Source organism: Protopterus annectens, chromosome 17.part0, assembly GCF_019279795.1.
Source record: "Protopterus annectens isolate FY-2018-M chromosome 17.part0, PAN1.0, whole genome shotgun sequence".
Lineage (NCBI taxonomy): Eukaryota > Metazoa > Chordata > Ceratodontiformes > Protopteridae > Protopterus > Protopterus annectens.
In genome coordinates, this window is record NC_056751.1 from 339,781,544 (window position 1) to 339,853,632 (window position 72,089).

The following is a 72,089-nucleotide window of genomic DNA, read 5'->3' on the forward strand; positions in this document are numbered from 1 at the left end:
CACGTCATCCTGTCAGCTACCTCAGGATACTACCTAACATTTTCTGAGAATAGCACCCATTTATCACAATTGTCAAACACTTTATATCTCGCCAAACCTGGTTTACATCTATCAAAAACTTTCCCCTGGCAACTTCTTATCCTACTTCCTCAGTTATTAAACACACACACCTAACATCCTTTCATCAACAACCCCAACAATCTCACTTTCAAGTATCAGATTCTCAAACTCAGTCTCATTTCCATCTCATGCCTAGTCTTTTCAGCTTATCCACTAATCACCTTTTCAAACCAAACTACTTTATACAACCACATTCTCTATAGACTTGCTATAAATCAAAAAAAGTTAAACTTAAACAGCTCTTCTCCTATTTCATCCTTCCTCACTAACTTCACCTCTGTGAAGCTATTCATCCAAATCCAGGTTTCCTCCATCCATCATAAAAGGATTGCCAAATTAACACTGGCCCTCTCCATCCTTCACAAAATGCTTGCCAAATTACAACCAAAAACACATCCTGCTTAGTGGGCCAAAGTTCTAAATCCAAAAAAAACTTTATCTTTATAGCATTAACGTCAGAAACATTAAAAACAAACTCACAGAGGTCCACATGTGGATTGCGCTCCACTTCCCTGACGTAGTTGTTCTAACAGAAATCTGGCTAAAACAAGATATAAAAGATGAGGAGATCCTACCCTCAGGTGATAATATGCTTAGATTAGATAGACTAAACAAAAAATAGCATGGCAGTAATCTGGAATTACACCCATCAACTATACCAATCTACTTACAGCTATTAAAACTGCCAAGATTCTTGTATGCTCACTAAAACTTAATAACTATAAAATCTTATGCATCTTTGGTATCTACATGCCTGCAGGTAACAACTTAATACCATAGAGGAAATCCTGCTATAGGCTTCAGCAAATACCAAACAAGAAACTACAATATTAGGGGACACCAGTCTAGATTGACAAACTATTATTGACGACTCCAAAATAATATAATCACTTTATATGGCTTCAGTCAACTCATCTCCACTCCTTTCTGATACAACAAATCCAGTAATAAAAGCTCCACCAATGACTGGGTTCTCACAAATTTCCCCAAAAATATTCTCCTTTCTGGCTCTCTTCCTGATGGTCTAAGTGATTATCTCTGTACATTTACCATTAGACAGCTAAACTCCTTGATAAAATACCACTCCTGCAATCTAGTTTGTAAACTCAAAGTCTTCCATAAAGATGCTTTTCTGGCCAGAATAACACAAATTTACTGGAACCACCTACATACTTGCCCTTTAGATGATACTGTCACATACCTTAATGATACATTTATCTTCAACGTTAAAAGATTATGGCCCACAAAGAAACAAAAGAGTTAAAGTAAACCTAACACCATAGTTAACTAGGAAAAACAAAATGATAATGAAAAAAGGACTAGAACATTTAAACTAAAACTCAATCCAGCCTCCAAAACTATATAAACTACTCTGAAACACAGTAAAACACATGGCCAGACTTGAGAAAAAATATATACTGTACAAACTTCCAATACACTATGCAAAACACCCCAAACATTTCTGGTCCTCCATCATCAAACTTACACATCCTGGCCACACTACCCAACCAACTTCTTCTACTAACTATATTAATAACAACACTGTCAGCCAGTTCAGTTCAATTCAGTTACTATCAACATAGTAACTTCCCTGCTAAACAACTCTACCACATGTAGTCAATAAATAATCCCAAAATATTTGATTTTAAACTCACCCACCTTTATGAATTACCATCGCAAACTGAAGACAACTACACTTGCCTCATACAGCCTTCCAGCAGAGAATATCCAACTTGCAACCGACACCCTAGCTTACCCAGTCTCCATCCTTACAAACCACTACATCCATATAAAGCTACTTCCCTAAAATTTGGAACAATTCTTATATTCTACACTTACAGCAAGGTGGCTCATTTTCTGATATCCCCAATTACTATCCAAAAGCCATTCTGTCCACACAATCCACAGTCTAAGAAAACGGTGTCCAGTCCCAGTTACTTAAAGTTATTACCACAAACAACTTACTAAAACCCACACAACACAGTTTCCAGCCATACCATAGCAGTACAGCAGCTCTACTCAGCTTTGCTACCACTATCAATAGTAACAGTAATGCAGACAACTTCATAGCAGCACTTTTCCTTAATTTGTCAGAAGCTTTTGACACTGTGTATCACCAAAGACTACTATTCAAACTCTCCTTCCTAGGTCTTCAACAATCATCTCGCACTTTGTTCAATAGCTACCTCAGTGATAGACTTCAAGCTGTAAAATGGGAAAATGACATCTCTCCATTTTTTCAGTGCTCATGGGATTCATCAAGTATCTGTCCTTGGTCCCTTGTTATTCAATGTTTTCATAAATCATCTTCATACCACAAGTAAACATGCCATCATTATTCAGTATGCTGATGATTCCACAATCATCTGCACTGCCCAAAACTTACAACTTCAAACCCAAACACAGGAATCCTTCAACTCCATTGAAACATGGCTCTGTAACTCTCAATTACTATTAAACCCTAAGAATTCCAAACATATTCTGTTCACGCCTAGACAATACTCATAACAACAAACTTCACTTCACCATTATCTCTTCTGACCAAACCAAAATTGAACTTGTAACTTACACCAAGGCTAGGCAAACCATTGCTTCTTCTCTACTGCTACCCACCCTGCAATGTACTACTAATACAACTGCCAACCTGCAAACTACCCAACCAATCATGCTAGAAAAATGCTACGACAAAATAGCTAAATTCACAGCTGTTATACCTTATAGATTCCATCACATCATGGTACTAAAACGTAAATTGGTTATAATTCCCTCACTAACTGATATTCATACAACTAAAAACTGTTCACTGTCTAATTTTCCAACCTGAAAAATGACAAACAGTAAAATTATTATCCAAATTTACTCCCCATCTAGGACCCTTCCCTCTACTGACAAAGGTTTTACTATACCCAATTAAATCAAAAAGTACTGCAGGTGAATCACTGTGTTCCGCTCACACCTCTAAACTTTAGAATTCCATTCTCCTGTAACTCAGACTAACTAAAAACCTGAAATCCTTCAAGCTACTATAGACACAACACCTACAATTCTCATGGCTTTGCTCATGAACCACATTAATTGACCAGCAATCTTCCATCTTACGCAGTACTATTATATCTACGTGGATAAATATACTGTACCATGCTCTCCTCAGCTACTGTTATAAAATATGATGGGTCTACACTTTGTTAGTCTAAACACTTATTGTGATCTACTTTTGAATGATTTCCCCTATCCTTGTATTGCCTGTATCATGGTTATAATATGTTTATATGCTGACTATTCGTATGTATCTTGTCAGTGTTATTTTCTGATTATTGTATGCTCAAATGATTCATTATACTATGTGTATGCATATGTTACTTTCTGTCTATATATCACGTGAAGTTTTTCTCCCTGGGTTTCAGCTGGAAAAGTGTTTTCCACCCATTCACACTTTGCTGGTCAATGAAAACAATCAATAATATATAACTCAGAGTACACAAGTACATGATAGTCAAACCCATCTGTGGCTCGGAGTTTATGATGCTGACAAGTATCTACAATCTTCAGTTCCATACTCTTTGTATGTATAACCATTGGCAAATGTGATCTGAAGCTCAAATGTGAAGGGATACAGTTGGGGCTGTTGTGATGTAAACTGTTCCTTTAAGCAGAGAGTCTACTGATTTATCGGATCTGGAAAGACATCTTTCAAAGTTATTTAATAGTCTTGGCACCTATTGCAGTTTTTGCAAGTTACACAATTAATATTAGTAAGACTCGAGATACAAGTTCCATCTCTTAACCTTTCCAAAGTTTACAAGACAGGTACTCCCTTTTTGTAGAAGCATCAACATATCAAGTACTTGGGGGGGGGATGGTTGACCAAACTCTACAGAAAATTACCAAACTATCTTATAAGAGGGTGATGGAGAAGATCAAAGGTAATATAGTAAGGTGGAAGAAAGTACAGTTGTGTACACTTACCATAAATGTAGATGTTTGAGTGTATTCACTGTTGCAGTCATCACATTTGGGTTATCTGCTTGCACTAGCCCTCAGTCGGCCTGATTAACAAAGTCTTGGGTCCTGCGTCAGTTGCTGTCTCTTCTTCCATGACATTAGGTCGTCAGGGGTATAAAACATGCAGCCAATGCCATTACATCATTTTTTCTTGCCCCAGATGTCAGGTGCCACCCTAATGGGGAGCAATTAAATATATATATAAAAATAAAAGGTTATACCTTCATCAAAAAATCAAATACACCAAAAAGCTTTTAAGCATAGTAAAGGAGAGTAGAAGTATAGCCAAAAGAAGTCAGGGGGCTGGAGGGAGGGTAACCAGGACTGCAATAGTGAATACACTCGAACATCTACATTTATGGTAAGTGTACATAACTGTACTATGTTATTCATGTTTCACTGTTGCAGTCATCATATTTGGGTAGATTCCCAAAGCTAAGTTTGGGAGGAGGAATTTAGATAACATTAGGACCAGCTATAAGGCCCTGCAAGACTGCAGTGGCAAAGCCAGCTCTGGACTTAGAGAAAATTGGCAAACGGTAATGCTTGGTGAAAGTATGTACAGAACTCCAGGTAGCAGCTTCTAGGATGTCCCTGGTAGGGACGCCTCTGAGAAAGGCTGTAGAGGTAGATCCAGCCCTGGTTGAGTGGGGTCTGATCCCCTGTGGGATAGGTTTTCCATGGTGCTTATAACAGAAATTAATGCAATGGTCTATCCATTTAGAAATGGTTTGCTTTGAAATAGCCTTCCCCTCTGTCCCTGCAGCAAATGCCACCAGCAGTTGTTCAGATTTCCTTTGAGGTTTAGTCCTGTCCAAGTAGAATCTAAGTTGTCTGTGCACATCTAAGGAGTGCAGTATCCATTCCCCTTTGTTCTGTGGATTAGGAAAGAAGGTTGGCAAATGGATGGACTGATTAAGTGCCACACTGGATACCACCCTGGGCATGAAGGAGGGACAGGTTCTGAGGGACACCCTGTCCGCATGAAAGATGATGAAAGGTTCCACTGCCATAAGGGCCTGTAATTCCAATACCCTTCTAGCTGAGGTGATTGCTAAAAGGAAAGCTGTTTTCCAAGAAAGAAATTTTAAATCTGCAGTAGCAGCTGGCTCAAAAGGAGGGAGAGTGAGGTTTTTCCAATACAAAGTTAAGGTCCCAGGCTGGGGTTGGAGCTCTCCTGGGTGGTCTTAAATTTTTGGCCCCTCTGAGGAACTGATTGAGCAGTGTATGAGAGAAGAGGGGAGGTTCTGTTGTTATAATGAGCTGAAATGGCCGAGGCATGAATTTTGATGGAGGAAAAAGACAGGCCCTTGTGAAGCATCTCAGTTAAGTATTGTAAAATCTAAGGTAAATTGGGCGCTGCTATGCTCGTCCCTTCAGATTGGTTCCAGGCACAGAATCTTTTCCATTTTTCAGCATAAGATTTTCTAGTACTAGGCCTCCTTGCCTCTAAAATGATATCCATCACTGGTTTACTGAGGGATGGTAAAGGAGAGATTAGGAAATTAGCCAGGTTGCTAGGTTCAGAGTTTGAAGCTGAGGGTGTAGATCGTCCTTGGTTCATCTTGTTTGATCTTTAGTAGTACTTTGGAGAGCAGAGGCATAGGAGGAAAGGCATAAACTGATAGGTTTTTCCAGCTGAAGGACAGAGCATTCACTTTCCATGCCTCTTTGTGGGGAGTCCTTGTGCAAAATTTGTCCAATTGATAGTTCTGTGGGGAGGCAAACAGGTCTATATCTGGGCTCCCCCATTTGCTTGTCAACATGTTGGAAATCCTTGGTTCCAGTTTCCACTCGTGTGTGTCCATGAGGTTTCTGCTTAGTCCATCTGCCAGTGTATTTAGTTTTCCTGGCAGGAATTGAGCTTGTAGATGCACTTGGTAGCTCAAGGCTGTGTTCCACAATGCCATGGCTAGTCTGCAGAGGGGGTAAGAATGGGTACCCCCCTGCTTGTTTATGTACCACATAACAGTGGTGTTGTCTGTCTTTACCATTAATTGTCCTGGAAGAATGTGGTCCTTGAAGGCTGTCAGAGCATTCTGTACAGCTAACAGTTCTTTTTGATTGATATGCAGGTGCATTTGATTTGGGTTCCATTTGCCCTGAATGCACCTCCCTGCCAGGTGAGCCCCCCATGCATAGTCTGATGCAATTGTTAGGGTTTGGGTGGCAGGGGGTAGTGTGAATGGTAGTCCCTTGTTTTGGTGGCAGGCCTCTGCCCACCAAAGGAATTCTAGGCATAGGCAAGGTATGATAGGATGAATCCCACCAGGCAAAAAAGGCACTGAACTCTCCGTTTACTGACACAGAACACTACTATAGATAAATGATCACTTCAGCACTTTGAGATAGCTCCAAAATTTCAAGCACAAGTTAGACGAGCAGGAAAAGTTGAAAAGTCCTTTTATTGCACACAACGAGATAAAACATTCAAGTAACCACTTGTGGTTACTTGAATGTTTTATCTCGTTGTGTGCAATAAAAGGACTTTTCAACTTTTCCTGCTCGTCTAACTTGTGCTTGAAATTTTGGAGCTATCTCAAAGTGCTGAAGTGATCATTTATCTATAGTAGTGTTCTGTGTCAGTAAACGGAGAGTTCAGTGCCTTTTTTGCCTGGTGGGATTCGTGGTACTGGTTTGTTCGAGTTGTTTTGCTTCAAGGTATGATAGGAATCATTGCTTCTAGATCCTGAGAATGTTGTCACCATAGGATTTTTATATACCGTTGTAGTTTCCTCATATGCAGTCTTGCATATGGAATTAGAAGGATGCAGGAGGCCATGAACTCCAAGACTTGTAGTATTTGCCTTGCAGATAGCAGGGTTTTTGTGGCCACTTGTTTGAAGTAGGTTGTCAAATGAATTTGTTTCTCCGGTGTAAGGAAAGCCATCTGGGAAGTTGTATTCAAGCTTGCTCCCAAGAATATAATTTGTTGACAGGGTACAGGTGTGATTTCTTTTCATTTATGGTGTACCCCAGACAAGTTAGTACCTTTTGTAAAAAGACCAGATGATTCAAAAGTATGTCCTGGCTTTCTACCTGAATTAGACAATCGTACAGGTATGGGTATATTTGAATATTTCTTTGCCTGCAAAATGCAATGACTGGAGCTAGGCACTTTGTGAATACCTTGGGCACAGTAGATAAGCCAAAGGGTAGTGCAGAGAAATGATAGTGCATGTAGCCTGCTTTGAAGCGTAGGTATCTTCTGCAAGATTCCCTGAGTGGGATGTGCAGGTATACTTCCTTTAAATCTAGTGTTGCCAACCAGGCATCTTTGCCTAGCATAGGGAGCAACTGGTGAAGAGTTAGCATCTTGAATTTTGGAATCACCAAAAGGGTGTTTAGAGTAGACAGGCCCAGGATAGGATGCCATGAATTGTCTTTTCTAGGTACCAGGAAAAGTCTTGAGTAAAAACCTTGTCCCTTTTCCTCTTCTGGTACCAATTGAATAGCCCCCATGCTTAAGAGGAAAAAGTACTTGCTTTTGGGCCTCTGCCTACTGATTTGGGGGTAGATCTGGCTACCTGCTTGGTGTTGGTAATGTGTGGAAGTGAAATCTGTATCCCTGGGACACAATATTTAAAACCCATTTGTCCTCGGTAATGAGTTCCCAGTTCTTTTTTTTTTCAAGTTAAAATTTTTATTTCTTTTTCATACGTACAGCTTAAATTTCTACTTATTATAAACAAACAGATAAAATAGTACCTGCGGAATACAGGGTAACAACTAATTTGACTAAGGTCTAATTTACACAAAACTATTGTCATAACACAACATTGCTACTAAGTGATATCAATTCAGAACCAAATTCTTGTAAACATCATGTGTTAATAACAATGGAGTAAAAATAGTCTTAATGCAAGACAGAAAAGTGAGAAAGAAATCTTAGTACTGTACTATGTCTATCAGAGAAACTATTTACAATATTTACACATATTTACACTGGGTTGCCACTCATTAAACTATACTGCATTTGTTTATTTAGCTAAAACTAACGCCATGTTTATGATCCTTTACTTATCTCATAGATCAAATCTTATCTTTAATAATTATGTTGTATACTGTCACTGGGTATATTCTTGAGGGAGAGTTATCTATGAGTTAATTTAAAGGTAAAGTAGAGTGTAGCAATATGTATTAGATTATCTTTAGGGTTAGGATAAAATTTCAATAAGGATTCCCCAATACTTCCTAAAGTAGGACAGTTTTTTTTTACTTACAGTTTTTAGTTTGTTGGCCAATACATATTTGACAGCAATATTTCTAAATTCTGTCCATGAAATCTTTCCTCTGTTAAGCCAGTTAAGAGCAATATAGAATTTAATCAGTGCACTTATCGTTACTATGATATGTTTAGATTCTAATGTTTAAGTATCAGGGAATATTTTTAGAATTGCCATTTCCCATGAGAGGGTGGATTTCATATAGCCTGATTTCTCCAATTTTACTCTCAGAGAACTCCAGAGTTTATGGACAGTTTTGCAAGACCAGAAAATATGAAGTGTGTCCGCAATTATGTTGGGACAGAAAGAACAGAAAGGAGAGGAATTGGAATTAATTTTATTTAGAAAAGAAGGTGTATGGTAGGCATTATTATTAATCATAATTTATGTATAAATTAGTTTTTTATAGGGTGTGAGTTTTGTGGTTATATCTATTGCTGCTATTTTTTGCTCATCTGTTATATTTACATTGTTGGACATCCAATAATTGGAGTATACTATTTCATTCTGATACTTGTAACGTCTGATTAGGTTATAAGTGTTTGAAAGCATTTTAGTTTTTTGTAGTAAACAGGAGACGGTTTGTTGATAAAGCTGAAATTCTTGTTGATTTATGTTGATTTCTGAGGTTTTTAAGTTAACTAGATACCTTATTTGTTTGATTATCAGGCAATATTTTTTGTTTGCCTCGAGATGCTCAATGACATAGTCTAAGGGTTTATCTTTTATTTGATAAAAGTCCCATATTGTACATTTTTAATAATTGGATAATTTTCTAGATTTATCATATTATTATTTAATTTGAATTCAGGATTCATATGAATTGGTTGCGCCACAGTTATGGAGTTTCTTACGTTTAGTGTAGAAAAAAGAGATTGAAAACTTATAACTTTGTTGATTATTATCGGATGAATATTGAGGTTTCTTAAACTTTTACTACTAAGAAAAGCAATAGCTTTTGGGTTGACATTGAAAGCTGTCAAGTATTGGTAATAATTTTTATCCAAAGAGAGAACCATGATGTATCCTGTGGTTCAAAGTGTATTAGGCGAATGATATGATTAGCATTAATAATATGATAATATGTCTGAAAATCAGGGAGATTTAAGCCACCATTTCCTTTAGGCAGTTCAAGTTTTTTGTAACTAATTCTCACATTCTTCGGATGCCACATGAATTTACTTAATGTCGTTTCCATTTTGGTAAAGAATTTATTAGTCACGGATTGACTAATGGCTTGAAATTGAAACAGGATTTTTGGGAGTATATTCATTTTTATGATTGTTGCCTTAGAGAGAAGAGAGAGGTTTAGTTTTTCCCATCTGGTCAGGTCTTTTGTGATTTTTGTCCAGACCACATACAGATTTTCTTTTTGGACTTCCTTTTGTGGGTGCGTAAATGTGATACCTAGATATTTAAGTAAGTATTCTATTTTAACTTTAGATTCTGGAAAGAAAATCTCCTTGTGGCTTAGGGGATTTAACGGAAAAATTTTTGATTTATTTTTGTTCATAGCACAGTTGGATATTTCTGAGAACTTGTCGATAGAGTTTAAAATTTTTATCAAATCAGTTGAAGGATATTGAAAATAGATGTTGAGGTCATCAGCGTAAGCTGTAAATTTGGTTAATACCTTTGAAATATAAACAGAGTGATTAAAGGTTTTTTGACTTAATTTTAGAAGGAGAGCTTCTAGGTAGAGATTGAAGAGATATGGAGAAAGTGGGCAACCTTGTCTGGTTCCATTTAATATACATATAGGGCGTGAATTATTTTTGTTTATATGTAGTGTGGTTGTGGCCTTATTATATAATACTTTGATCATAGCAATAAATTCCTCAGGTAGTAAAAAGCATTCTAATACTTTGAACAAGAAATTGAGGTTAACTCTGTCAAAAGCTTTTTGGGCGTCCACAGAGAGAGCATACTTCGGTGAGGAGTCTTTAATTGTCATATTTATTATAGCTTCTACTGATAATGTGTTATCCCACACTTGTCTACCTTTCATAAATCCTAATTGTTCTGCAGAGATGATGGCAGGAATTACTTTATGCAGTCTATTAGCCAATATTGTTGCTAGTATTTTTATGTCTAGATTAATTAGTGTGATTGGACGGAAGTCGTTGGGGTTAATACCCCTACCAGAGGTATTTGTTTTAGGTATAAATATCGTTTTAGAATTATTAATATAAAGGTCTGTGATTCCAGATTTTATTATATGATTGTAAACTTTGAGTAAGATTGGGACTAGCTTTTTCCCGAATAATTTATAAAATTCTGCTATATAGCCATCCGGGCCTGGGGATTTCCCTGATTTCAATTTGTTGATGGCTAAGAAAACTTCTTCAGCAGTTATTGATGATTTAAGAAGCTCTATCTGCGTGTCTGTTATATGTGGTAAATGCAGATCATCTAAGTAGTTTTTAATTCCTGCTTCATCATCCATGAGGTGAGGGCCATAAATCTCCTTATAGATTTCTTCAAAATCTTTTATGATTTCCTCATCTGAGTTGTAAGTTTTTCCATCATGAATAATCTGTTTTATTGTTGAAGAAGGTGGTATTATGTTGATTATTCTGGGTAGGATTTTAGCTGGGGTTTGTGCCCACTCTGAGTATTTGTGTAAGAGTTTATTTTCAATGAGAGAGAGCTGGTTCATTTGTATTTCTTGTATTTGTTTTTGAATAGAAGTGATCTGCTTCTCTATTGCCGGATCCTGAGTAAGTTGCAGTTGTAATTCGAGTTTTTTTAGATTATGTTCTACACTTTCAACCTGGGATTTATCTTGTTTTTTGAGTATTGAGGCTTTTTGTATTAGAATACCTCTAAGTGTTGCCTTAGTTGCCGCCCATTGTAAATCCAATGGCATATTTGTTGTTTCTAGATTATTGTTAGTTTGTATAAGTGTTTCTCTTATTGCTTGACATATCTCTTGATTTTTCAATATGTTGTGGTTTAAGGACCAGGTTATGCTGTGTTGCTTGTCAGTATTTAGTTTGATCTCCTTTATTATTAATTTAATTTTTACGTGATCAGATATAGTTCTGGGATCTGCTTGAAATTTTATTTCATACTTTCTAAAGTATGTTGAGATTAAAAAGAAATCTATTCTGGACCATGAATTGTGTGGGGATGAAAAGAAGGTATATTTGTTGGTTCTAGAATCATGTCTGAAGAGTTCAAAGGGGTCTAATAAACTAAAGTCTTCCATTAGGTCATTTATAAGGTTTGTTAGGGCGACAGATTGCTTGTTATCCTTATTCATTCTATCTATGTCAGGTCTGATAGTCATATTCCAATCCCCTCCAATTAAGTATAGGTTATTTGGAAATTTTATGAGTTCCCAGTTCTTGGCATGAAGAGCAATCTTTTCCCCCAAAGGGGCAGTCAGTTGAGAAGTGCTTGGAAGTTTTTTAAAAAGAAGTCATTGAGACAGTTTACTATGGGGGGGGGTTATTACTCCCAGATTTGGAAGTGGAGGCCCCCCCACTGCTGAGTCCAGCACATACCCTGTGACTGAAGCCTGGGAGCTCTGCTGGGTCTGGGTTTGGACAGAGAAGGTCTGGAAGAGGCAGGAAAGGACCAGTTCTTGGAAGGCCAATGCCTACTAAACATTGGAGGTTGTACTTGTAAAAAACCTTTAACAGTTTGCATGGATTTAGCTTTTCCCTCCATCTTTTTAAGAACTTCTTCTGCCTTGTTGCCAAACAGGCGGTCCTGGTTTAAGGGAGCATCCAGTAATTTCGCTTTAACATGATCTAGCAAGGATTGCTCCTTAAGCCAAGCATGCCTTCTAAGTACAGACCCAGCTACAGCAGCCCAGCAAGATGCCTCTAGTGAAGCAAAACCACATTACATTGCAAAGTATGTTTTCCAACCTGTTCAGCTGAATGCAGTAACTCCTGTAAATCCTTATTTTCAGCACAACCAGGAATCAACATAATTTTCTGTTTAAGCAATCCAGTAATATGCTGCTGATACTTTAACATATGAAACTGGCAGTTTAAGGCCCTAATGGTCAAAGTTGCAGAAGTGTATACCTTCTTACCCCATCTATCCAGTGCCCTGGAGTCTCTATCAGAGGGGGTAGGATTTTTGGCAGTAGTAGCTTTAATGCCCTTGGGTCCCCATGAAATGGTCTCAGGATCCACAGTAGGATTTTTAAAAAGGAACTTGTGAGAGTCAGGGACCCTGTAATATCTATCAGGTTTTCTGGGAGCAGGAGGTAAAGTGTCAGAGGCCAAGCTAGATTCCGAAAAGGTATCATCAACAATGTCTAGTACAGGAGGTATGGCTAAAGGCCTGTGCTGGGGCAGGAGTAAGAAATTCCTAAGCCTCTTTTTAGAATCAGAGAAATCCTGACTTTCCCAATGAAAATGCTCCCTGAGAGTATGCAAGGTTTCACCAAAAGAGAAATCCTCTAGGGGAGAATAGAGTCCTCAGCATCAGAATCCTCATAGGTAGATAAGGGTAAATCCTGGTCATCAGAGGAAACAGACAATTTAGAATCCTGGTCAGAATTAACATAAGCAAACCCAGTCCTAGGTCTCTTAGAGGGGGAAGGTTGGCTTCCCCTAATTAAAGTAATAAGGTATTCAGCCATTCTTATCATTTGTTTTTTAGGCATAGAGGCCTGACCATGCGGTCTGGGCATCAGTTTTCTAGGCATGGTTTGAGATTTAGGCCTTGAAGAAGAAGATGGTGTCGGTTTAATATACAAGTCAGTAGGCCTGAATACACCCTCAGAAGCCAGTGCCTGCACAGCAGCTCTGGACCCATCCAAGGTAGAGACATCCGCAGGTTCCACAGTTGAAGCATCTCGCAGCATACCGGACTCCAAATGGGTCTCAGTAGAGGCCTACAAATCTGAAGTAGCTGGTATCAGGGGCTGCAAAAGCTCACTGAGTACCAGTGAACTGGTGACTGGCTTAGGAGAAGCGTCGTTGGCAGCTTTGGACCTATGCGGCCTGTCTCTGTCTTTATCTTTGCATTTTTTTGGAATGTCAGTAGTCGGATGGCTTACCGAAGACATATCAGGACAGTTGAACTGAGCACCAAAATATTTAGAAGCGAAAATATACCGACGACTGATAGTTTGTGGTTTAAATAAGGCACAAAACCAACAGCGAGGTACGTCATGGTCAGGGCCTAGGCAAGGAATACAGTGCGAAAGAAAATCTTTATGAGGTATTTGCTTTCCACAAGTAATACAATTATTTACTTTTACTGACATCGGTTAAGAGCAAGGAAAAGTTTCTCCAACGGGGTACTTAGCTTTTAGTTGAAGACTTCGGTTCTGAAACTCGAAAACGAAAATTTCAGGAGTCGGCCGACCGGCACTTGTGAACTGCTTCTGCTTCGGGCACCGCACGGCAAGAAAGACTGGTGTAATGGCGTCAGCTGCATGTTTTATACCCCTGATGACCTGACGTCACAGAAGAAGAGACAGCAACCGACGCAGGACCCAAGACATTGTTAATCAGGCCGACTGAGGGCTACTGCAAGCAGATAACCCAAATGTGATGACTGCAACAGTGAAACATGAAGTACATCTTGATATTGCCACTAAAGATTGAAACTGTTAAGATATTCCTTTCCCCTGCTTGCTCATACATTTTTCAATCTATCCCAGTTTTTTCTCCTAAATGGTTCTTGACAGCATGAAACTGCATTTTATTGTTGTTGCAGGAAAGAAGCTCCAGAGTGACCTTTGAAAAACTAACTTTGCCTCAGCACTTGGAGGTTTGGAATTTCCAGGTTATTCTTGGCACTGTAGATTGGCTTAGCTACATACAAGGCAATTTAGAAGAATATGTGGGAGTTCTTAGGTGACTGAAGCATGGTCCAGCTACAAATGAGGCAATCTGAAAGAACTTGTTAGAGCGCTTAGGTGACTAAAGGACCACAGGAAGCACCCTACCCATCTGTTTTGGGAGAATATACATTTTGGACATACTAAACTGGGTGCTGTCAAAATAAAAAGGGCAAATTTACTGTGGATGAAAAAAAGTTGAGAAAGTGAAATTAGTTTAACCTATTCAGGTTCACCTTGGTGATGCAAACCCAAATGTGGTCATTACAGGTTGGAAGTACAGAAAAGAGGGGTTAAGCTACTAGAGGCAGGTAGTAAAATTATTTTTCCCTGTCCAGACTTTCAGAGAAATTTGATGTGGGAACTGAGTGTATTGGAGTTCAACCAAGGTAGAAAGAGTGACTGGTCTACATTTTTAATAGACAAAAGACAAGGTGATAGATCCCTGAGGAACTTATTAAGTAAAGTATTTGCACTGCAATTATGACTAAAAAGATTTAGCCTTATAATAGTGTAGCATGAAGAACTAGTTTCAAATTCAGTTTGCAAAAGATGTTTGGAGGGGAGTTTGCCAGACACCAGCATACATAACTAGACCTCACAGATTCAGGATTGTTGCCTAGAGGTACTTCCACAGGTAATTTTACACTCCTCAGTGTTTTAACCACATCTTTCCAGGGGTGCAATGGTCAAGTTGGAAATGTGAAATAGGACAATGTACACCTACAACCACATCTTCTGGGAATGTCTAAAGCTAGATAAATTTAAAGTAGACTTCCAGGGCCTCTTGGCTACTATCAGGAAGGATGAGTTAAAGCTGACACCACTACGTTTTTTTCCCAAGGCACTTCTTTATGGGTAAGCAGGTGCAAAAGCTTATTGACTTACTGATGATAATAACTAAGATGTCAATAACAAAAAACAGGAGAGAGGTAAATGCTTCAACAATAAATGAAGCTGCTACCTTGGCATCATGTTCATAGGTTCATAGGTTCAAAGGTAGATACTAGGCTATCTGCCCTACGGCATTTATAAGCCTAGCCAGAGTGTATTTGGCCTCCGCCTCCCTACTAGATTAGCCTACTGTGCCTCTGTAAAGTAGGTCACAGAAGGTACTCTTTTAAGATTAGTTTGCTGTGCCTCTGTCTAGCAGGGACACAGGAGAGATCCCAGGGGTGAATTTGCGATTTCCCATCCACGCGTCCAAATTTCGCTTGAAGAGGGTCAGCGAGGGGCTATGTCTAACATGAATTGGGATTCTATTCCAGAGTGAGGGGAGCCTCTGGGAAATGAATCTGTCCCTTCAGCATGTCCTATTTATTTTTGTGCTGAGGTTTAGGTCCCTGGAGCATGTAGCTCTAAGGGACTTGGATTTTTTGAGGTGGAGCATGTCCATTAATTCTGGGTTTGACATGGCTTTGTACGTCAGGCATAGATCACCTCTGAGTAGGCGGTAAGCAACTGAGTAGAGCTGGAGTTTCTTTACTTGAGCTGCATAGGACATCTGTTTGTAGCCTATGATCCTCTTGGTGAGGTACTTTTGGGGTCTCTCCAGTTGCTGCAGGTGTCGGGTAAGGTACAACCCAAAAGGGGCATTGTATTCAATTATGGGCCTGATGAGTGACGAGTAGAGGGGCACAATGACCTCTCTTGATCTAGATGCGAACCCTTTCGTGATAAGGTGGGCTATATAGAAGGTCTTTATAACCACTTTGGCAACGTGATTATCAAAGGAGAGATTACTATTTACATTGGTCCCCAAATATCTAATTATTTCTTCCGTACTTAATGGATTACCACCTATGTGGTAATTTGTGGGCACCTTGTTTTTCCCAAAGGGGATGACTATGCACTTTTTAGCATTTAGCTTGAGGCCATGGCTCTGGCACCAAGCATCCGTCTCTGTGAGACCCTTTTGGAGGATGCTTGTGTCAGCTGGAGATTCGATTATGGCCCCAAGTTTGCAGTCATCTGCGAACTTTGTCAGCCATAATCCCCCCATGTTAGCCTGAACCTCAGGGAAGTATATACTGAACAAGAGAGGTCCCAAAACTGAGCCCTGTGGGATGCCACTTGTAACTGGTTTAGATTCGGACATGGCACCTGCAATTCTGACCATGTGGGTTCTATCTCTGAGCCAGTTTGCAACCCATCTTGTGATATAGGGGTTGATATTTAAGCTGGTAAGCTTATTTATGATGCCCAAGTGGGGTATTGTGTCAAAGGCTTTTGCGAGGTCCAGGTAGGCTGTGTGGACTACCTTGCCCTCATCTATGGCTTTTAAACGAAAACACTGCACCAGCCAAGGAGTCCTCAGTAAATAATAAAAAGGAATGATGAAAGAAAAACCTCGGACTCACCACGAAATGAACTAAACTTTAGTTCATTTCGTGGTGAGTCCGAGGTTTTTCTTTCATCATCTATGGCTTTGGTAACTGTTTCAAAGAAATCAACTAGGTTTAAGAGGCAAGATCTGCCCTTAACAAAGCCGAATTGGGTAGGCTCCCAATGTCTTTGTTTATGAGTTTCATGATAATACGCTCCATAGCTTTACAGACCAGACTAGTCAGGCTTATGGAGCGATAGTTTCCGGGGTCCACTGTGGCACCACCTTTGTGGAGTGGGACCACTGTAGCTGTATGCCATTCTTTGGGTACATATCCTGTAGTAAGGCTAAGTTTGAACAGTGACAATGTGAGGGTTCAGTTCTTCTTGGAGCTCATGTAAGACACAGCCTGGGACACTGTCCGGTCCCATAGATGCTGTGTTTTTTGCTTTGGAGAGGGCAGCTTTCACCTGTGCATCTGTGATGTCAGGGAGGTTGCATTCAGTTGGGATAGGCATTTGCTCCTTTGGGGAAGAAGGGGGGAGAAGTTTGTGCTGAATCTGTCTGCCAGGATGTTGGCTATGTCTGTAGGTTCGGTATATTTTGTACCGTTATGCAACAATTCAGAGCATATCTGGGAGTTTCCGCCCATGTTCCTGACATAACTAGAGAAGGCCCTGTGATTATCTTTAGTGTCTAGGGCAATTTTTCTTTCGAAACTGGCCTTTGATTATTTTATGAGGGATCGAAGTTTCTTGTTAATACTGATCAGAGATGCCTTCCCTTTTTGGGATTTTGCTCTGTCATGTAGTAGCTTCCTCCTTCTGTTGTATAGCTTATTTATGCCCGGGGTCCACCAGACCGGTCTCCTGTTTTTGGAGGAGTGAGTCTTGGTTTTATTTGGGATAGCACGAACAATGCATTCCTGCAGGTGCTCATATAATGCATTTGTAAAGGATTCTGTGGATTGGGCTGTATTATCCTCTGGCCCAGGGACTTTGAAGGATTCCACCTCAGTCTTGAGAAGTGCAAAGTTGGCTTTTGAGTAATTCTTTACAGTGATTTCCTTGTCTGGGGGTGGGGACGGGATATGGATGTCCAGAGAAATTTGTTTATGGTCTGATCTTACCAATGAGGGGTTTACCTCTGGTGTGGAACATAGAGTCCCCATATTGGTGATGACCAGGTCCAATATGTTGTTCCCTCTTGTGGGAGTGGTGACCAGTTGTTCCACTGCATTAGAGTTTATAAATTCAAGGAACCGTTGGGTGAGGGTGTTTGGGCTTGAGTAGTTTTTCCAGTCAATGTTTGGGTAGTTGAAGTCACCCAATAACATGGTGTTTGGAGAGACCTTCATATTCTCCAGTGTTCTCAGGAATGCCAAGTGGGGTTCCTGTAATAGGGAGGGTGTTCTGTAGCAGGCTACAAACTGAAAGGCAGTTTTGCCCGCTGTTAGTTGCACATGGATGGTTTCCAATGCTTCGTGCAGTGCCACTAACCTGGAGGTGTAGGTATCTTTGATGAATATAGATACTCCCCCTCCTTTTGTGCTTCGGTCCGAGTTTTGGGGCCGAAACGCATGGTATGAGTTATAACCTGGTAGTACTAGGGTGCTCTCAGGAGCTTTGAACCAGGTTTCTGTTACTGCACAGACATTAGTTTTCTCCATACTGAGGAGAGCCTCGAGTGCGTGCATCTTGAGGTTTAGACTTCTGGCATTGAGTAGCATTACCTTTAGTTTTTTTATCCTTGGGTTGACTATGGAGGTGGGTTTGTCCTTTGAGCCTTGCCTAAAAAAGGCACTATGGGGTAGCAAGAGCCTTGGCCAGTATACGAAAGCCTAAGGGTGACAGGTGCAAGCCGTCCCTAGCGAAGCAACATGGCTTGTTGAGCATGTCATCCCAGGCTGACAGACACTGGATCCCCTTTGAATGACACCAATACTTTAGCCAATTGTTGAAACTGATCATTTTGTCTTTATACTGTGGCATCATTCTTGGTGAGGGCAAGATGTTACTCAAGGTCAGGGTCATACCAGCCTGGGCTACATGGTCAGAGAGCTCCTCTATGTCTCTTTTCATGTAGTCCAGGGAGGTACGTCTCAGGTCATTCACACCAGCATGGACAATGACGAAGTCATACTTGTACTTGCTTTGGAGTGACCTGAGTGCTTGCGTTATGTGGCGGATCCTGACACCCGACAGGTAGCTTACAGTGACCATCTCCTTGTTCAGTCTGGTGAGTGGGATGTCAGTGTGCTGGACAATAGAGTCCCCTATCACAAGTGTATTTGGTGTGTTGTTTGGCCTTAAGGGCTGTGACTGTGAGGCACACTGATTTTGTGAGATATGTGTTTCATGGGTATTGTTGAGGGGTGGCTGTTGCTTGGATATCTGCTTAGGAGGTCTTTGCTGTTTAGGCAGATTTTTATTTAGAGCCTCCGAGTATGTTTTTGTGTGTTTATGTGTTGGGTTTGCAGATGCAATAGGTCTGTGTGAGACTGGATTTGTGGTGTGGGTGGTTACCTTTTCCTCCTGACTGACTGTGCCAGTCTTGGGTTGAGAGAGCTCTGCCTCCAGTTTGGCTGTGTAACTGCATCTCTCACATGTATTAGAGTTTGTTGGAAGGAGGAGAGGGTTGTCTGTGTACATAAGGCAAATGTAACATTGCCTCAAAATTCCCAGATTCACCAGCTGGACTGGAGAGTAACCTTTAAACTGACCCTTGGACATACCAGATTAGTATAGGGAACTGTTTTTTTACTGATCAGATTAGGGAAGGGAACTGATTTTTCACTTGATCAGGAAGGACCAATCGGGAGTCTAATACTTATGAGAAGTCAAGGAGGGTGTAGTGCTTTAGTTAGTTAGTGTTTCCTTATAAGAGCTGAGCAAGTGCAGGGCTTTAGAAAGAGAACAGAGTGATTACTTTGAGAGTTTGAACAGTTCTAAGGGAAAAAGTGAAGAGCAGACTTTGTGGAGCCTGGAATAGTTTAAACCTGTTTAGGTGGCGCTGCCCGACGCTGCTCAGTGCGCAAAACCACGCAAAAAGAGAGTTGTAGGGTTTTAAGAGAGAGAGAGATCAAGGAGTTTAGAATTGACCCAAAATGGCCAATAAAACTACAGCTTCTAGGTTTCTTTTTCTTTTAGAATTGACCCAAAATGGCCAATAAAACTACAGCTTCTAGGTAGTAACCACTCCTCCAGGGACAGGCAGGCTGTTCAGTGTTAACCACTCCCACTGATGAACACAGAGACTTCCCTTTAGCCCAAGCAAGCACTGGCCTTCTAGAAACTTCCAAACAGTTCAGAACAGCAAATCTGTAACTGAACTTTCTTAACTTTCAGAAAGTGGGGAAAAAAGCAAGATTTTTTTTTCTTTTTGTTGTCGTTTAAAGGTAGCAGAGATACACAAGCAGCAAAATAATCACAACAGTGCAATAAATGACCCCACACTTGAGTGCTAGGCCAACATCAGGTAAAATGCAGTTTTTAGAGAAAAAACGATTTTAAATTAAGTGCAACACAGGAAATGCAGTAAACAGGCTCTAGATGTGTTCCAAGTACTGCTGCTGTTACAGATATAAACTTTAGCAAGCCGGAAAATGCCAAAAAGTAGGCGGCAAAGCACTGGTGAACTCACACACTAGAAGGAAGGACAGCATGTATATGACTAGGAATCAATGGGAATTATACGAAGTAACAGAGCTAAGTGCTCAAATAACAGATTTTCGCGGCTAAAACATTTGGTTAGACTGAATGAAGTGAGAAACAAATAAAAACTTGTTTTACTAAAAGCTTCCTTTAAGATTTTACAAGGAGTAATAATGTTGTGGTTCCTATCTGAAGTAAGATGAAAGCAGATTACAAACTGCAGAGAAATACTTGCATTTGTATTGTGCATTTATGCCACTCTGTGTTGTTTGTTCTGTCTTATGTATCTCAGTTTTGTGTTAAATAGATTAGTATGTTGGATGTCCAATGCTATTTGATAAAACAATGTTGGTTTATAATAAACAAAAAAAAAAGACTGTGAAAATAAATTGCACTGTGACATAGTAATGAAGGGCAGACTTGGCCATCAGAAGTAGTGTATCCAAGACCATGACTGCAAATCAAATCTGTTACACAATATACTGAAAGATAATAATGAACTGACCGAGAAATGTGAGGTCCTAAAGAATCAAACCGCAGCTGTTCATTTTATATATTTGGGGTTCTGGATGGGTTTGAGGACAATAAGTGCTTGTCATAAATATGTTGAACACTTTTCTGTAGGCCTTCTTCTCCTTCTCAGTGCTGTGGCCATTGATCTTCCTAGCTCTAATACCCTGCATGCTGTCCTTCCTTCTAGTGTGTGAGTTCACCAGAAGAGTAATAACCAGAGGCTGAATCCATCATCATGTGTAGACCAGGAGCTTTTTAAATATCTCCTAATAAACCTTTCCCCCATTGTGGCCAAAATATGCACTTCCAGTGGTGCAGTGTGCATCTTTGTGCATATATGTTTCTGCTTTCAAGCACACAGTGACATCCAGTTACAATGCTGTATGCTTCAAAATATACCAGACTTTCCATTATAGTCTTCCATATAGCCTCCACTAGGTAGCATACATATATATATATATATATATATATATATATATATATATATATATATGTGTGTGTATTCAATTCATAACACTGAAAGCTCAAAACACTGAAAATGAGAAAACTTCATAATATAGAAGACCAAAACACTGAAACTTCAAAACACTGAAAACTCAAAACACTGAAACTAAAAACATTGAAAACACATATCATACACATACTGAATTTAAACAATATAAATCATAGCACTTTCCACCAAGTGTAAGCAGGGGGGCAAGCCCAGCTGCGCCCCCCACACCCAGTGCTACTTAAATATATCAACTCCAAGACTGCACATAGTGTAGTGAAGTGCAATCTTGGAGTTGATGTATATAAGTAGCAGGGGGTGTGGTGGGCGCAGCACCCCACATGGGGGGTGCATGGGGGGGCTTGCCCTCCTGCTTACACTTGGTGGAAAGTGCTATGATTTATGTTGTTTAAACTCAGTATATGTATGATATGTGTTTTCAGTGTTTTGGTTTCAGTGTTTTGAGTTTTAGTGTTTTGATATTTCAGTGTTATGAAGTGAATCCATATATATATATATATATATATATATATATATATATACACAGATGGCCAAACTGCCTCTCTTCCTCTGGGAAAGGCATACCAGTTCTCAGCATCTTTTATCCCCTAGCTGGGTCTTCTAGTAACTGGGCTCTCTAATCAAGCCTGAGTTACCAGTACTGCAGTCTGGGCTTTATCCTTCTGCAAGACACAGCCAGTGAAATATGCAGAACATTTCTTTGAAAACGATTATAAACTGAAATGTTGCAACTCACTGATGTTATGCAGAATCACAGCTGCACCCCACATGGACCATATATCCTAGACCCTTGACTCGTGTCCTTTGCCAACAAGCTTTATGCCTTTTGAGCAAGACATGATCAATGAATGAAGTGTTTTTAAAAGTCCATCAGGCTTTAACTACGTCTCGTGAGTTTTTAAAAGCAGTGGTAGCTGCCCACATGAACCACCTCCCTTATTATAATCTGTGTAAGGGTAAAAAGAGCAAGGTTACTTAGAGCTATCCAGCTCGGCTCAAGAATTTCCAGTTAAAAGCTGTGAAAATACACTGCACTTTGTGGTAGCACTTACTACAGTCCACAAAGATTCAGACGCACACAAGAAGAAGCGTACATCCTTCACAACAGAACTGGAATATATACATATAAAACTGATGTAGTAAAGAGGCTGCATCTCTATCTCAGGTCTCCTGAGATTCTGCTAAAGAAATTGTACAAGTTATTAGAAGCTTTGTTATTCAAATCAGGGATCTTAAAATGAATGACCATGTAGCCTGCTCTGGATTTGGCCAATCCACATTTAAGTAGATATTAACTGCTCATATCCTTTGTCTTAAGAAGTGCAAGCAGACTTATTTCACTGACCTGTATATGGCAGAGTTCCCAGATTTTTATGTGTTCACTGAGTGTTCAATAGGCAGGTGCAATCATTTTATGCTGGATTATATTTTTTCATACAGCATTATGGCTAAGCATCTCTTCTGTGAATATAAATGTAACAGCCAGCACTTATCACAGTTATTTGTCGGTAATGCTTATTTGGGTTATAAGGCATAAATATTCCTACTGTTGTTTGACCAAGGGGCAGATTTCAAAGGAGTTGCTCACACTGTAAGTCTGCCCTGATTTCCAAAGACGTGTTCTCAAATATAAGTGACTTACTTCATGTAAGGCCTACCTATACAAATGAGGGCAGATTCCAAAACATCTGCACTTAGCCTGCTCTTAATGTAAGTGGTCACTTACACTGAGAACAAGTCTTTTAAAATCAGGCCCCTAGTATCTGTAGATGGCAGAATCATGCAGATTCTACAGCAAAAGAGCACTACTGAAGTTCAACTACGTATTGAGTTGGATGCATTTAAAGAAACGTATTCATAGATTGTTTCTAGGCTAATGACTGGGGGGGGGGGGGGGGGGGCTTTCTAAGCCTAGTCAAGTTTTTCCAAAAGAATAATGATGTCCTGTATTAATACATTAGTGACATTAATTCATCAGTATTAAATAATGCATGCAAGGAAAGTTATTAAATGATGCTCAGATGTGAATAAGTCATATTTCGTAAGGGAAGCCATGTTTTATGATGAGCACATGCACTTAAAAATATTACTAAATGATGTTAGGTAATTAATCGGGTAATCAAGTTAGCCCATGGGATACAAATGCCTCTTTTCAGTGGTGACCATGAGCACTACCTGGTGAAATGATCTTCTCTTAGGGAACGCATACACTTCATAAGATATAGTCATAGGCAAATTTATGATGAACCTGCATTCATGACCTCTTTAAGTTTAAGACTTTTGTTTGGCTTACAGCTAGTGAGCCACCCAGCAAGGACAGTTAAACTTGCTTATATTGTCCACACATTTGTTCAACTGAATGATGCCAAGACAGATGATTTTTGTTTGCATCTGTTGAGATTCAGTGTGCTTTTAGAATTATCAGTAATGTTACTCTTCTCCAGTAAATCCCGCATGACAACGCTCTAGAAATTCATGGAACCCGTGACAATCCCTACATTCATTGAACAAAGGCATACTGCCCTAGTATCCCCTAGTGGGGATGGATACATTTTAAACATCAATAAGGACCTCAAATCAGAGAATCTCTTTAGTAATGATGGCACTTCCCAGATGTTTGTAGTATTTTCTTTCAGCAGGTGGTTCCACTTTTATTGCTGATTATGAAACAGATGCCGCCTGATATTCCAGACATTATGTAAATACTTATCAGTCTTTATCCAAAAGTCTGGGTAGAATCCTATAGATATATATTCATAAAGACCTACCACACTCACACAAGTGGATAATACCATTTTCAAGGCCATTATGGCCTGTCTAGTGGCATTTACAAGGATCAGTATGACTTTACATACATGCAAGAGATTTCCACGGCTGTTCTTCAGTTCCTTGTCTTGAAACAATAACATGTGCATAAAACAACATAGGTAGAATTCCTTTGTAAAAACCAAAAGTGCACGATCACAAAAAACAAATAAAATAAAAAACTTCAACCACGACTGAAATAAAGACAGGAATTTAGCATAAATCTTCTTTAATCACCGCTTTAATCACCGCTTTCGTCAGCAAGACATATAAAAAACTACACATATAACACTGTTTAAATACTCTCAACATAATTGAATAACACTCCATTCAATTAATACAAAAAACAATTAGCTAATCAACTTTTAAAGACAACTACACATTCAGTTCTTCACATATACTCTTCTGTCTTTTAAAAAGCATTTAATATTTATTATATCATTTAATCCTGGTATGCTATCTGCTTTCAAATTTCTCTGCCATTTTGTCTCCCTTTGTCCTAAATAGTTTTTGAAACTGCCCCTTCTCAAACTTAATATTCCTTGTTCTAAAACAGAAAATAAAATGTTTTTAAAACCTTTACATTCAATACTATGTCTGTACAGTGCATTTTTACTATCTGTCTTTTTCATGTCGTACATATGCTCTCTTATCCTGATATATAGATATCTAGTGGTCATGCCTACATAAATTTTTTGACAGTGACTACAAACTGCTATATAAACCACTCCCTCACTTTTACAAGTAAAAAATCCTTTGACAGGAATAGTACGGGCAATATGGGGCAATTCAATGTAAGGCCCTTCTAAGATGTATCTACACATATTACAAGCATGACACTTATACATGCACATCCTACTATTTATTACTGATGCCTTATTTATATTAAATTAATCGCTACCTTTTTCTAACAGCATCTTTAAACTGTGTTCATTTCTGTACACAAATTTTGGCTTTGATCCAACAGCTTTTAATAAATCATGGTTCCCTTCAGTTTTTTTCAACCACATTACAAACAATGCCCCCATCAACAGTCATGGGCATGTCTAAACATAAATGTCTATTTTCTGAATCTACTGTACTTTCGATCTTAAGTTTTAAGTTTTAAGTCCTTGTTTTAAAATGGGCGGATGCCAAACTTATCTCCTATCCATAACATATTTAATTTGTTCATCTAATAAACTTTCATCATATACACGGTCAAAAAACATTTTTTTGATAAATAAAAATTCTTCCAAAGAATCATTTTCACTAGTCATCCTACTTGCTCTGATAAACTGTCCTTTGGGAATGTTATTTTTAATGGACCTAGGATGTTGACTTGAATAGTGTAAATAACTATTCATGAAGATAGTTTTCCTGTGGATATGACTAACAAATTTATTCATTACAATATCCTATTTTAAATTAACGTCCAAATAATTTATGGACATGCCACCTTCTCCGATGGTAAATTTCAAAAATGCAGAAGATGCATTTAACTGATCAACAAAACACATAACTTGTTCTGACCCTCCTTCCATGATAAATACCAAGTCATCAATAAATCTCTTGTAGAGTAGAACATGAAAAGTGTCTAAAAAAACATTCAAAACATGATGTTCCCACCATCCTATAACTACATTAGCAAAAGATGGAGCTGCTGGGGAGCCCATGACAATACCTTGAACTTGTTTATAATACTTGTGGTTAAATAAAAAATAATGGTTATTTAAAATTATATCTAACAATTCACAATAAAAATTAATGACAGTATTATTATTTCTGTTGAATTGGCTTAAATAGGCTCTTACATACTCTATACCTGAATCATGTGGTATACAAGTGTACAACGACACCACATCCAACGTAAGCATAATATGTTTGTTGGAATCAAATATCACAACATTACTAAACATTCTTATATTTTCTAAACAATTCCAGTAGTCCTTCAAAAAGGAATCCATACTTGAAACAATAGGTTTTAAAAAGGTGTCTACCATGATAGAAATGCCCTCTGTCACATAATTAGGGGCCAAAATAATAGGCCTAAATGGGGGGGGGGGTCTGATAAGCTTTTATGAGCTTTTGGAATACCAAACAAAACAATTTTGGGATTTTCAATATCGCAAAAATTATATGTAATGTCATTTAAGTCACCAGACATGAAAATGTCATATGGAAAACTTGAAATATATTTATAACACTTGTATATTTCACCTATTTCAACTCTTTTATATTCAAGTTCATTATGTAACATATTTTCTATTTTAGTAATATATTGACATTGGTCCATTATTACTACCATACCCCCCTTGTCACTTTTCATGACTCGAATATTTTTGTTGTTACACAAATCTTTCATAGTTGCCCTTAATTCAGTGTTCAAATTATCATATCTGTTATAACTTTTCAACTGTTCTCTTAAATCATTCTCATAGGCTGTCTTGAACACTTTTAACGTATGATTTAACAGAGGGTTATAACTGGATGGCTTTACAAAAACACTTTCTTCACAGTTAACTTCTTTTAAGATGTAACATAAATGAAACTTCCTAACATATTTTTTTTAAATCAAGCACTGTATTGGTAACAGTGGCCTTTCTTGAAGGCACAAAATTCACCCCGAGCCTTAACAGCTCTAAATGATGTGCATTTAAATTAAAACTGGACAAATTTAAAATGTTTTTTTTCATATTCGTTGTACCTTATTTGTTGTCCATTGAGGAATCTGATGTCATAATCCCTTTCTTTAGAGTCGTCATAGGTTTTACTTTCACTGGTCTCTGCTCTTTTTCCACTATAAAAACTTTGGGTTTAGCCCCAAGTTCTTTTTCAGTCTCTTTAATGCTGGTGTCAAAGTCCATGGCCTTATTTAGTTGGGCCGTCTGTTCTGATAAGCTATCAGCATTAAGAATGTCACTCAGTTTCTCCTGGGGTTTTTTGAATGAACTAGCTCTGCCGTTTTTAATAACTTCCACAAAAGAAGTGGAACCCACTTGTCTACGTTGCTTAAGGTAGCCTGATTCAGATATACGCTGATTGTTAGAAAAAAATGAAAAGTTCTTATTTTTGTTGGCAACAAAAGCGGCATATGCACTATCAGTTTTATAGGCTTGTAGATCACGATCTGATTTATTTTTCCTTTGTACAAGCACTCTTTCATGTTCAATTTCTTCCAACAGTAAAGCATGTTCTGATCTAGTATTCCTTTGACTTCACCATAAAAAAAGTCTTTGGTGTTGTAAGTTATGTGTATCTTGACACTTTTTATTTGCTTGGGTGCCTAAGGCTTCACAAGTAGAAGAAGCACACAAGAATGACACATTATACAGTATAAATGGGATGTCTTTAGGTGCTTCACTGAATCTACTTTAGATTTATGAATATCTTCCAAGTGGATATTCTCACAAAAATGTTATAACTTTGAAGGGCTAGTGGGTAGATCCTAATTTCAGGACTAAGACTAAAATAATAAAACTAGGACCCAATGGCTTTCACACTGCAAAACTGCTGCAACAGGACATCTAGGGTTAAATACTCTTTAGGATGACTTCATTCTTTAGTTAAAATAATTAAAACAAGGAAAGGCAAAATAACTTGTTTATTATACTCTAATATTGTGGGAAAAATATTGAAAATCCTACATATAGATAAGTAAACCCCTGGCCATATATATATACATACATACATACATACATGCATGCATACATGGGCATTAATGGCCTTCTTGCCTGACAATATATAAAACAAGTTGTTCCCATAATAAGTATCCAGACTGTTTGTAAAAACATCTAAACTAGTACTTGGTAGTCTATTCCATGCATCAGCTACTCTATCAGAGAACCAATTAGTACACTTCTCATTCCTATAGAATCTTCTACATAGGTTGTCCGAGGATTCTCTACTACTTTTTGATAATCCCAAACATTCCCAGAGAGAGTTATCTCTAAATGCTCTATATACCTGAATAATGTCTCCAGTTATCTATCTATATGAGACACTGTACAAGTTCAGATATTTTAGTCTTTCATAATAACTTAAATTTTCAAATCCATGGTTGCCCTTGGTATATTTGTGCTCTTTCCAGTTTACTCATGCTTGTTTTCTTATAAAATTTCCATATCGTTATTCCATACTCAAGTTTGGGTCTAATGTAACTAACAAACAATGACTTCATCATTTCTGATTTCCTAGATTTTATAAATCTGTTTATACAAACTACAGTTCTATAACTATCATTAACCAATTGGTTGATATGATTAGAAAAACTCAAAAACTGGATATACCCATATACACAGGTCCTTAAATGAATCTACAGTTTCAATCACCGTGTGCTGTTTTAAATACTCACCTTTAAATTTCTATTTTAGTAATATATTGACATTGGTCCATTATTACTACCATACCCCCCTTGTCACTTTTCATGACTCGAATATTTTTGTTGTTACACAAATCTTTCATAGCTGCCCTTAATTCAGTGTTCAAATTATCATATCTGTTATAACGTTTCAACTGTTCTCTTAAATCATTCTCACAGGTTGTCTCGAACACTTTTAACGTATGATTTAACAGAGGGTTATAACTGGATGGCTTTACAAAAACACTTTCTTCACAGTTAACTTCTTTTAAGATGTAACATAAATGTAACTTCCTAACATATATTTTAAATCAAGCACTGTATTGGTAACAGTGGCCTTTCTTGAAGGCACAAAATTCACCCCGAGCCTTAACAGCTCTAAATGATGTGCATTTAAATTAAAACTGGACAAATTTAAAATGTCTTTTTCATATTCATTGTACCTTATTTGTTGTCCGTTGAGGAATCTGATGTCATAATCCCTTTCTTTAGAGTCGTCATAGGTTTTACTTTCACTGGTCTCTGCTCTTTTTCCACTATAAAAACTTTGGGTTTAGCCCCAAGTTCTTTTTCAGTCTCTTTAATGCTGGTGTCAAAGTCCATGGCCTCATTTAGTTGGGCCGTCTGTTCTGATAAGCTATCCACATTAAGAATGTCACTTAGTTTCTCCTGGGGTTTTTTGAATGAACTAGCTCTGCCGTTTTTAATAACTTCCACAAAAGAAGTGGAACCCACTTGTCTACGTTGCTTAAGGTGGCCTGATTCAGATATACGCTGATTGTTAGAAAAAAATGAAAAGTTCTTATTTTTGTTGGCAACAAAAGCGGCATATGCACTATCAGTTTTATAGGCTTGTAGATCACGATCTAATTTATTTTTCCTTTGTACAAGCACTCTTTCATGTTAAATTTCTTCCAACAGTAAAGCATGTTCTGATCTCTCAGTGAACTAGTATTCCTTTGACTTCACCATAAAAAAAGTCTTTGGTGTTGTAAGTTATGTGTATCTTGACACTTTTTATTTGCTTGGGTTCCCAATGCTTCACAAGTAGAAGAAGCACACAGGAATGACACATTATACAATATAAATGGAATGTCTTTAGGTGCTTCACTGAATCTACTTTAGATTTATGAATATCTTCCAAGTGGATAGACTCACAAAAATGTTATAACTTTGAAGGGCTTGTGGGTAGATCCTAATTTCAGGACTAAGACTAAAATAATAAAACTAGGACCCAATGGCTTTCACACTGCAAAACTGCTGCAACAGGACATCTAGGGTTAAATAGGATGACTTCATTCTTTAGTTAAAATAATTAAGACAAGGAAAGGCAAAATAACTTGTTTATTATACTCTAATATTGTGGGAAAAATATTGAAAATCCTACATATAGATAAGTAAACCCCTGGCCATACATACATACATACATACATACATGCATGCATACATGGGCATTAATGGCCTTCTTGCCTGACAATATATAAAACAAGTCGTTCCCATAATAAGTATCCAGACTGTTTGTAAAAACATCTAAACTAGTACTTGGTAGTCTATTCCATGCATCAGCTGCTCTATCAGAGAACCAATTAGTACACTTCTCATTCCTATAGAATCTTCTACATAGGTTGTCTGAGGATTCTCTACTACTTTTTGATAATCCCAAACATTCCCAGAGAGAGTTATCTCTAAATGCTCTATATACCTGAATAATGTCTCCAGTTATCTATCTATATTAGACACTGTACAAGTTCAGATATTTTAGTCTTTCATAATAACTTAAATTTTCACATCCATGGTTGCCCTTGGTATATTTGTGCTCTTTCCAGTTTACTCATGCTTGTTTTCTTATAAAATTTCCATATCATTATTCCATACTCAAGTTTGGGTCTAATGTAACTAACAAACAATGACTTCATCATTTCTGATTTCCTAGATTTTATAAATCTGTTTATACAAACTACAGTTCTATAACTATCATTAACCAACTGGTTGATATGATTAGAAAAACTCAAAAGCTGGATATACCCATATACACAGGTTCTTAAATGAATCTACAGTTTCAATCACTGTGTGCTGTTTTAAATACTCACCTTTAAATTTATGTCTCTCAAATCTCATGTGATTTGTTTTTGATGTATTTATCAGCATATTACTCTCCTGAGTCCAAATGGTCAATTTAGTCAAGTTATTCTGCAGGCATGCCGTATCTGTAACACATGTAATCAGTTTACCCAATTTCAGGTCATCTGCATACAGACTGTAGAACATGTCAGATAAGAAAGACAGATCTGAAAGATTCAGTCTAAACAAGTATGGGCATAGGACAGAGCCCTGTGGAGCACCTTGACTGTAACTAAGAATTTCCTATGAAAAATTGTTTCTGCCTTTTAATTTCTCCAAGTCTTTTGGGTTTCTAATACCATGACGGGAATGGACCTCATTCCTAAGTCAAAGTACAATTAAAGTACATGAAATTAGTATTGTTTCACTCATTGATGTTAGCCAAAAGTGCTCTTCGCAGCACCCACAATGTGCCCAGTAATGACTCCTCCTGCAATCCGTAAGGTGTTACATGAATTGGTAACATATCTAAATACAATTGTAAATTCTTTTTTATAAGACCAGTTGCTCCTACTACTACTGGAACTGTCTGGGTAAAATTCTTCCACATGGCTCTCATTTCTGCTTGCAGATCAAGGGCTTTTATGACTTTGTTTCTCTCTGTATGCAAGACACTGTAGTCACTGGGTGTGGTGATTTCAATGATCAATGCTACTTTTGTCTTCTTTTCTTGGACCACTATATCTGGTTTTCTAGCATCTATCTTTTGAACTGTTGGTATTGGGTGATCCCATGTGATATAAACTTCATAATTTTCTATGATTTTTTGTGGCTCATGTTTCCAGTGTTTTTCAGCCACTTCAATACCATAATACTTGCACAATCTCCAGTGTAACAGTCTTGCCACATTATTATGCCTTTCAGTATACAGTCCCTCTGCCATTAGTGCATCGCAACCAGCAACAAGGTGTGTGACTGTTTCCGATTTGGTTTTACAAAACCTACATATGTCTGTTTCTCCCACATGTTCAATGGACTTTGTAAACCAGTGTGTACATAGCCTACTATCTTGGGCTGCCAATATTAACCTTTCATTTCTTGATGTAAATTCACCTCTCCTTAACCATTCCTGCATTCTTTCTTGATCAACATGAGGCTCTTCCAGAAGTTTTCTATACTTAAAACTATATTTATGTTTTTACCACATTTCTTGCCTTCTCATCTGGTCCTTCACCTTATATTCTTTCTTTTGTTTTTTAGCACATTCAGTTGCTGCCTGGTTTTTATCCACTTCTGGTTTGATTTCCATTCCTGCTTGACGTCGATTTGCTTTGGCTAAATTAAGCAGAGATGTCATCTTAGAGTTATTCTCTTGATGTTTCAAAACTTTCACTACACTTGGGTCTTGTGAGGTCAGTAGATATGTGTGGAGTCCCGCGATTGCAGATCTATACGTGTAATCAATTTCAAGGAGGCCCATCCTTCCTTCGGAATGGGGAGTATACAATCTTGGTATACAATGATTTTTATAAATCATTTGGTAAGCATGAAGCAGCCTTCTTGTTTTAATATCCAATCTATCCAACACTTTCTGGGGCCAGTCAATCACTCCAAAACTATACGTTAGGAGAGGAAGAACAAACTGATTTATAGCTTGGATCTTGTTCCTAGCTGTCAATGCTGTTTTTAGGATTAATAAGTCTTCTAAAGTGCTCCCTACTGAGTTTTATTCACATTTGTTCATGTTTTATTGCTGATCCTTCATCATTTCCCAAGTATTTATACACTCCCTCTTGCTCAAGTTCTTTTATATCACATTCTTGTCCCAAACTGATGTTTTCCTGGTGCTGCAGTTTTCCTTTTTAAAGGTTGCTTTTGCACATTTATCAAGACCAAATGACATTCGAATATCATCTGAAAAAGTTTTGACAACCTGCAGCTGTGCTTTCAGTTCCTCATCTGACGAGCTATACAGTTTTAAATCATTGACAAAGAGAAGATGAGAAGTCATTAGACTTTGTTGTTTTCTAGGAGCCAAATTGTAGCCATGGCCTAAACTGTTAAGTAAACAGCTTACTGGATTAATGGCAAGGCAGAACAGCAACAGTGATAATGAGTCACCCTGGAATATCCCCCTTTGAATTTTTATCCCTGGGATAATAATCTGTCCTTTATCATGGCTTAATTGCAAAGTAGTCTGCCACTGTTTCATGGTTACTGTAATGTAGTCAATCAGTGTAGGGTGTATCTTATAAATTTTTAGCACTCTTTTATCCATGAATGTGGGATACTGTCAAATGCTTTTTTGTAATCAATCCATGCCATACTTAGATTCTTCCCCTTCTTATAGTTCTCCACTATAACTTTGTAACAACAAATGATCCTTTGTTCCATATGACTTTCTTTTATTGCTCTTTTGTTCTACTGCCATAATTGAGTTTTCTTCTAAATGACTATAAACTCTCTCAGCGTCAATTCCCGTGTATAGTTTATACATCGTTGGAAGACAAGTTATTGATCTATAATTTTTAGGGTATCTTGCAGGTTCACTCAAGTAAGAGCATTGTTTTTCCTGTTGTTAACCAGTGCAGTGTGTGTTCAGGGTGTGCATATAAATAGTTCTTACTCATGCCTAAATCCAAAGAAGTTAATACTTAAAGCCAAAAGTTAGTTACTGCATCTGGGCCTGGGGTTTTCCACTTAAGAGGCTTTTCTCAACTTTGTTTCAATCTCTAAGGTTGTTATTTCATATCCTGTACCTTTAACTTCTTATTCTTTCTTTTACTTCTTCTATCCATTTAGCATCTTTGTTATGGTCCGCAGGATCGTCATAGATATTTCTCCAAAATGTATCTACTTCCTCTTTTTTTGGCAGTCTTTCAATTCCTTCTACCTTATTTCCCAATTCTCTATAAAACTTTTTTGGGTCATCAATAAATTGCTTATTTTGTGTTTTTCCCTTATATTTATCTTTGTATCTTCTAAGTCTTTCTGCCTGTTCTGAAATTTTTAGTTTGTTATCTCCAATAGTGCATAATAGATCCTGGTCTGTTCTAATACTGAGCATTGCTTTTATCACGTCTATCTTTCTTAGTATTTTTATTGATCTATTCCCTCTTCTATAATTGTCTTAATGACACTTCTTATCTTAGCTGCTTTATAGTTTTCTCTGTTCGATATTTCCATGATGGTATTCACTTTTGCCCCCTCTTTTCCCTCACTACCCTGTGTTCCTGTGGTAGAACTTTATCAGTTACTAATTTAGCAGCACAGTAATATATTCTGTTTACTTCTGTTATATCAACTCTATGGACAGTCCTAATTACTGTGTTCATTTGTTTTATCAAGCTTCTGACTTTTGGGGTTTTATTAACCTTCTGCAGTCTATTTCTTTTATTGATCTTGATATATCTGTCTTTGTCTATTAAATCAAGCAACTCTTCTCTTAACTCATTTTCTTCCATAATGAGGACACATCCCTTGTTCTCCGTTTCCTGCGTGCATTCTATACAAAGTTCTATAGCATCTTCCTATAGCACATTCTCTGTAATTTCTTCCTGTGTCATCTGTTCTGTCATATGGGAACTCACTGGCCTATCACTCATCAACATTGACTGCATCAGAGTTTCCACAGTTTCCTGTTCATTTCCTTGCTGTCTAGCTTCAAATGAACGTTTATACTGGTTTCCTGTGGAAGGCTCCAAAATATCTTGATATGGCACCTAACCAATTGCTTCCTGTTCCACTGGTTTGCCCTTAATTTGGATATCCATTGCTCTATCCTGTTGTGGTGCTTTTTGTATTTGATTTACTACACTGAATCATTCTCTTTGCAGCTTTTCCATTACCTCAATTTCTATTTCTTTGACTTCTCCATTACTAATCTCTTTTTCTACTTTTCCTCTTAGTCTTCTTATTTTTTGTATTGTAAAGTTTTCCATATCTGGATTCCTTTCCCTTTATTTCCCTTCAAATATCTTTGGTGCTGCTCTTTTTGTATTGGTTAGTTTTGCTTTCCTCCTTTGCATAAATATTACACCATATTAAATCTGTTTTCCTTTCTCCTGTCCATATTTCTTCTTCACACGTCTCCTGATCTTCTTGCTTTTCCTTATTTTGGGGACTCACACCATCATGCTGTGATGTAGTCTGTTTTAGACCTTCGACACTAAACCCTTCACTTTGCAGGCACTCCATAACTTCAACTTATGTTTCTTTAACTTCTGCTTTACTAATCATCTTTTCTACATTACATCTTTGTGCTATTAATCTTTTTATTGTGAAATTTTCCATATTTGGATGACTTTGCCTGTATTTCTCTTTGAATATATTTGAAACTGACTTCTCTATATTAATTAACTTGACTTTCTCCTTTGCATAAACATTGCACCATATCAAATCTCTCTTTCTTTCTCATGTCCATATTTCTTTTTTATATTTTTCAAATATCTCTAGATTTTGTTGTTTATATTTTTTCACTTCCTCAGATGCTTCTTTTTCCAAAGAGATCAAAGTTTCCTGATCTATATACTGTTTTTCAAAAGTCTGGCTGAGATAGTGGTCTAAGTGGAAAAACTCAGGAACAAAGACACCCCAGGGACAGAATTCTGTGAGAACGAGTCAGAAAAGACTTTTGTTTGTTCTCCTGGAACCCCATTCAGTGTAGGAGATCCATTACCCAGGTGAGAGAATGACACTTAGTAAAAGATTCTGTATAGATAATCATATCATCTAAATATGGAAACTGTGAATACTGTGCGGTCTGCAGAACACTGTCATAGAAGCTAGTTACTTTGTGAATACCCAGGGTGTAGTGAATAGACCAAAGGGTAATGCAGAGAATTTGTAATGTAATCCAGACACATGCAGTGACTTCTTGAAAGAATGTTTCAGATTTAGGTCAGGAAGGATGCAAACCACTGTGAACATGCCAAAAGTAACCACAGTAACCAGTAAAAGAAAAAGATATTGTAGATGCTTTGAGTTGTCCACACAGCAGTAACTGCTTCTTTATGACAGGTAGACAGCATGGGAAGAAAAATACAACTGATGGGGAAAAAACTTCTATCAGCACATGGGAACATGTTGTCTCATTAAAGGCAGTTTCTACGAACACAAATAAAGTGACAACAGTTCGCTGAAGCCACTTTTGTTGACAGTGGAGGCTGCCTTTTTCTCCACTAAAGTGCAACCTCAGAGTAAGAATATATAACTCTGAGGTATGTGTGTGTTGGGTGTCCATACATGGAAGGGTACTGGAGGGCTTGTTCCCCTGCAAAAAATTTCTTTAAAATGTTTGCTGAAGGTGGTTTCAGCAAACTGCTTTTGTTTTATTTGTGTTTGCAGAAACTGCCTTCAGCATGAATCCTCTATGGCAATGAGCAACTGTCTTAAGTTGTGAATCTTGATGAAGGTCTGCACAATGTGTAAAGTTAAGAAAAGACAATCTAAAGTACAGCAACACACTAAATAGCACTAGTATTAGGAATTCATAAATCTGAAATGTGAGGTAACGCATCTATGTGATGGCTAATAATGAAATAGTAATCAGTGATTTGCTTATATTGACCATTATCTATCTTCTCAGTGGGTTTTTATTAACAGAATAAACAGAGAAAATGCATATTATAATAAAGGTTGTATATACATGTCTATACTTATTTATCCTAAGAATAGACATTTACTTACATTTACATTTATTTACTGGGATGAGGCATTGATTAACACTGACCAGTTTCAGGCCCAGCCTGGGTTGCACTGAGGCAACAAAAATCACATTATACAATGTCACTGAGACCATAAAAAAGACAATACCAAAATAATACAAGGTTACAAACATAAATTTGGCAAAATGTAAAAACAACAGAAAAAGTAGAGATGTACAAAAGAATAACATAGGCTAACTGTATTGTACTTATTCTGAAAAAATAAATGTGATAAAAGTATTCATCTGAGACAGATTAGAGACAGTTTTATGCATCACCACTCTAAGAATGTCAATGAAACCATTACTCGGCACCATTCCAGAAAAAAGAAAAGAAAAAAAACAGCATACTATATACACAAAAACTGAACACACAAACCTTCTAAAAATAACTATACCCATATAAAACCAGGCCACGGAAGCTTACAGTATCAAAACCAGAATGAAAAAAATAATAAAGATTAATAAAAAATAAAAGAAAATCACTACAACCAGCAATCAGAAAACAACACTGCTTGCAAAAATTAATCAAATATATAAATCTAATAGCTCCTAACATACTCATTACTAACATACCAAAATAAATGAGAAAAAAATATTAGAAAAGACTAAAGGCCAGATTCATTAATGCCTACACTAAGTGTACACCATTTCGAGTGAATAGACAACACAAGCATAATTTCTGACTTCATCCTCCTAATTTTAATTTTTCTACTGATTTTCTTGCAACCTTAAACATTGAGGTGGATTCATAAAGGTTACTAGAATGAGTAGACTACATTTACATTTAGTGTAATCTTTCTGAGAGAATAGGCAGCACAAAAAAAATGTGGTAGGGATGCTCTTGAATACAGAAATGTATACACTTATTGTAATTGTTCATGAATCTGGCCATAAAATTGCATCAAAACTAAAGAAGAAAGCCAGGAGACAGCACATTAAGAATATAAATAGTAATTTTCACTAAACAAGGCTAAATGGAATGTATGTAACTTTGAGTGAAAAATCAGTTATCTTGTATAGCATAATTACAGAATCCTGGGGTCTACTGCATTTTGTCGAATTTGTAAACTAAAGAAATTCATATGGCTGAGACCATATGATCGGCAGTTGAAAATGTCAAAAAACAACTACAGAAAACTAAGTGCTGCAAGGAGATCACAGTACAGTGGGGAATGGAGAAAGTGTCCTACTCCCCATTGTAATGAGATCTTGGATTTAATATATATAATTAGAAGGGGATGGGGGTTTGACCCCCAGCAAAAGTGCTGTTTGTTTTCCATAGTTGTTTTTTGACATCTTGAATTGTTGATCGTATGGTCTTGACCATGTGAATTTCTACAATAGGTCCAGAATCTTGTTCTCTAAACCTACTGTAAAAGATATTTCACTCATCTCCAAAAAACAAAGTAATCCAGTACCACAATTGAAGTATTTTCTTATCAAATTAGCTTAAGAACCCAAGCTTTCATGTAAGTATATGGTTTATCAAATGTTTAAATCAGAATATAATAAAAAAAGAATATACCTTTAAGATGGCAGGGAAAGTTTAGATATTGTTCAGAGATATATCCAGGATTTTTCAATAACAGCTAGACTGCTGCCTTTCCAAATTCCTCTGAAAAGTAGCCAGAAATTTCTGAAATGAATATCACTGAATACTTTGACAACTGTACTGGATAATGTTCATAAGCATACTGAAGGCTTAAATAAATATTTAAGTTGACTAGAAGTGTGGCTGTAAAAATCAGCATGAAATATAGTACTACTAAAAGCAAAAGCAAAGTTACACTGTATGGATCTACTGGGGACCTTACAATTAAACTTGGTAACTTATAACTTCGAAATTGCAACTCATATAAAACACTTAGGGCTCACACCAGGAAGAATATCTTGGATGTAAGGAACAAATCCATATTCTAACTAGACATATTACTAAACACAGTAAAATCTAGAGAATTAGAAATTCTTAGAGCACCGTTTGTATCTACTGTGAGACCCATAATGGAGTTCATGTTAACTTTTTGTAACCTACTGGTGAACAACGATTGAACGAGTGGGCTTCAACTGCCTCGAGGCTCAACCTGTCAATGACTGGACTTGCTCCATAGGAAATTACTGTTGGTGAGTTATGCCGGATTTTATTCCCTTTTGGGGGGGGGGTGATTTCTCCCTTCAAGTTGGTGCGATCATACAGTTGGCATCTTCCACTTATCCTCTATGATGATGCCATGGTCATTTACCAATCAGGTCACTCTCATACTACCATTTAATACCAACTCCGGTTAGACTTACATGAGCTCCACCGATATATCAAAAATCATAAACTACTTCTCAACCCCATCAGGTTTTGGAATTCCACAGAAAATTCACCCAGCACCTAAGTCTTTCATTGTCTTTGACCTACACAACCATTCCACAGAGACAACCACCACCTTCAAATACCTAAGACTATGGCTTGTTCATGTTGTCTTATTTTTGTCTGGTTCAACATGTGGGATGTCGGATCCAACCTCGGCACCTTATACCAGAGTATTTGATCCAAGAGCTATGACTCCTCCTCTACTCACAATTCCCTCCCCCTAGCTGATTTGCCTCAGACTAGGTTTACTGACTGATTCCAAATGGTCTCTAATAATCTTATGAAGGAATGAAGAGAAAATGGATATTTGTATGTTATCCACTAAAGAGGAAAGTGGAACAAGAAACAGACAGGGTCCCAAAAAGGTCTGATCGATCCCCAGAACAGGAAAAATGAGAATATGGAAGGGGTTTGCATGAAAATGCTTGCAGTTCTGAAATTTATCTTGCTGATATATTGGCAAAAAAAGATAGTTTTCCAAGAAAGAAATTTTAAATCTGCTGAAGCTGCTGGTTTGAAGGGTTTTTGGGTCAAATATTGAAGTAAAACTGTAACGTCCCAAGGAGGAAATGGATCATGAAAAAAAGGGCTCAATAAAAATGTTCCTCTAAGAAAGACCTTGGTCACCTTAAGAGATGCAATAGATGAATTATTATGTCCTATATGAAAATTTGAAATGGCAGCCATCTGGACTTTAGTTTGTAGAAGAGGGGCTGAAAAAGGATCTAATTCCTTTGATGTCCAAATAAAAAATCGTTTCCATTTGCTTTTGTAAGCCATTTTAGTTGATTCCTTCTGAGAAGAAATTAAGTGAACTACAGGGGAAGAAAGCTTGGCATCTCTGGCTATCATTAAAATTGGAAAAAACTATGTGGTTATTTTTAGGGACTGGAGATCCTGGAAGGGTGACTGTGGAAATCTGGGGTGGGATCCAGAATCCATGGTGGGTGCATTAGATGATGTCAAAGAAAGGGGAACTATACCTGCCAAGGCCAAAAGGGGGCAATGAGGATTACCCTTGTCTTGCACTTCAAGGCTTTCTGAATGAACTTGGTGAAAATGCGTAAAAGAGATCTGAGGGCCAAAAATGGACCACAGCATCTCCCAGTGACTATCCCTGAGGAGGGATGAGGGTTAAATAACTGTTGCAGGTTGCTGTTGAGGTAGGAAGCAAAGAGGTTGTGGCTAAGTTGGCTCCAGCAGCTAAAAATCTCTGCTGCCACTGTTTTTTGAGAGACAGTCATGAGGAAATAGTATAGTTCAGCTCAACCGGTCCACTAGTATACTGGATGTGCCAGGAATATGCATTGCTTCCAGAAAGTGGTATGAAGACATAGCCCACTGCCAAACTCACATGGTTTCCTGGTAAAGAGGGTACAAATGTGTTCCACCTTATTTGTTCATGTACCAGACCACAGGCATATTGTCTGAGTGGACAGCAATCACATCCCAGGTTGATAGCAAACTTAATTCCGACCACCATGTTGCCTTTGTTATACAGAAAGCTTTCTAAATGGCCTACCTCATTGGTAAGGGTATCTCATTCAGGGGCAAGGTGCTCATAACATCCCTGTATTCTTCCCTTATAAGACCCATTATTGAGTACAATGCCCCTTTCAGCATGTACCTCACAAAGTACATGCAGCAGCTGGACAGACCACAGAGGTTCCTCACCAGGAGAATCCAGGGCTTCAAACATCTAACATACACAGACAGGCTAAAGGCCCTGTACTTCTACTCAGTCTCCTACAGACTCCTCAGAGGTGATCTCTGTCTGGCATACAAAGCAATCTCAGACCCTGCCTTGATGGGACTGCTGCATATCCCCAAGTCAAGCTCCACTCGAGTAACCCACATGCACAACCTCAACCTGTTCTGTGACATCAATAGGGCTTGTTGGCAAGACAGATTTGTGTCCCAGAGACTTCACCTTCTGTGGAATAGACTCCTGCTCCACGTCAAGCAGTGTACTGGATGGGGAACAGAAAATACACCCCTGGGATTCCACCTGTGTCCCTGAGACACAGGGTCATTGGGTGCTGACTTGTTGGAATATGGGCTAAATTCTTGGCTAGGCTTGTTAGGGCCTCAGGGGCAATAGCTTAGCAACTTCATATGTAGTTTCTTGTGTAGAGAGTCCTGAAAGCCTGCAATGCTAGGAAAATCATTCTCATCTACAAGATACTGATGTGAAGTTTGGCCTCTGTTGATTATCACATTCTTTGAACTGTCTCACCTATGAAATGCCCCCTACACTAGAAGGGAGGCATCCATGGTGACTGTGGCCTTGGAATCAGGTGGACAAAAAGATCTGCCCTGTTCCACTGACTGGGACATAATCCACCAATTTATGTTGTTTCTGCATTCCTGTGTAAGACTGATTCTGGAGTGAAGGGGCTAAATTTCTGTGACCACTGTACTAACACCCACTGTAGGACTCTCATGTGATATCTGGCTAATAGAATCAATGTAACGGAAGAGGCCATCTGCCCTAAGAGATGCAGATTAAGTCTTACTGTGGGTGGGTGAGGGTGCTGTATCACTTGACAGACCTTAACAAGTTGACTCTTGCAATGGAGATTTTCACAATTTGTTGGACAGTATCTATTTGACAACCTGTAAACTCTATGCTCAGAAAGAGAGGTAGTTTGCTTTTCTTGTCATTGATTGGTATTCAGAAATGTTTTGCTAGAGAGATAGAAGATACAACTGATGCTGTAATAGTAGATCATTGCAGGTAGCAGTTAGGAGACAAGTGTCTAAATACAGAAAGAACAGGATCTCGTACAGTTGGAGATGAGCTGCTACAACTGCTATCATCTTGGTGAACACTCAGGGGGCTGTGGTGAGACCAAATGGTAGTGATTGGCTCCCAGCTAAAAATGGAGAAACCACCTGGATTGCCCCTGGATCTTGATAAGAGAGTAGGCATCCTGGAGATCGATACAGCAAATCCAATCATTCTTCCTTAATAGAGGTAGAATGGACTGCACTGTGACCATCTGGAATTTTGTCTGTTTGACATATTTATTTAGGTTGCTGAGATGAAAGATTGGTCTGAGAATTAAAAGGAACCTGGAATAGACTCCAAATTCTAAATGGTCTGGGGGGACCAATTGAATGACTGTCTTGATTAGCACCTTTGATACATCTGTTAGCTGTGGATTCCAATTGACTGGGTAGAGTATCAGGATTCTTTAATCATTTATTTGGAGAATCCAGGAAGAGTAATGAGTAACCTCTGCTGATAATCCAAACTATCCAGGAATTGGAAGTTATGGTTTGCCAGGCTAAAGCGTGTATTGAGAAGCATCCCCTTACTGCCTCCAGAGTGCAGCAGTGGAGCAAGCAGTCAGGGATGCTGGAAAGGTTTCTCAGTGAAGGGCCTATGGAAACCTTGATTTTGTGCTTCACCTCGGCCTTGTGTGCATCTAGTAGGATTGCTCCTTCTCTCTATTTCCAGGAGTGTATTGGTGAACACCTTGGGACCTTTTGAACATTTTCATGCCTCCTCTCGGATTCCTAGAAAAGGATTGTTGAAGTGTAGAAAAATGGATTCTCATGTCAGACAAAGTCTTACCATCCCGGTAAGCATTTCTTTTACCTTTAGTCCAACTAAGATGGAACCATCACAGGGCACATTTATAAAGGATGCCTTGAAGTTGTCTGCAAAACTGCATAGCTGCATCCAGGCATGGCATCACAATGTAATACCTGTGCCAGCTGCCCTTGATCTACCATCAGCTGCATTAGAAAGCAGTCTCATGACCACATTTGAGGAAGACTGCAGGGTAGACATTTGGGTGTTCACTCTCTGCTGGATGTCCATTGGTAGGCTACCTAAAAGGGACCTGGAGAGCTCCTTAATCAAGTCTCTTTGAAAATGTGTCAGGTGTGTTAGACAGTACAGTGATCAAAGTGCAAAAGTTGCTGAAGCATATGACCATTTCCTCCAGTCTGTTCAACACTCTTGACTCCCTGTTGGGGGAATGGATAGAGGAAATTTCTTCTTACAGTTCCTTTTTTTTGTGGCTGCTGCTACCACAGTAGCATCTACCAAGGGCCTTTGGACCAATAAGTCTTCTCCCTTGGGGCAACTAAAATTTTGTCTGGCTGTTTGGGAATAGGGTCTAACACATTAGACTTCTTCCAAGCCTTCTAAGTGACAATTCTATTTAGGTGTCAGGAGGTGTGACCAGCCAGGACATCGAAGGGACAGACCCAAACACTTCAATGAATACAGAGTCATCAGAAGGAGTTTCTGTGCCCCCCCTCCAGTTTCATCAATTCCAGAATATCTCCAAAGATGATGTCCTGGAGGGGGTATCTTGGGGAACCTTCTCCATCTAAGTCCATGTCTTCAGTGACAGTCTCAGGAGAGGACTCTATATGCTTCTGCTTGAATGTCCTTTTCCAGAGAACATGCCTCAAGGGCTCTGATGGAGACACCTCAGAGTCAGATGGGGAGCTTGAACGTTGAGCAGTTTAAAAGCTGACTGGGTCTGCCTGTCCCTATTGACTTAAATGAGAAGAAGGAGGTACAGGATCCAATGGGAGTTGGGATGGATCTGAACTTAGTGCATGTACCAGACATCTTGGTCCAGCCAAAGCCCTATCCACAACCTCAAAAGCCAACTCAGTTAATGGAGAACTACCCCTATCATCAGTCAGTAGCTTTCATGACTCCAAAAGAGATTGCCTCTGTGGATGACCTTGGAGCAGGGCTATCTCGAGACAACGGGATGGCTCAGAAAACTTTGCAGTTGACTACATTGTCAGGTTTTTAACTCCAACACTCTGGCTCCAGGAAACTTCCTAACCTGAAGCCAATGGTGTTCAGAAAGTGAGGGAAGAAGTTGAAGCTGAAGTCTCCAAGGCTATCATATCCAACGCTGGTGCAGCCGAGGAGTTTGGACTCGTATATGCTAACTCCAGAAAGAAAGACAGCTTCAGAACTAGTATGGATGATGTAGATAGGCCTGATCCCAGTTCTCTCTTCAGGGATGGGGCTGGGGGTATCCCAAGCTGAATCTGTGTCCTCACAAACTTCTTCATCATACAGTCAACATCCATTTCAGTTAGGCTTCTGGTGGATGTAGATATTGAAGGTAGCTTTTGAAGTATTGGGAAATGAAGTCTGGGGTGGATTGACCTCAGAGAAAAAGAAAGTTTCAGGGGGGGGGAGTTTGGATCCTGGCTGCAGTTTGATCTGACTGCCTCAACAGTTTAGGCACTGGACCCAGAATAGTACCTGGATCCAGAAACCTTTTATTTGGTTTCTCTGCCCTTTCTTGTTGCCTCTTCTCAATCTTTTTTTTTTTTTGTTTCTCTCTAAATTTCTCTCTCTTTTTCTTTAGATCACTCTTTCTCTTTTTTCAGTCTTTTGTGTCAGAAGTAGGAGACGTGGAAGGTACCTTGGATTCAGTGGACATTCTGGACCCTGTCCGAGAGAAAGAAGTCCATTAAGAATAAGTTTTTCCTTCCTACTCTGAAGAGCTCTGGTGCCGGACAGCACAGATACTGCAGCTATCTTGCAAGTGGAAAAGACCTAGGCAGTACACAAAGGGAATGGGGGTCTTGGAGAGGTATCTTGTGTCCACAGGCCACACATATTTTGAATCCAATGGACTTTTCAGACATCAGAACAATTTTTTAAAACACTAGGAAAAATACCAACAATACAGTACTAGAAACTATTTTGGAAACATCTAGTGTGTGTGTGTGTGTGTGTGTGTGTGTGTGTGTGTGTGTGTGTGTGTGTGATGAATAATAATAATAATAAACTTAACTGCTAACCTATGACCTAAGGAACACACTATGTAATCTATGTAAAACATACTAGAAAGTTCTAGCTAATGAACTCACAAAAAAGAAAATCTATCTAATGAAGTTATTTATCTAAATATACTAATCCTAACCTAACAATTATCCTACGGGGAGGAGCAAGCAGAAAATCAAGACATGATTATCACTTATTGTGAAAAAAGGTGGGGTTCTCAGCAGACACATCTGGTTTGGTAGATAGCAAATAAGATCTGAGGTAACTCAGATAGGGAGGAGGTAATTGTGGGTATAGGAGGAGTCAGAGCTCTCGGATCCAATACTCTGATATAAGGTGCTGAGGTCAAATCTGACATCCCACATGTTGAATCAGACAAAAATAAACAATGCTGGATACTTCCATTTCCACCTAGACAAAGTGAGAGAAAAAATAAACTAAATCCTCTTCTGGGCCAAAAGAAATCACCTTTTCTATCCCAACCAGCCAGAGAAGCCATTGGCAAAGATGTTTTCCTTTTATAACTTGAATATGAGCTTCCAATTTTTGCTTCCACCTCCAAGAAAAACAGTCCAGTCAATTCTTTACAAACTCACCTCTCAGTGAGCATCACTGTATTACTCTAGAAAGAGACAAATGACTACCCATAAAACAAAGATCTAACCTACTTTTAGGATCCCAACTCTACAAACTTTCAGCTCCACACATTAACTCCCCTTGCAGCTAGACTTCACAAAAAAAAATCCTCATACAAACTAAGACTACTCACACATCACATCAACTCTCATTACCCCTAGAACCAAACTCCACAGCACTGCATATGCTTTCTCCTCTCAGGCGCCTACTTTTTTGCAAGCTCTCCTCATCAACATTAAGGAAATCAACTTATTCCAAAGTCAGTATGCAGTTCAAAAAGGACTTCTTCATCCAAGCCAAATACTCACTGCTTCAAAATAGGACATATCACCTAACCCATCTCTTTTCTTGTCTCTTCTCTAAGATTCATTGAAGACTGACCCACCTTAGAAACTAATGTATATATTGTACATTACACTCTGTTTGTTCACTGGAATGTATATACACATTTTTTTAATGTCATTAGTCTGAATTATTCTGTTATTGCTTACATTTCTGTTTCACCTGGGATGACTCTGAAGTTGTTCAGTATAGATCACTGTATTACTCTGGTAAACAAATATAAATAAATAAATATATAAGTTCAGGGGTTGTGAGGTTGTAGAGTGGCTTGCCTACCTTAAAAAAAAAAAAAAAAACTTGTGTTTTACGGCAGTTTTTTTCTTGATGAATGCAGTTCAGGGATTCTGATCCTCACTGTATTCACATTTGGCCACTCATAGTGGAAGGCTTAAGATTCTGTCATCTGTTGATATTTTAGAATCAGTTTGAACATGTTAGACAAAAAAGGTCTACAACATTAAGAACTTATATTCTTCTGACAGGCTCAAATGAATAAACTTAGTAATTTACAGAGGATCTCCGCAGGCAAGCTAACTATTTTAATGAGAGCAAATCTAAATGCTGATTTTAGAGCTGAAATTGACTTGATCATTGAAGAATCTTTTCAATTAATCAGGGGCAGGGGACATTGCATTTAAGATTCTGAGTAACAAAACTCATAGGTGTGATACATATTGTTCTTTGAGGTAAGAAAATACAGTCCTTTAAATATATATATATATATATATATATATATATATATATATATATATATATATATATATATATTTATATATATATATATATTTATATGGGTCCATATCAAATGATAGAAAGCTCATTTGATAGAAACTCATTTCACTGATACAATAAGATAGAAAGCTCAAAACACTGAAAACTCATTTGACTGAATCTCAAAACAGTGAATATGCTATATGCCCTTTTCCCCATGGTAGTGCGATCCTGGAGTTAGTATATATAGTTGGGGGTGGGGGGCGTAGCTCCCCACATAGTTTATGTAAATATTGTTTTCTCCAAACAGTTATTAATTGTAGTTATAAGTATCCATCTGTAGGGTTTAAAATGTATGAAGTATGGGGGAGGCTACACCCCCCCAAACCCTCCCTAACTATATATACTAACTCCAGGATCGCACTACTATGGGGAAAAGGGCATATAGCATTTTAAGTGTTTTGAGTTTCAGTCAAATGAGTTTTCAGTGTTTTGAGCTTTCTATGTTTTGGTTTCAGCCAAATGATTTTCCATCAAATGAGTTTTCTATCATTTGATAGGGACCCATATTTATAATAGGGTCTATATTACGAAAGCAAAAAACCCTACGTGCGAATACCAAAACAATGACCCCTATACCGCGAGCTGCGACAATCCCGAATGCACTAAACAGCGAAAAAAATAAATAAATCGAACTGTCATAGTCGGCCAACCCCACCACTACCTATATACTACCTACCCAAATAAAATAAATAAACCACATACATACACTAACCAAACCCTACTTCCAACCTAAAGTAAAGCACAAAACCCTACTTCTAACCTCACACTAAACCCCACATACACAACTAACTATGCACTTTCCTTAACCCCTCCCTAACCCTAAGGTCCGTAACTACTGCACATGTCCCCTACAGACATACACCCAAACAAAACAAATAATCCACATACATACATTTAACAAAACCCTACCTCCAACACTACTAAACCCCACATACAAAACTATCTATGCACTATCCTTAACCCCTCCCTAACCCTAAGGTCCGCAACTACCGCACACTTCCCCGACGAAAATATACACAAACAAAATAAATAACCTACATACATACATTTAACAAAACCCTTCCTCTAACCTTAGACTAAATCTAACATACATTACTTATCTAAGCACTTACCTTAACCTGCACCCTATCCTAAACTCTGTAACTATCCAACACTTACCTTATGCAGCTAATCCACAAACGGGCCAACCATGGAAATTCGATATTTCCATTTTTGTGGTTTTCGACTTTCGCTCTAAGTCCACTTCGCGCTATACGGTTCGACATTTACATATTCGCGTAAACATCTTTTCACTTTCGTAATATAGACCCTATATATATATATATATATATATATATATATATATATATATATATATATATATATATATATATGGGTCTACCTGATAACACCGACACGCCAAAACACCGACAATGAAATAACCGATAAGAAAAAAACGACAAAAATATAAAGTTCAAAAACACGTAACTTCACATGCCCAACAAACTAAAATCCCGACAATCAACAAAACAAATACTTTTCCCAAAAAACACACACACAACACAAGCACACCAAAAACCTTACAAACCTACACTAAACCTTACATACACAACTATCTATGCACTAACCTTAACCCAAACCCTAACCCTAATGTCTGCCACTATCGCACACTTACCTTATCCGCACCCTAATCCTAACTCACTTAATCCGCTCCTAACCCTTAACTCTGTCACTATAGCACACTTACCTTACCCGCACCCTAACCCTAACTCACTTAATCTGCCCCAACCCTCAAGTCCATCACTATCACACACTTACCTTACCCGCACCCTAACCCTAACTCATTTAACCTGCCCCTAAACCTAAAGTCCATCACTATCGCACACTTACCTTACCCGCACCCTAACCCTAACGTCCGTCACTACCACACACTTACCTTACCCACACCCTGACCCTAACATCCATCCCTATTGCACACTTACCTTAACATGTCAATGTTCTCAGCGTCCGGATTCTCAACTGTCGGTCTTCTCCATTGTCGATCTTCTGGTGTCGGTGTTCTCGTCGTCTGCATTGTGCACTGTCGGCGTTTTCAGGTAGACCTATATATATATGGACAATACAGATGTCTAGTTTTGGTGAATACATAACTTTAATTTTCATGGTAAGGTTAGCTGCATAGTTTGTTAGACAATTAAAAGTGCAGACTCCTGCATACCATTCATGTACATTTTTCTCTGTCATATACCTGCCAGCTTTGCTATATATATATATATATATATATATATATAGAAGTATATATATATATATATAGCAAAGCTGGCAGGTATATGACAGAGAAAAATGTACATGAATGGTATGCAGGAGTCTGCACTTTTAATTGTCTAACAAACTATGCAGCTAACCTTACCATGAAAATTAAAGTTATGTATTCACCAAAACTAGACATCTGTATTGTCCATTTTCATTCTTCCTCAGCATATGGGTCATGTACCCAACCTCAGATCTGACTCGGCCATATTCTACAGACTTTGGATCCAACTCTTGAGCTTTTCCCTCTACCCATACTGCCCTCGTCCATCCCTAACACCTCAGCTCGTTTGATGTTATAAACGTTTCAGTATATAATAAAAGAAAAGTGAAAATTAATTAAAGCAGGACTCAAACCTGGAACTACAGGTTCCACAGGTCCACCAGGTCATTCCAAAAGATGACAGGAAGAGGAAAGGAGGGAGGGGAGTTGAGGAAAAAAGAAAATGAATGACACAGATGCCACTTTAATATCTGATGTTGTCCTTTTCATTCTTCCTCAATGTATGGGACAATGTCTCCAGCTAAGTAAATCTTGGGTGTCCTCGTGGAAGGATATCCCTGAGAACTGCTGAAGCAAAAGCAGCTCTGTTTCTGGAAATTATGTCCAATTTGTAATGAGTAATAAAGGTATGAGCATTAGACCAGGTGTATGCTTCACAAATATCAATAGACGTAGACCAGAAGGCAGATGACATGGCCATGGATCTAGTTGAATGGGCCTTAGGTAGTTTTGCTAAGGAAAGGCCTTGTTGAGAATAAATTCAGAAAATGCAATTAGTGATCCATTTGGCCAATGAAACTTTAGAAATTAGAGAACCCAGCCAAGTGGGTGAAAAAGAGACAAGCAGCTGGTCCATTTTTTGAACTTTTTTGTTTTCTGTACATAGAAACATAATTGTCTATGTTCTTCTTTCAGCTTTTCCCGGTTAGTGATCACCACAGTGGAACTCCGGTCTGCTAATGATTGGCAGTAGATTTTTTACGGGTGCCGAGGTGCCAGCTTGATGCCCAACCTTGAACAAAGGCATGCCCATTCTACGCATGTCTTTCGAATGCCACTCGACCGTTGGAGGACATGCAGACTCCACACAAAAGGCGCTCCAGCCGAGAATTGAATGGGAGAACCTCTTGCAGTGAGGCAACAACGCTACTGCTGCATCACCGTGGCTTATCTAACAAATGTAGCATGTATTTACCCTTGTTTGAAAATTTTGGAAATAAGACTGGTAAATGAATGGTTTGATTTATGTTTGACTCAGATGCCACTTCTGGTAGAAAGGAATGATTGCTTCGTAAGGTAACCGGTAACCCTGTCTTTATGAAAAATTATGTAAGGAGCTTTTGATGAAAGAGCCATAGGTTTGGAAATCTTTTTAGCAGAAGTAGCAACTAAAAAGGCTGTTTTCCAAGACAGGAATTTTAAATCAGTTTTTTCCTGAAAGTTCAAAGAGATGATGAGTTAAGCCTTGCAATACTACTGTCAAGTCCCAGGGAGGTGATGGATCATTCACTGGGGGTCTGAGCAGGAAGATACCCTTTAGAAAAATCTTACATAACTTAGAAACAGCAAGGCAAGAAGTATTACTCTCTCAGTGAAAGTTTGATATGACTGCCAAGTTTGATATGAAAAACTAGCACCTTCTTTAAAAAGAGAAGCTAAAAACTCCAATACAGAGGAAATAGGGTCAGTAAAGGGATCAGTGACATTTTTCAGGGCTCAAACTGAAAATATTTTCCCCTTGCTTTTGTAAATTCTCTTTGTAGAGACTTTCTGTGAGGACAAAAGTATATCACAAACCGATGAAGGGAGTTTGAGCTGTCTATCATTGGAACTGAAGAAACCATGTGGGTTAGTTTGAGGGCTGAAATACTGGGAAGTTTTGCCCCCAAGGGATGTGACAGAAGGTCTGGACTGGTGTCCAATATCCAAGGAGGATAACAAAGATGAGAACAAAGGAAGAAGAAGAACCAGACCTGGCGAGGCCAGAGGGGGGGGGGGGTAATGAGGATAGCAGAGTTCTTTAAGCAGCTGGCTTTCTGTAAGAGTTTTGGAATTAGAGATGCTGGTGAATAAGCCTAAAGGAGATTGAAAGGCCAAACATGGACTAGAGCATCTCTTAGTGACCCCCCCTCCAGAGGAGTGATTAGAGTAAAGTACCTGGTGCATTTGTTGTTGTGGAGAGAGGCAGAAAGGTTGCAGCAAAGTTGACCTCAATGACAGAAAATTTCCTTCACCACTGATTGATTAAGAGACCACTCATGAGGCATCAGAATGAACCTGCTAAGTTTGTCTGCAAATATGTTGAATTTCCACAAGATGTGCTTTGCCACTAGAAAGTGGTTGAAGGAGAGCTTCCATTGCCACTAGAAAGTGGTTGAAGGAGATCTCTCATTACCACACTCTCATAGCTTCTTGACAGAGGGGTAAGATTGAATTTCGCCTTGTTTGTTGATGTACCACACTACAGATATGTTGTTGGTTTAAATCACAATTGTCCCTATAGGGAGAACTTCTTGAAAAGCCTGCAACTTCAGAAGGACTGCTCTCACCCCTCGGACACTGACATGCAAATTGGTCTCTTGGGGGGAGCACATACCTTGTACTGTCCTTCCTAACAAATGCCCCAGCCTCTACCCCAGTTGGGAGGTGTCCTTGGTTACTGTAGCTACAGGGGGAGAAAGAATAAAGGGATGAACTATAAGAGTCTTGTTCAATTGCCTCCACCACTGAAGATAGTCTCTACATACCTGAGTGAGTATGGATAGGACACAGGCTGTTGAAGAATAGATCACTGAACAGCTACATTCCATTGCAGAATGCACATATAGCAATGCGCTAAGGGGACTAAAACTTATAGATGCTGCCATGGAACCCAGTGCCTGTAGAATCAGTCTGGTGGGAGGAGCAGGATGAAAAAGGATTTGTTGGACTTGGGTCTTGATTTTGGCTACACAATGTGGTGGTAGGTAAGCAATTTGACTTATACTCATCAGATGAGCACCAATAAACTCCAGGCTCTGCACCAGTAGTAGCTTAGATTTGGACATGTTAACTGCAATGCCAAGAGATTAGCAAATTTGGAGCAAATAGTGCCTGGAGTGGAACGGTAAGGAGCCAGTCATCTAAGTAAGAAAACACCCAGAATCCTTGCAGTCTCAAGTGAGCTGGTACCATTGCCATACACTTGGTAAACACTCTGGGGGCTGCAGTGAGTCCAAAGGGCTGGGCTCCAAACTGATAGCTACTGGCTCCCAGGTGAAAGCGCAAGTGTCTTCTGGATCATCTATTCTGAAGTGATAGTACACATCCTGAAGATTGATTGAGCACATCCAATTATCCTTGTTCAAAAGAGGTATAATGGACTGAACTGTGACTATTCTGAACTTTGACTTCCTCACATATAGGTTCAGATTACTTAGATCCAAAACTGGTCTCAGGTCCCTTGTCTTTTCTAGTACTAAAAAGAACTCTGAGTAAGTTCCAAATTCTCTCTGGTCTTGTGGGACACTCTGGATGACTGTTTTGTCCAACAGCTTCTGAATTTCTTGAGCTGCAGGTTCTCTCTGACTGGGTGGAATGTTGGAAAGCTTCTTTTAGAAGGTGGTGTCTGGAAAAATGTTATAAAGTAACCTCTGGATATTATGTTTAGCACCCAAGAATATTTTGTTATAGTAGCCCAGACATCTGGGTGTAAGCACAAATGTGCTGCCAGAGGTGAGCAGTCAGGCAGCCCTTCACGGATGCTGAAAAGGTCTATCTGGAAAAAATCTTGGAAGCCCTGATTTTGTGGGCCTCCTCTGCCACAAGGATGGCATCTTCCATTCAAACTCCCTCCTGTGCCTCTGAAGGAGTTGTCTTTGCATGAATCTTGGAAAGATCCCTGGGATTTATGGGACCACATTTTCTTACCTCCTCTTTGATTCCTTAAGAAAGTTCATAGAGGTGTAGAAAAGGGAATCTCTACAGCAGACAAGGTCTTTCCTTCCTGTTCACTGCAGGAAAGCATTTCTTTCTCAGAGGGGCCAAACAACGAAACTCCATCAAAGGGAACATTGATGAAAGAAGATTTGAAAGGCTCCACAAAAATAACACAGTCACATTCAGGTATGTCTCCTTACAGCAATGCCTGCACCAGAAGCCTGTGAAGTACCTTCTGCTGCATGCAAAATCAGCCTTATGGACGTATTTGATATAGATAAAAGAGTGGCCAGCTGTGAGGATGATGCTTTATAATCCTCTGGAGACATAGACTCTGAGAGAGACTTTGAGAGTTACTTTGTTAAATCCCTCTGCAGTCTTGTAAAGTTCACTAAATAGTTCAAAATAGTTCAGGAACTGCAAGGCAAAGGTCACTGATGCAAATATGGACTTTCCAAATATGTCCAGTGTCCTGGACTCTCTGTTGAGGGGTGTACAGAGGAGTTTTGTTCTACAAGTTCCTTCTTAGTGGCTGCCACCACAACCATAGCATCAACAGGGACTCCTTTGCTCCAATGTGGTCTATCTTCTGAAGGGACTAAAATCCTGTCTGGTCAATTAGGTATAGGTTTAACAGAATCCAGTTCCTTCCATGCCCAGTGACAGACTAGATCCATAATCTCATCGGCCAGGGAGTCACCCAAGATGTAGATGGGCTAGAGCCAAAAGCTTCCAGGAATACCGACTCCTCAAGGGATGGGTTATATGAGGACCAACCACCTTTTTGCTTAAGGATTTCCAAAATGTTTCCAAAGGAGATGCCATCAGGTGATAATCTGGTGACCCCTCCCTTTCATCTGTCTGTGTCTTTGGTGAGTGATTCCATAGAAGAATCTATGTGCCTCCTTTTGCACATTCTCTTTTAGAGAACCTCCTCAGTGGGATGTCTGGAGAGGTGTCCGAAGACAGGAGTAATTCCTCTGTGGGGACTGTCTGCATGCCACTTGCTACTGGCTGTAATTGTGGAGTAGATTTGATGGGTTCTGAGCCTGGAACCAAAGAGGGATAGGGTGTGGGATTCGAGGAAACATGAGAGACTGGATCTCTTGAATGAGAGAATACACTCTCCACAACCTTGAAGGCCGACAGACCCGGGGAAGCAATGGTTGGCCAAATCAGAGCTGAGGCCTCCAAAGCAGACAAGCCACAACTCTGACTGGATATGCATCTTGAGGAAGGAGCCAGACTTGAGCTAACACTGAAGCTCCAAGGGGCAAGGAAAGCTCCAGTAACACTGGAATCAATCCCGGCCCCATGGATCCAACACTGATGCTTTGGCTCAGAGATTCATCCCAATCTGAATGAATAGGAACAGAACTGGTGAGGGAGATGGTTGAAGTCAAAGACCTTATTCTCTTTTGTTCCAACTCCAGTACTCTCGGATCCTGGAGCTCTGAAACTGAAGTTTGAATCAGAAAAGGAGCTACAATAGCATGTGAGGTGGACAGAAGGCTCATGGATCTGATGGGAAATGGAGCCACTATAACCCGCATCTGGATCTGAACTCTGAGAAACTTCATGATCCTATCCACTTCCTCGTCAGAGAGACTCTTGGAAGACCTGATGGATGAGGTGGAAGACTGAGGTCTGGAGTGCTTCCTTAGGGTTGGCATAAGAGGGGAATGGAGCCAAGGAGATATAGGATCTATGACAAACTTAGGAAAACAACTTTTTGGCATCTGAAAAAAACCCAAGACTGGATCTGACAGTTTCGGTCCTTTGGGTTAAGCAGGAGGGGTAGAAGAGATGACTATCAGATCTGAAGCCTTAGGATCCATAGATTTGTTCTCTGGATCTGATGAACTTGGAATCTTCTGTGGAGGCTCTGAGGATGAAGAAGTCTTTGGAGACTTTGGTGGGGATTCTTTTCTGTGCTCTGAAGGGGATTTGGAAGTTTTGCTGTGGGTTTGAGTCCCACAGGAAGAAGAGGAGGAGGGTGGTAGTAACCTCTTAAGGACTAGCTTGATTCACCTGTCAGCTATAGCCGTGGAGTTAAATCCTGCACAAATGGTAAAGTTTGTACCCAGGTGTGCTGCTCCTAAGCAATAAACGCACTCCCTTGTAGGCATCTGAATTAGGGGTTTTGTGCACATAGGAAGTGCGTTTTTTTAAAACATGTAGGCTTTTCAGCCATAATAGAAACTGTAATCTACAGAAAAAAAACAAGCAGGAAAGGAGTGAAGAAATACAGGTTATTATTATTTTTTAACTATAATGAAGAGAGAAACTACCAACAATGGTATTAAAGAATACCATGTTAGATACTGTAGGAAAATATAGAAAGACAGGAGGGAAAAAGAGTACGAACAATGGTACTTAAGGAATTTACTTCCTAAAAGTAATAAGGTTAATGGCAGAAAAATCCAAAAACTTAGATGGAGGTAAAGAGTTCAACTGAGTCAGATCCATGACCCATAGATTGAAAAAGAATGAAAAGGACAACATCAGATTTATGAAACATCAAATGTATGTTCAACATAAAACTCCCAATATTAATACCCTGTATCCTACTGTATATATTTGTAGGTTTGAGTTTTTAAGTTTGCAGTAAAGATGTAACACTATATTTGCATTAGAATGTAATCTACTCATTATATCCAAAACATCTATACATACTCTCTGTCTTACTTATAGTACCTACCTCCATGTAAATATCTGTATATGTAAATACGTCAAACAATGCCAAACAAGTAATCTTGACAAATGTGGAGAAAGGTCAAAGATACTTTGTTGTTGAACTCTTTTGCAAATTAATTGTTTATGTACCATCTGATTTCCATCTATGGCTAGTTTCTTGAATTTTGTTAACATATGCATGTGTTATTCATTTGTATGCTACTCTCTGATTATATACTATTGTATTTTAATGGAGCTTTTCTCCCCAGGCCTCCGTTGAAAATGGGTTTCTTGCCCCCGGTAACTGCCGGTCTCCTACCGTGGACACAATAGACAAGTCTTCGTGGGTTCTGTTTAAGCAGCTTTATTTTATACAAACACATCAGTATAGAGGCTTATTGACTTTAACTTGAGTAACTTATATACAAACTAACAACTGTGATCATGCATGGTCTCTCTCTGGCTGCTCTTTCAAAATTGCACCAGGTATTGCATTTGTCAGGAATTTATACTTGCACGTACAGCCTCACATGCTTCTTAAAGATATAGCATATACACTCTTGCACTATGATCTACATCCTCTCTGAGAAATAGATCATACAATTGTTATGAGGCTATCTGGCATGCAGAAATCACAATTAATCCTTAGTCGTGCATTATACAATACTAAATACACATGTATATACAATCAAGTCACGTTGCTGCGTATTTCACACTAGGCTTAGATATTCATCCATATTGTGTGATATAAAACTGGGAATTAGATTTAGCAATTGGAACAGTTTTAGCAATATGATTGACCTGTGGAATGTTCGAATCATTTTCTGGAACGGAATCAGAATTTTGAACACATTCTGGTTTGGAAACAGTGTTTGATTCACTCAGATTTAGAGTTTTCATCACAGAAACAATGTTGTGATTGCAATGATGATGATGATTCTGGTCCAGGAAGAAGATGTCTGTGGTTCCTCCTATAGTCCACAACCTTGTGGTCTACCAAGTAGGATCACGGCTCAGCACAGATGCCTGTAATCTATCCTACTCAATCAAAAACTTTTGTTGTCTGAATTCATATTGTCTCTCCTTCCCTCAATGGACAAAGTAATCTGCTCAATCTGTTGTAGCTAGATTTCTAGATATTACGCTCCTTAAACAATTCAGCCTTGATGGTTTTATTGTTCTAAGGTATAGGCTGCAACACACTTGAAGAAATAGGTAGTGTAGTTCTAGTTTGCCTGGAAAGCAGTCTTTAAGCAGGTGAGCCAAGAATATTGTCACGGGGTATGTTTCTGAGATTCAGCAAATTCAAGAACACATCGATATTGTCACGGTTTGACCTTTCAAGTAATTGCTTTCACTCTGCACTGCACGTTCAGCTAGACCATTGGACTGAGGATATTCAGGACTACTAGTGATATGTACACATTCTTTTGCAAATTTCTGAAACAACTGGCTAGTGAATTGAGTACCGTTGTCAGAAAGAGGTTTGTGTGGACTACCATGAACTGGGAAATGACATTTCAGCTTAGTAATAGCAGTGGATGTTAGATTAGGTAGTAGATTAATCTCAAACCAATTTCAATAAAAGTCTACCAAAACAAATAGTGTTGATTGTTCCACTCAAAGATATCAGTTGCTACAGTAGACCAAGGTAGTTCAGGAACTGGACTTAGCTGAAGCGGTTCTCTTTGCAAATGTGATTTAATACTGTTGCATACTGAACAAGAAGAAAGTACTTTATCGATGCATTTTGATAATGAAAGCCAAAATGCTAATTCTCTAGCTCTACTCTTAGTGGTATACCATCTTCTATCAACAATTCATCTCTGTAAGGAAAATACGTTTGCACTTCAGGTGGTATACTAGATTGCTGATGGTCATCCAACATTAATATAGTGACTTTGCTTTTGTGAAATTGGATCAGTCTGAGTGTGATCTCTCAACTCAAGTCTAGTTGTGGAAAAATTACACACTGGCATCACATCAAAGTCAAACTTCTCTGCGTCAAGCTGTCCTATTGTTATTTCTAGGTGATATTGATAAAGTATCTGCCAGATAGAGCAATTTGCCTTTTGTGGAGACAATTTTGAAATTGTACTTTTGCAATTTAAGAATCATTCTTTGTAATCTCTCTGAATCCATAGGCTTCTTTAGAATAGTACCTAGAGGTTGGTGGTCAGTTTCAATTTGAATAGCTCGACCATAAATATAATCATGAAACTTGGAACATGCAAATACTATTGCGAAAAGCTCCTTCTCAATTTGAGCATACTGCATCTCAGTTTATGATAGTGTTCTAGATGCATAGGCTACAGGTTTGCCCTCTTGAAGTATGACTGTGCCTAGACTAAATTTTGAAGCATCACAGGAAAGAGTAACTGGTTTATTCACATCATAGTATCTTAACGTAGGTGAGGTGGCAATTTTCTGCTTGAGGTTGTCAAATACCTTTTGGTGCTGTTCCAAACATGACCATGTAACATTTTTGTGTGTGAGCTCTCGTAAATCTGTTGTCAACTCACTGAAGTCTGGTATACATTTGTCTAAATAATTGACCATGCCCAGGAAACGCTGTAAAGCTTGCATATTATCTGGTGCTAACATCTCAAGAATAGCTGTTTGGTTGGTTGGGTCTGGTCTCAAGCCTGTACTCATAAGCAAATATCCTACATACGTAACTTCTGGAAGTCTGAATTTGCACTTCAGAGGATTGAGCTTCAAGTTTACTTCACATGCTCTGTCTAGAACTTCTTGAGGTTTCTGCCATGCTCTGCTTCACCATTGCCTCCAACCAACAGATCATCTACTATTATGGCACAAGGATAACCCGAAAAAATTTGCTCCATTGCACATTGAAAAATTTCTCTTGCAGAATCTATTCCAAATGGCATCCCTAGGAATCTATCTGCCAAACGGAGTACCAAAAGTAGTTAGAAATGAGGATTTGTGATCCAGCATCACTTGCTAAAATGAACTCTCTGCATCCAAAACAGAAAATACAGTGGCATTCGGTATTAGAGCTGCAACTTCTTCGACTGTGCACATTGGATGGTACAGTCTTTTTAATGCTTTGTTCAGATCTCTTGGGTCAATGCATATTCTGATTTCGTCAGAGCCTTTTTTATGAGTAGCTACCATGGACATTGGTTCTGTGACTGGACAAATCAAACCTTGCTCTACCATTTTATCCAACTGAGCCTTAACCTTTATCTTGCATAGCTATCAGAACTCTTCTTGCTGGTCTGACTACTGGAGTGACCTCTGGGTCTAACTTCGTGGAATACACAACTGGAAGTTTGCCTAACTTGTCATCGAAAACAGCATACTCTGAGAAAATGGCTTCATAGAAATTAGAACTTGGAAATGCACTTACATGATGAACTTCTTTAGCAAAAGAAAGCAGATTCATTCTCAAACTATCTTTGAGACCCAATAAAGATTGCACTGGTCTTCAGACTACATAGAATAACAAGTTATAACAGTTCTTAGACAAATAACATGAAAGTATCACTGAACCTTCAGTTTAAATTTCTTCACCTCCATAAGCAACAAGGTTCGCACCACTGGTTACATTGAGTTTTTCATTAGTTCTCACTCTTGCAAATGTGTCTGCTGATGTAACATTACACTTTGAACCAGTGTGTACTTTGAGCTTTGTGGATTTTCCATTAATCTGGACAGTACAAAACACTTCACTTCTTGTTAATAAGTTCACTGCATCAACTCTTTCACCAAGTACTGATACACCATCTACATAGAAAGCTGACTGCTTTGGCTCTACTTGATCAACTTGCTTTTTTGTCTGACCATTCTTTACAACTGTGTGAGGCTTACTTGATTTGCAAAACTTTTGAAAATGGCTCCATTTTTTACACTTGTGACACTGCTGACCAAATGCTAAGCACCCCCCTCTTTTAGACTCATGATTTGCACCACAATTTCGACAGTTAACAATAAAGCTAGACTTGGGTTTTGCTGAATCATGCTTATACTGCATTGAGCTGTTGCAAGTTCCTTTCTTAGAACTTTCTGGAAAGGCACGTGTCTTCTTTGGAAACCCTGTAACTCCAACGTGCTTAGGCCTACTCTTGTTTGCCACATGTTACATACTATCTACATTTGCTCTAGAGCCAACTGAAACCATGCTCTTGTCACTCGCAAGCATACTTGTGTCTTTTTCTCTTACCTTGTGGATTTGACAAATCTCTATGCTTTGCTCAATGTTAAATCACTGTTGTGAAGTAAAATCTCACAGCAGCACTATCAATACCACACACAAGACTGTCCTTTATCAGCTCATCCTTTAAATCACCAAACTGAAATATTTTAGCTCTGTTTCTCCTCAGTTATATAAGCTGCAAATGTTTCCCCTGGTTTCTGATCTCTCGTGTAAAACAAATGCCTCTCTAATGTAATATTCAACTGGGGGTTACAAATTTCTCTAAGCTTGCACTTCAAGCACTCAGGGTCTTCCCTTGATTCAGCTTGTAAAACAATATGATGGTCTGCACCTTCTACTTCATATACTGCTGGTGCATACACAAATGAACACTCTCTTTTTATGGCCTCTGAATAGGGTTGCCACCTTTTCAAATGCCCAAAGTGGGACATTTTTGGTACAGATGTCAGATTTTGCAGGGCAAAACATACCCACAGCCAGAACAAAGGACAGAACTTCACTTTTTTGCCTAAATAAAAGCTTATACTTGTAGCATTTTAGTTGCTTATTCTGTTTCTTGAAATATTTAGGTGTTTCAGATACAGAACGTTTTATGCAACTATTACATAAAATATAGGAAATAATTTTGTCCTAAAATCTCAGCACATTTGCTATTTTTACAATATTTTTGGAAGACACAACTGCCCAAAGAGGGACTGTCCCTCGCAAAGTGGGATGGGTGGTAACCCTGCCTCTGACCTAGCTAGGTTTAGCAAAATGAATGCCCTGGTGCATGCATCTCTATCGGCATAAGCTGCTTGTATAAAACTACCGTACTCTTGCTCAAATATTCTCCAATTCTCTGCAATAGTCTGATCAAATACAAGTGGTTAGGGGCTTTTGCAAATAAGGGCAAACATACATACACATGCACATATGCCAGAAACTAATGCCAGTATTTGTCCAATGCCTTTGTGCTCTGAACCTATACCTTTTGGGCTTTTCGGAATCATGCAAATGAACAAACTCATAGTACCTTAGAATAATTGGACTTTATGAAATAAACTTCTCAGGTGTTTTGGTAATTTTGTAATATCGTTGGAAAGGCTAAAATGCTAAAGTTATCTACGATCATTTTAAGAAACATTTGATAACTATGATGCGACTGAATAACTCGCGAGCACTGTAATACTCTTGTAATGTCATCTTTTGCAAGAAAACACCTCTTAGTGTAAGAAACATGTCAAGTAACCGACCAAAACTCAATAACTTTTCAAAGTAATTGCACTTTGCGAATAACTGCATACAGCACAATGAAATGTCCCCAAAATGGCTGTACCTTGCTAGGCAACTCTTTACAGTACAAGCAGCACTATGTAATGGTGGCATGTTTGCAAATAGACACACCCAGCAAAATAAACTTCGAAATGGCTATACTTTGTATTTCACTAAATGGTTGCACTTTGCACACAATAAACTCTTCGAAATACATACACAATAATAAGCACAATAAACTCTTCGAAATACATACACAATAATAAGCACACACTGTAAGCACTTTTACACACTTTGAGATACTTTGAATAACTTTAGTTATGCCCCTGATACAATACAAAGTCATATTTATGCCCAAAAATAGCACATTGCCAAAACGCATTGTCACCTTGCTTTATTTTCGCTTAATGTGCCCTTTTTTCTCTTATTATATTTGTTTTGCTCATTTAAGCCATTTTCATGCCCGATGTACTTTTCTTGTCCTTGTTTTACTCTAAACATGCCCAGCTTTGCTTTAAACACACTCATTTTGCTTTAAACATGCTTGTTTCATCAAATACTTTTATTTTAAACATTTTCTTTAGTTAACAAACTTTTCATGTTTTCCGCTTGCCTGATAATGCAGTTTGTGCCCTTGTAATGCCCATTTTTTGTCTTTCGTATCAAATAGTTTTTGCTATTTCTCATTACCTTTGATTCTTTCTGTCTCTGTGCTCTTTTCTCTCAGTTTTACCTTCACTGTCGTCTTTGTACCTCATGGCTGCGAATATTCTTCTCTGTTCGATCTCGGTTCTGACACCATGTTGTGCTCCTACCGCGGACACAATAGAAGAGTCTTCGTGGGTTCTGCTTAAGCAGTTTTATTTTATACAAACACATCACTACAGAGGCTTACTGACTTTAACTTGAGTAACTTATATACAAACTAACAACTGTGATCATGCATGCACTCTCTCTGGCTGCTTCTTCAAAATGGCACTAGGGATTGCACGTGTGAGGAATTTATATGTGCATGTACAGCCTCGCATCCTTGTTAAAGATATAGCATACACACTCTTGCACTATGATCTACAGCAAGTAAATGTCAAATTATTTTTTTGGATCATTTTTGTCCCATTTCTGACAATCATCAGGCATCTGAGGAGCCATCAGCCAGATGACCAAGAGGGTTCTCTGTGCTCTCGCTAGTTATGCCAGCAATGACTGCATTCTTTACTTATGAAACTAACCACTGTCACTCAATGTTGATGTCAGCAATCACATCACTGCAAGGTTCAAAGGCACCACCTCAGTTTAAACATAAGTGCTCCCTCATATATGCCAACAAGGGTTATCATTGCCTACTTGTGCAGCAACACCCTCATCCTCACAACCAAGCCCTCCATTGCATGACAAGCTTCCACTCCCCAGTGGGGCTCTATCACTGAAAACAAAGTAAAAGCCAGATGATAACCATCCTCCCTCCTACAGGATGGGTATATCCATCCTTCTTACCTGTTCCAAGAGTTGAAGCCACTACCCAACCTCAGGTCATCTGAGCTAAAGCCAGGGCTTTATGCCTCTATACCACCACTGCATGATACATAAGGAACTTTTAGGTGCAATGGTTTCTGATAAAACAACATAAATCACTTTAGACTGTTGTCATAACTTATGTAAGATCCGTATCAAAGACCACTTTGCATTCTTAGTAAAAATAAGAAAACAGGATCGAAGCTCATACTGTTGTTTAAACCACAGTTTATAAAATTAATACAAGAGGTAAGCACTTTTGCACCTGTCGGAGCTTCATCAGATCTGTTACTTTTAACAGTTAGGATATATAATTAAAGGGTTGTGGGGTGCTTGTCCCCCTGCAAAAAAACACTTTTGTTTTATTTGCATGTTCGGGGAATTACCCTCTGAGCATGCACTATAGAGTGCCAACATGCTTTGGTCAATGGGCTTCAATGTAGCGCATGTCCAAAAAAAAAAAAAAAAGCAACACCGCACCAACTGTCAAGAACTGAAGAAGCTCTGCCTTGTTGGAATGAAACCTGGTTTGCTTGCTAATATTTTGGCCTTAACATTAAATATTTTTTCTATTTTGCAGTTGGTACTGTGTTCCTTTTGCTCAGTTTTTATTTTATATATATATATATATATATATATATATATATATATATATATATATGTATATATATAGTTGCAGTCTATAAGAGCAAATGTTCTTTTTTCCTTGTTTTACAGTCTGCCAACTGCATTGTGTGCAAGACTGTAGAACAGCAGGGTCTGGGAATTTGCCCTTTCCCCATTGTAGTGTGATCTCAGAGTTGGTATATATAGTTAGCAAGGAACGTAGGTTTGCTCTAAACAGATTGCCCTTTTAAAGTTCTCAATTTTGACTGTCTGACAACTAATGAGACAATCATACTGTTTTGTGTGTGTGTGTATCTAGATAGACAGCTAGATATAGGTCTATGTTATAATGAATCTTGATTTTACTGAAATTCAAGGATTGAACCCATTTCACTGAGAATCTTCTCCACAAGAAATACAAGGGGGCACTGAAAAGTTCTAAGCCTGACTAAGAAGGGAATTATGTGGAGCCATGAAAAGTACAGTTGTGTCCCTACCATAAATGTAGATATTCGAGTGTATTCACTGTTGCAGTCATTACACTTGGGTTATATCCTGCTGGCAGGCCACCTGCAGTCGGCCCGAATTCCAAAGTCCAGGTCTGGCGTCGGTCGCTGTCACCCTTCCTGATGTCAGTGCGCCAGGGGTATAAAAGATGCAGCCGACGCCATTTTCTTCAGTTTTTCGTGCCCCAGATGTCAGGTGCCCCCAAAAGGGTAGGCTAAAAAACATTGCTTATAAAAGCATGCACTAAAATAAACAATACCTTCATCTACAAGCAAATACACCAAATAGGTTGTAGAGGATAGAGAAGTACAGATAAGTCCCAGCAAAGAAAGGGGGATGGTGGGTGGGTAACCTGGACTGCAACAGTGAATACACTCAAACATCTACATTTATGGTAGGTACACAACTGTACTATGTTCATCATGTTTCACTGTTGCAGTCATTACACTTGGGTTGAATCCCAAAGCTGAGGTTGGGCGGCTGGGTCTAAATAGAATTAGGAGTGGCTATAAGGCCCTGCAGAACTGCAATGGCAAAGCCTGCTCTGGATTTAGAGTAAAGAGGTAAATGGTAGTGCTTAGTAAAAGTGTGCACTGAAATCCAAGTTGCAGCCTCCAAAATATCCTTGGTTGGTACTCCTCTGAGGAAGGCTGCTGAGGTGGCTGCTGCCCTGGTAGAATGTGGTCTAATGCCCTTAGGCACTGATTTGCCATGTTGTGAATAGCAGAAACGAATGCAGTGTCCTATCCATTTTGAAATAGTCTGCTTTGAGATAGCCTTTCCTTGTGATCCTGCAGCATATGCCACTAAAAGTTGCTCAGTTTTTCTGAAAGCCTTAGTTTTGTCCAAGTAGAAGTGCAGCTGTCTGTGTATGTCCAAAGAATGCAGAAGTCTCTCCCCTTTATTCTGTGGGTTTGGGTAAAAGGTAGGCAAATGAATGGTTTGATTAAGAGCCACACTGGACACCACCTTAGGCGTAAATGTGGGGTTTGTCCTTAGAGAAACCCTGTCCGGATGGAAGATGATAAAAGGTTCCACAGCCATTAATGCCTGTAACTCTGAGACTCTTCGTGCTGAAGTTATTGCTAGGAGCAGAGCTGTTTTCCATGATAAGAATTTTATCTCAGCTGTATTGGCTGGCTCAAAAGGAGGCAGTGTGAGTTTTTCCAAGACAAAATTGAGGTCCCATGCAGGTATTGGTGCTCTCCTTGGTGGTCTTATGTTTTTGGCCCCCTTGAGGAACTGCCTAAGCAATGGATGTGAAAAAATAGGTGGGTCTGTATTGTAATGAGCTGAAATGGCTGAGGCATGGATCTTAATTGATGAGAAGGATAGGCCTTTGTCCAGCATCTCAGTTAGATATTGTAAAATCTGAGGAATATTTGGAACAAGCATGTCAATTCCTTGTGCCTGGTTCCAGGCACAGAATCTTTTCCATTTTTCTGCATAAGATTTTCTGGTGCTGGGTCTCCTGGCCTCCAAAATAACATCCATAACCGCTTTAGACAGAGGTGTATTCAGAATGGTTACACTATCCGCCATGCAGCTAGATTTAGGGTTCTGAGTTGGCTGTGCAGGATCTGATTGTTTTGTTGGGTCAGTAAATGAGGAATTTGAGGCAGTGTCCAGGCTGGGCCTTGAGACAATCTCCTCAGGATTGGGTACCAGTGTTGGCGTGGCCAATCCGGGGCAATCAGTATCATTTGTGGCTTCTCTTGTCTGACCTTTAGGAGTACCTTGGGGAGGACAGGCAGTGGAGGAAAGGCATATACTGTGAGGTTGTTCCAGCTGAAGGACAAAGCATCCACTTTCCATGCTTGTTTGTGATAAGTCCTTGTGCAGAATCTCTGAAGTTGGCAGTTGTGAGGGGAGACAAAAAGATCTATGTCTGGGCATTCCCATTTCCTTGTTATCATGCTGAAGATTTGTGGATCTAGTTTCCACTCATGAGGATCCATGAGGTTTCTGCTTAGTTCGTCTGCCAGAGTATTTGTTTTTCCTGGCAGGAATTGTGCTTGCAGGTGTACTTGGTAAGTCAATGCTGTGTTCCACAAAATCATGGCTTGTCTGCAGAGGGGGTAGGAATGTGTGCCCCCCTGCTTGTTTATGTACCACATAACTGTGGTGTTGTCCGTCTTTATCAGCAGCTGTCTTGGATGCAGTAGGTCCTTGAAGGCTGTCAGGGCATTTTGTACAGCCAACATCTCTTTTTGATTGAGGTGAAGATGCCTTTGGCTTGGGGGCCATGTGCCCCAAATACATTTTCCTGCCATGTGGGCCCCCCAGGCATAATCTGATGCATCTGTTGTTAGTGTTTTCCTGGCTGTGGGGAAAGTGAATGGCTGTCCCTTGTTGTGGTAACAGGCCTGTGCCCACCATCGAAACTCCTGTTGCAGGCAGGGAATGAGAGAAATTAATGATTCCGGGCTGTGGCAATGTTGAGTCCAAACACTTTTTAGATACCATTGTAGTTTCCTCATATGCAGTCTTGCATATGAAATTAGCAGAATGCAGGAGGCCATGTAGCCCAGAGCCTGCAGAATTTTTCTTGTAGATAACTGGGTCTTTGTTGCCATGATTTCGAAGTAAGAAGTCAGTTGCCTTTGGTTGTCTGGCGTGAGATAAGCCATCTGGGCAGTTGTATTTAAGCTTGCACCCAGAAATATTATCTCTTGAGAGGGTACTAGTTTTGATTTCTTTTCGTTTACTGTGTACCCTAGGCAAATTAGTAATCTTTTTACAAATGCCAGATGCTTTAGTAGAATGTCTTTGGTCTCTGCTTGAATAAGGCAGTCATCCAAGTAGGGATATATCTGAATTCCTCTGTCTGCAAAATGCAATTACTGGTGCCAGGCATTTTGTGAAGACCCTGGGCACAGTAAATAAGCCAAAGGGCAGTACAGAGAATTGGTAGTGCATTGAGCCAGCTATGAATCTGAGGTATCTTCTACAAGATTATCTGATAGGGACATGCAGGTATGCCTCTTTGAGGTCCAAAGTTACAAGCCAAGCCTTCTTGTCCAGCATGGGCAGAAGCTGCTGCAGAGTCAACATTTTGAATTTTGGAATGTTCAGAAAAGTATTTAGAATAGATAGGTCCAGAATTGGTCTCCATGCTTTGTCCTTTCTTGGTACTAAGAAAAGTCTTGAGTAAAATCCTTGTCCCTGCTCTTGTGGCACTGGCTGAATAGCCCTCATGTCCATGAGAGATGAAACTTGTGTTTGTGCCTCTGCCCATTGATTGTGTGGCAGGTCTGGCATATCTTTTGCCTTTGGTAGGGTGTGAAAGTGGAACCTGTAGCCCTGAGAGACTATATTTAAGACCCATTTGTCCTGGGTGATCATGTGCCAATTTTGTGAAAAAAGCGCTAGTTTTCCCCCTAAGGGTGCTGCCAAAAGGTAAATGCTTGGCATTGGCAGAGGGAAGTCATTGGGACTGTTTCCTATATGGCTGTGATTTGTCTTTTCCGCTTTTGGAGGTAGAAGCACCCCATTGTTTGGGCCTGTATGAGCCCTGGGACTGCTGTCTGCCTCTAGGGCATCTATATCTGCCTCTTTGTGGCCTGTCTGACACAGGAAAGGACCAGTTCTTAGAAGGCCAGTTCCTGCTAAATCTGGGTGGCTGTACCTGTAAGAAATCTTTTACTGTCTGCATAGATTTAGTTTTATCCTCCATTTTCTTCAACACCTCTTCTGCCTTAATACCAAACAAAGTATCATGCTGTAATGGAGCATCCAATAATTTTGCTTTAACATGATCAGGCAGAGTCTGTTCCTTTAACCAAGCATGCCTTCTAATGATGGAACCTGTTACAGCAGCCCTGCAAGAGGCCTAAAGTGAATCATAACCACATTGCAAAGTATGTTTTCCTACTTGTTCAGCTACATGCAATAAATCCTGCATTTCCTTGTTCTCAGAACAATTAGAATTTGTCAACATTTTCTGTTTTAGCAGAGACATTAAGTATTGCTGATATTTAAGCATATGAAACTGACAATTTAAAGCCCTTACCGCTAAGGTAGCAGAAGTGTAAACTTTTTTCCCTCATCTGTCCAGTGCCCTAGAATCTCTATCTGAGGGGACAGGGTTTTTTGCAGTAGCAGCCTTGACCCCTTTGGGACCCTGAGAAATAGTTTCTGGGTCAGCAGCAGGGTTTTTATATAGAAATTTATGAGAATCTGGAACCCTGTAGTATTTGTCTGGCTTAACAGGTGCAGGAGGTAAAGAGTCGGGAGACAGGCCGGACTCTGAAAATACATCATCTACTATGTCTAGACAGGTGGAATAGCAAGAGGTCTGTGTTGAGGTAGTAAAAGAAAGTCTCTGAGCCTTTTCTTAGAATCTGAGTAATCTTCGCTCTCCCAGTGGAAATGCTCCCTCATAGTATGCAGGGTTTCCCCAAAGGAGTAATCCTCAGGAGGAGAAGCTGAAGGGACAGATTCTTCAGCATCAGAATCTTCATAGGGAAGAATAGAGTATCCCTGTTCTGAAGAGGAGTCAGAGGAAATGGAAACCTGATCAGAGAAATTATATTCAGTGTCTTGCCTAGGCCTCTTATCAGGAGGGGGATGGGAACCTCTGATCAAAGTAATTATGTCTTCGGCCATTTTGAGCATCTGTTTCTTAGGCATGGAAGTCTGTCCTGGAGAATGCTGTACTTGTTTCCTTGTCTTTAAAACTGTCTTGGTCTTTGTCTTGGAAGCTGAAATTGGCTTAATATAAAGCTGTGTAGGTCTGAAAACACCCTCAGAAGCCGATGCCTGCTCAGAGGCTCCGGACCCATCTGAGGGATTAGTTTCTGAAGGCCCAATAGCTTGAGTATCCAGAGGCCTAGTTGTCTCCATGTGGGAGTCGGAGGCGGCCTGTGGCTCTGAGGTAGCAGGTGTCAGGGGCTGCGAAAGCGTATCACTGAGAACCGGCAACTGGCCTAGAAGAGGCTTCGTCATCGGTTTTGGACCTCGGATGCCTGTCCTTGTCTTTTTCCTTGTGCTTTTTATGAACTCCGGTCATCGGCTGTTCCGATGGTATTATATAGTTAAACCTTCAGCCAAAATAATGAAAAGCAAAATCGTACCGATGCTTAATAGTGCGTTGGTTAAATCTTGCACAAAACCGACAACTAGCAACGTCGTGGTCAGGGCCTAGGCAAGGAATACAGTAAGAATGAAAATCCTTATGGGGTATTTGCTTCCCACAAGAAATACAATTAACTTTTTCTGACATCGGTCTGGAGCAAGAAAAAGTTTCCCCAATGGGGTACTTAGCTTTATAGAAGACTTCAGCTCTGAAATTCAATTTTGAAAATCTCAGGAGTCGACTGGCACTTGCGAACTGCTTTTGCTTCAGGCGCCGCGCGGCAAGAAAGACTGAAGAAAATGGCGTCGGCTGCATCTTTTATACCCCTGGCACACTGACGTCAGGGAAGGGTGACAGCGACCGATGCCGGACCGGGACTTTGGAATTCGGGCCGACTGTGGGTGGCCTGCCAGCAGGATAACCCAAGTGTAATGACTGCAACAGTGAAACACGATGAACATCTTACAAGTTACTCAACGTATTCTCTCCAAAGTTTAACACACTTGGCACATCATGTCTCAAGTTTCTGTAATCCTGCCAAAAAAAAAAAGTCTGAAGTTTGGTTACTGAAATACTGCTCTGCTGTTGCAATCACCTCTGAATAACTGCCTTTCAAACTCTTTTTTAAGGTTTAGAAACAGGAAATAGACAGATGGAGCAAGATCTGGTGAGTAGGATGGATGTCTATGCACTCAAACCCCGGTTTCATCAAACATCCATAATTTTGCCAACCTTGTGAATGACCCAGCACAAAACCAGGGGAATCTCCTGAAAGCAGGTGAATTAGAATATGGAGGTAGGCATCTTTTACAGCTAGATATATGTTTAGTAGAGACAGATCCAGTAAGAGTCTCCATTGCCCTTCTTTCCTTAGTACCAGGAAAATTCTGGAGTAAAAGCACTTTCCCACAAATCTCGTGAGTACTGGTTCTATTGTGCCCTGTGCCTGCAATTTCTGAAAGATGGATGGAAATAAGTGCATCTGGTTGTTGGGAGGGGTTAGCATTCCATTTACAGGAGGGATTTACATCCAAGACATGGATTAGTTGTTTTTCATAATAGAAAGCACCAATTGGTCTGTGGCAATCTTTTCCCAGGTGGATATTGACTAAGTGAGTCTATTTGAGAGGGGAAGAGCTGGGGTGGGGGACATGAGTATGGGGAGACTTTATAGATGGTCACAGAGATTTGTCTCCAAAGGGAGGCCTCCCAGAATGGGAATCTCTCTCTCTCTTTTATCTGAGAATTTCTTTCTGGGGGTTTTCCTGTGTTTGTGTCTGTAACTGGGATGTCTTCTAACAAAAGAGGGGAACTGCATTGGGCTATTCCTCTAGTACTTAGGTATGGAGGTTAATAGAATTTGACTGCAGTCTTTCATTGTTTTCTCCTGTTCTTGGTGGGTTTTCCAAAAACTGGCTGCCTGTTGTCCAAACAGGAGGTATTTGTCTAAATGGAAATCTATAATTTTAGCTTTCAAGTCTTCAGGTATGTCTTGTTTGCGCAACCATGCATACCTACGAAGGACAAAACCAGTGGCAGCTGCTATGGATGAGGCCTCTTCACCATTATAACCACATTTAATGCTGTATGTGGCTACTTGTGTAGCCTGATTAAGTAAATATAACATTTGTTGTTTAGAATCAGTCCCTTTTGACTCCACCACTACCATGTTTAAGGAATTGAGGGTGGTTATCAAATACTTAGTCATTTGGGTTTAGTAATTTATAGTCCTGAATGCCAAAGTAGAGGAAGTATAAAACGTTTTACCCCATCTACCCACAGCCCTACTAACCTTGCCTGAAGGGAAGGCACTGACATTAGGCAAGAGCTTAGAAGGTTTATCAGAAGAGGGAGACACTGCAGTGGGGTCTGGTACAGGATTTTAAAAGAAGAATTTAAGATAATCTGAGACTTTATAAAATCTGTCTAGCCTTTTGGGGGCAGAAGGTTGCAAGTCAGTGATAGCAGAGGTGGGTTGAAAGGCATTCAAGAAAGCCTCACAAACAGGGGGAACTGGGAATGGGCAGGTGTCCATTTCCAAAAGGTTGTATTATCTCTTTTTTGAATCTCTATAATTATCATAGATTGCTACTCAAAATGTTTCGTCATGTTTAATATTGTCTCTCCAAAAGAAGTTTCTTCCACAGGAGAGTCAGGAGAAAGGGAAAGTACAGTTTTGTACCTACCATAAATGTAGATGTTCGAGGATTCCATTGCTGCAGTCCTTACTATTGGGTATAGTCCGCATCCAGTCGGCCCGAATACCAGAGTATAGGGCGTCGTCGCCAGGGCGATTAGAGACTGGCGTGCGTCAGCCAGGGTACTAACGCGCATGACATATCCTCAGTCTTTTCTTGCCCCAGATGTCAGAAGACCCTAAAAAGACAAGGCCCAACATACCTGCACCAAAACATGAACAAGACATACAAAAATATAAGCAGGTAAACTCACCTACACAACCACCCCTAAATACAGAGGGGAAGGAGGTTGGACTGCAGCAATGGAATCCTCGAACATCTACATTTATGGTAGGTACAAAACTGTACTATGTTCTTCGTTTTCCATTGCTGCAGTCCTTACTATTGGGTAGAATCCCAAAGCAGAGGTAAGGGAGGTTGGCAAATCATAAAGAAGCAGGAGCTGACAACATGCCTTGCAAAACAGCTGTGGCAAAACCAGCCCTAGACTTAGAGTAGATAGGAAGGTGATAATGCTTAGAGAAAGTATGCACTGAACTCCAAGTAGCTGCTTCCAAAATATCCTTAGTTGCCACCAGAAATGCTGTTGAAGTGGCAGTAGCCCTAGTGGAATGAGGCCTAATCCCAGCTGGAACCTCCTTGCCATGATGGGAATAACAAAATGCAATGCAAAAGCCAATCCACCTAGAAATAGTTTGTTTTGACACAGGCTTGCCCTGCGAACTCAAAGCAAAAGAAACAAACAACTGCTGAGACTGCCTAAAATCCTTAGTCCTGCTTAAGTAATAAGTGCACATCTAAAGTATGCAAAATCTTTTCCCTTTATTTTGGGGTCTGCATAAAAGTAGGCAAATGAATAGTTTGGTTTAAAGCCACACTAGAAACGACCTTAGGCAAAAAGGAAGGATAAGTAATGATACCCTATGCTTATGGAAAATCAAAAAGGGCACGACTGCCATAAGGGCCTGCAACTCAGACACCCTTCTTGCAGAAGTAATAGCCAACAAAAAAGCAGTCTTCCATGACAAATATTTCAATTCAGCAGTAGCCGCAGGCTCAAAAGGTTGTAGAGTAAGTTTTTCCAACACAAAATTGAGATCCCAAGCAGGAGTAGGAGCTCGGGGTCTTATTTTTTGCCCCTCTAAGAAACTGCTTGAACAAAGGATGCGAAAACAATGGTGGGTCACAATCATAGTGAGCTGAGATTGCTGCAGCATGAATCTTAATGGAAGAGAAGGACAGACCCTTGTCCAGTAACTCAGTAAGATATTGAAGAGCCATACTCAAATTAGGCTCAGAAATCTCCAAATTCTTTGCTTTACTCCAAATTAAAAATCTCTTCCATTTTGCTCGTACACTTTCCTTGTACTAGGTCTTCTAGCTTCGAATCACATTTAAAACTGGTTGAGGAAGTTGAGACCTGCTGTGTTTCAACACAGAATATGCCAGGCTGTCAGATGAAGAGAGTGAAGCTTGACATTGAGCAGATGACCGTCCTGCTGGGATAACAGATGTGGAATCAAAGGTTAAGGCCATGGAGGCTTCTTTACCAGACTCCCTAGTAGAGGTACCAGTGTTGCGAGGCCAATCTGGAGCTATCAAAATCATCCTTGGCCCGTCTTGTCTGACCTTTAACAGTACCTTTGGAAGAAGAGGCAGAGGTGGAAAGGCATACACATGAAGGTTTGTCCAACTGAAAGACAGAGCATCCACTTTCCAAGCTGTGTGATGAAACCCTTTGTGCAAAACTGTGGCAGCTGGTGGTTTAGTGGAGCGAACAGATCTATGTCTGGAGTTCCCCAAGACACTGTCAATTTCTGAAATACATGAAGATCCAGTTTCCACTTGTGGGGATCCATGATTTGTCTGCTGAACACATCTGCTAAGGAGTTCTGTGCTCCTG